Source organism: Rattus rattus, chromosome 2 (assembly GCF_011064425.1).
Source record: "Rattus rattus isolate New Zealand chromosome 2, Rrattus_CSIRO_v1, whole genome shotgun sequence".
NCBI lineage: Eukaryota > Metazoa > Chordata > Mammalia > Rodentia > Muridae > Rattus > Rattus rattus.
Window position 1 is genome coordinate 4,849,802 of NC_046155.1, and position 70,290 is coordinate 4,920,091.

Below are 70,290 nucleotides of genomic sequence, written 5' to 3' on the forward strand. Positions count from 1 at the left end.
GAGCTTGGGTCCTCATATTCACTTTACAACCACTTTACCTGCAGAGACACATCCTGAGCCTAACTTTACTTCTAGGAGATCTTCATGCAAGTATAGGGGAGAGGGGAAGTCTGCTTAAAGTCAGCATTTGGTATCGTGAGGTATAGATGGAGGTTTATTGGCTTTGACTGCCACCACAGTCATTTTCCTCACAACTGAAGAATCCCAAGTTCTGACATCACTGTGACCACAAATGGGTTCTTAGAAGAAGCAGAAAAATAGACAACAGTAGTGTGGAAGATTACACAGCAAAGAACATGGAGAGTTCTTACAGCCATAGGAGTGAATCTGAGAGATCTGATGAAGGAGGAAAGGGCAAAATGGGCACACACAGGCACACAGACACATGTACAGACACACAGATATACAAACATACGGACACACACACACATAGAGAAACATAGACACAGAAATACACACACAGAGACATACAGAAACGCAGACATACGCACATCACACACATGGACACAGACACAGAAATACATAGACACACATACATGCCACACAGACACACAGAAACACAGACATACACAGAAATAGAAACATATACCACACATATAGACAACATACACACAGAAACACACACACCCCACACAGACACACACGCACCACACACAGACACACAAACACAGAGACACAGAAGCACACGCACACACCACACACGGACACACACATATAGACATACAGACACACACACACACACACCACACATGAACACACACATATAGACATACAGACACACACACACACACACAGACACACACACAGACACACACACACACACACACACACACACACACGGACACACACATATAGACATACAGACACACACACACACACACACACACCACACAACAGAGACACAGAAGCACACGCACACACCACACACGGACACACACATATAGACACACACACACACACACACACACAAACAGAGACACAGAAGCACACACACACACCACACATGAACACACACATATAGACATACACACACACACACACACACACACACACACACACACACACACACCACACACAAGAGAGAGAGAGAAAGCATAAAGATGAAAGGCACTCTCTGAAGAGGTGTGTCTGGGCTGTTAAACTACAAAGCAACAGTAGTGAAAGGGGCAGAGGAAGGTTCCCTGGGGCAGGGAGGCCAGGCTGGGGTCAGGAAGGGCATAGGGTGGGGAGCTCTGGGGTGACCAGGCCCTCCCTGGTGTTGGCTGCTGTTGTCCCATGGGCATCTGCTTTATGATAACTCCCAGAGTCCCCCTCTGTGCTGTCACCCTGTGCTCTGTTCTTACTTTTCAGTGTCCTGAATGCTGGGTGAGTACGGAGGGGTGGGGCCAGCACTTTCCACTTGGATGTTAATAGATTGGAGACCATCACTGAGCTTTGCTGGGCTATGGCTTGACAGCTGGTCCCTAATTCCCACCTCCAAACAACTCTGAAGAATGTCATTTATGGTCCTTGGTCACACCTGGAGGTCTAAATCCAGGGAGGGGGGCCTCTTTCCTGGGCACTTTGCTCTGAGCAGTGCAGGACAGTAGCCATGCTTGCTCTGGTCTTTGGTGACAAATGGCTGGGCCACTGGGGTTCTGAGGTGGTCCTGGGTGGAGGACTGCTCTGTCCTTCCTGGGTGCTACAGACCAACTCTAAAGTACTCGAAGCCACCTGCCACCAGGAACAGAGTCACAATCACAAAAGGGTTCAGAGGCCCAGAAGCTGTCCAGAAGTGATGGCTGCTATGGACACTGAAGGTCAATTCATAGTGGGCTGCTACTTTTCTGAGGTGTGGCACTCACAAGGTGATGGCCTCGGGACCCCTGGGTTGGGGACCTGGACTGGGCTTGGGCTTGGGATGGGTCAGAGGTTGAGAATGGGTTTAATTTCAGAAGCAGCCATCAGAGGGACTGAGTAGCCTCTGCAGAGTCAGTGATGGGTGTGACCCTGTACACTCCCAGAGGGGTGTTGGCTGACACCTGCCGGCCCACCAGCACTGGGCACCTACACCAGGTGAGACTGTCACCTTCTGTCCCACAGGGATCACAGCCTCTGGCTTCTTCTGCCACTTACCTACTGTATCAGGGCTGCCAGGAGTTTACACAACACAGGGAACCTATCTGCTGTCAAGAGGAAGGGTCCTACCTACACTTCGCACGGGAAGGGAACTGAGGCTGAAGCAAGGCCAGCCCACCAAAGACCAGGCAGGGCCAGGAACCAAGTGCTTTAGTCTTCTCTGAGCTCCTCCACAAGAAGAACCCGTGGGGATGCTCCAGGGGACACAATCCATGACAGGCCTCCTCCTAGGATGGCTTCTGGTGGCTCTTGCTTGTTTATTTTATGTAACGTTCATTTCTTTTCACTATTGGGAGTCTGACCAAGGGTACGACACCACTGACATAATCCACAGCCCTCTTTCCATTTTATCTGAGGCAGTCTTACTAAGTAGCCCAGGCTAACCTTGAACTTGTTCCATAGCCCACACACATGTTCCATCCTCCTGCCTCAGCTTCTCCAGTAGCTGGGATAACACAGCCTGCTGGTTGTAGGTGTTAAAGGAGCCTCAAGTTGAATCTTCATCCCCAGCCAGCTCAGTGGTCACATGACCCCTTCCTCAGTTGCCTAATAGACCACCTGCTGTAGTGGTCAACTCATAGAGCCGTGCAAGTGCATCCATTCAAAAGAACTTCTTGTTCCTGTGGGCAGCCTGGCCTGGTCCTATGGGTCATGCCCAGAGGACTGGGGACACCATGAATTCTATCTGTGTGATACATCACTATCTGCCCCTGCCTGTCTCTGGTGGGGTCACACTGTAAGAACTGACAGCCCCAAATCACCATAGCTGATCAGAGCACTGGATAGAGGGGCTGGAGAGGTGGTTCAGTAGTTTAAGAGCACTGACTGCTCTTCCAGAAGACACAGGTTCAATTCCCCACACCCTGTGTGGCAGTTCATGACTGTCTGTAACTCTAAGATCTGACACTCTCACACTGACATACATGCAGGCAAAACACCAATGCACAGAAAATAAAAATAGTAGAAAGAGAAGGAGGGAGGGCGGGAGGGTGAGAGGGAGGGCAGAGGGAGAGGGAGAGGTGTGGGGAGTGGAGGAGAAGAGCCAGCACAGGCCTTTCAGCCTGGTAGGCCCTAGCCCAAAGGTGGAAGTTGATAGCTCTGAAGTCTTGTCCACTGCCACAGCATCTGTCCTGCAGGGAGGAACACTGCTTGCACTGGGCCTGTAGTACATCGAACAGAGGGAAGGTGGGAAAGAAGCCAGGAGTCCTTGTGCAGGCTACAACCTGCACGGCTGTATAAGGCCTGCCTGCTTGAACATGTGTATGGTCTTGTGTGCATACATACAGATGCAGACTGTTCAGAGACACACAGACACATACATGTGCGCATACACTCACACAGCCTTGTGCTCAGGTCCAGGATGAGGGCGGATAGACAGTGGGAACCCTGGAAGTTCCCTGGCTAATTAAACCTAATAAATCTCTCTAGCAGTGGTTCTCAACCTTCCTAATGCTGTAACCCCTTCATACAGTTCCTCATGTTGTGGTGACCCTAACCATAAACCTATTTCATTGCTTCTTCATAACTGATTTTACTACTGTTATGAGTCGTAGATATCTGATATGCAAGATATCTGACCCCTAAGGGGATTGCACCCCACAGGTTGAGAAATGCTGTCCTAGAGACTGGCCTGGGGCCTGGGAGACCCAGCTACTCACCAGGAGTTGGGTGTAGTCATCCCTAAGGCAGCACTGTAGCACTGTGGAGGCTGACCCTATTATCAAAGCATTTGTAGGCTTGCCCAGGTCCCAGCAGCAGGCAGGAGAAGTGTTCTGGGCCCAGTGTCTCTGTGCTGACTCTGGCTGGGCTGCACCCTGCAGAGCCCAGGACATGGTGGCACAGGAGGACCTGACAAAGAAGTCTGTCTACCACTGCATGCCCTGGCACTGTCCAGTGAGCCACTGCCCTGAGTCCCTCCAGTCTGTCTCCACAGTCAGGTTTACAAGCTGAGGTCAGAGGTCATCCAGACATCTATGCCAGGCCAGAGGGCTGACCTTTTTTGACCAAGTCAGAGGATCCCTGGGACCCCAGTGAGGAACTTCAGACCCCTTAGCCACCGTCTGAAACACTGCTTGAGGGTTGATCCTAATCGCCCCTAATTTAGGGGACAAATGGCCAATTAAGGGACCATTTGAGAGTCAGAGAAGCAGAAGGCTAGTAAGGAGACAGACAGACTCAGACACGGCCATCCCCGCCATCACATGGTCAGAGAGTCTGCCCACCAGCTGGGTGGAAGGCACAGCCTCCTCTCCTGACATTAAGAAATGGGGAGGGGGTATCCTTAGGGCCACCAAAGTCCCCATGACAAAGTCCCCGAGGGCCCCGCAGCTCATGTGGCTCTTGATTCCTCCTTAGACACTCAGTGATAGAGACGTCCACTTGAGGTCCACACTGGGCCCTTGGCAGGGAACAGCTGAGGTCGTGAGTAACCTTATTCTAGTATGTGCAGGGCTGGGGCTGGAGGGGACAAAGAAGAAGCGAACAGCAGGTACACAGATGCGGGGCTGGAACAAAGACTTCTGCATGAGTATGAGGACCCAATCCCAGTGCCCAGTGTTCACATAAAGGCAGATGTGTGGGCTGGGTCTGTAATCCCAGGTCTTGTATGGTAAGATGGAGGCAGAGACAGGAGACTCCTCAGAAGCTGGTGAGTCTGCTGGATAAGACCAAGAGATCTGGGAAAGGACACAACACTCCCAAAATAGTCCTCTTTTAGAAAAACTCCATAAGTCCTTCAGGCCCTCCCAAGGCTTCGTCTTAATTGCACCACTGTGGACAGGTGGCCTTTAGAGATATTCCTGCCTCCTCACTGATCTGAGGGGTCCTCCAGGGTAGGATAACACTTCCCCATCAGATGTCCCTGGCTGGGCCAAGGGCCGCCTGGCCCTCATGGTGCCTCCTGAACAGATGAGTAGGGAGCCTGCTGTCCACTGAGATCCGTCTAGGATAGACGCAAAGCAGTGAGGCAGGAGGCTAGTTGGAGTAAAGTCTCTTTTCCCCCTGGAGGCCCCTTAGCTTCCACAGCACCCAGGCAGGGATGTGGGTGAGAACGCTCATGGGAATCCCCACGTCCGGTCATAACTGCCTCCAGTCCCAAGGGATCCAATGGCTTCCGAAAGCACAGACCTACATGCAAGCAAATCACACATGAAATAAAATGAACAGTTAAAAGGAAAAAAGATGGGAGAGAGAGAGAGAGAGAGAGAGAGAGAGAGCGCTGCTTTAAGCACTGCTGCACTGCTGCCTGGAGAGGAAGAATGGGGACTTTTCATGGCCCTTGGTGGCAGAGCCTCCACAGAGGAATTCCAAACCAGTGACCTTTGCAGGAACTTGCCACTCCTCAGCTGCCCAGGACTCTGCAGACCTCCCCTGTGGCCTCTCCATTCCTAGACCACTTGTTTCTCCAGGCCTGGCATCTGAGGAGAGCTCCAGCCAGGGGTCTGCTGAGGACCTCAGCTCTCCTTTCTGAAGGACGAGATGACTAATATTGCCTCTGTGCCCAGCAGATTGAGCCCTGGCTCTGCGGTTCACTCCTATCCAACCCAAAGGAGGCTTGTGACCGAATCTGCAGGCGGGCAGGCAGTGGCACAGTGAGTGGTAATAACCAGACCTTGCTTAGCCCTGGGCTTCGCTTTGATTTCATGGCCTGTCTTTTGGGGTATTCGCAGGGTGGTCAGTGTTTTTCTGATCTCTTGTTACTTGGCCTGCCTCCCCCCAAACTTGGCTCTACACACCCACCTGGGGACTGGGGAGATGGTTCACTCAGTAAAGTGCTTGCCACACAGGTTTGGATCCCCTGCACACATGGAAGAAGCTGGGTGCAATGGCACACACCTGAACTCAGCACTGGGGAGGTGGAGGCAGGGGGATTCCGGGAGCTCACTGTCCAGTCAGCAAAGCTGAATCAGTGAAGTCTCAGTTCAGTGAGAGACCGGGTTTCTCTCTGAGACCGACAGGGTCTCTCACTGATCTCTAACGCCAGTTCCAGGGAACCTCATGCCCCCTTCTGGTCTCTGTCAGTACTGCTTCGTGAACATGGTGTGCAAACCTACATGCAGGCACACGCTCATACATATAAATAAAAATACACAAACCTTCAGAGAAAGTAAGGTGAAGAGCGATAGAAAATGGCTGATGTTGACATCTGGACTTCATACAGGAATGCACACATGTACACATGCAACACATACACATGCACACAGCTTGTGTTTGCTTATCTTTCTACAGGGCCAGTTCATCACTCCTTCTGCCCCAGGAGGAAGTTACAATAAACACTGAGATCATTTTTATCTCAAATGCTGCCCACGGACTCGCATTTTGAACTTGGGCTCCCCAACAGTGTTGCTAGTTGGGAAGGCTGTGGAACTTTTAGAAGCTGGGACCTAGCAGGAGGAAGAAAGTTACTGGAAAGGGTCCTTGGAGGACATATTATCCCTGACATACTTCCTGTCCTTTCTCTGCTTCTTAGCCACCATAATATGAACCAAATTGATCAGCCTCAGCCTTCCGAGTGTTGGATGACAGGCATGAGCCACTAGGCCTGGATTCCAAAGATGACATTCTGAGGTTCCATATAGCCATGAATTTGGGGATCACCATTCTACTGAGGGTTTGCTTGGTGTTTTACCTGTGTGAAGAAAGTCTGTGCTTCTACACAGAGCTGCAAGCTGCTCTGTTATTCCTGCCCACAGTTCAGAAAAGACCTAGCTAGGCAAGGTGCCCAACTGAGAGCTCACGCCAAATAGGTAGCCAGAAGAAATGAGTTAGGATTCTCGTGCAGAAAGTGTCTCTTGGGCAGATCACCATGGCCTTCATGGCTATGGCCTCCACCGCAGGTCAGGGCTACTGCTGGTCAGGGTCCTGGATCCCTGGAGTGTCATCCCAGGAAGGGGTGGCACTGCAGGTGTCTGCCCTGCAGGCCCCTCCAGGTGGGCTCCATGGCCTTCAGAACACAGTCATGATCAGAAGTGTTCTGTATCACATCCCTCTTAATGGTCCATTAAAAGCAAGTTGGGGCCTAATGATTACAGGGAAAATTCTACTCCTTGTGCCTTTGAAATACACAGAGGCTTGCAGGCGCTGGGCGGGACTGGGTGTTTGAAGTGGCGGTCCATCCAGGAGCATCTGGAAGGCTGTGCTGCCCACACTACAGACACACGGAGCACAGCCAGCCCTCAAAGGGGCCCTGGCCCAATGCTGGGCCGGGCGGGCTCTGATTTTCTCTCTGGTTTTGACTTGCCCCAATCCCCAGGATCCTCCGTTGGGACTTTCTTTGGTGTTGAGTGGGGAAAGCCAGGGAGTGGGAGGTAGGGGATAGAGAAAGGATTATTTTATTTAGATTTTTTCCATTTGTTTCTGAACTGAACAACAGAGAATGTCAGAGAGTCGGGCCTAATTTTTTCCTTTCCTCTTTCTCTCTCTCTCTCTCTCTCTCTCTCTCTCTCTCTCTCTCTCTCTCTCTCTCTCTTCTTTCTTTTTCTTTCTTTTAGGTTTTTCAAGACAGGGTTTTTCTGTGTAGCCTTGGCTGTCCTAGAACTCAGTCCGTAGACCAGGCTGGCCTCAAACTCAGAGATCTGCCTGCTTGCCTCTGCCTCCCAATTAAAGGCATGCACCACCACTACTTGGTTTATTAATTCAGGTTAAGTCAGTCAGGACTTTACTACAGACTCTGGTAACAGTTTAAAACAAATGAGGCACCCCCACCCTAATTGAAGCCCTGGCACAAAGGTTGTATTTTGGGGACCCAAAACTTCCGTTTTCCTACCTTGCTCATCCATTCCAAAACTACTTATCAAACACCTATACTGTGCTCTCTGATGGGCACCGTGCCATAAGACACTCTGAGGCTCAGTGCTTGGGAGAGCCAGTTAATCACTATAAGGAGAACCTAGGCAAGAGAGCTGACAGTGTGCAGACATGGTGTGCTTTGAGGAAAACCAAATAGGAGCTGGCCCAGGTTGTGCTGAAGGTTATCATTTAGGGATGAAGGCGAGGGAAGCCACATGTATACACAGATCTCCGGGAGAGGGTAGTCTGCCTTGCAGAGAGGGAAGAGACCTGTCCTCCAGTGTGGAGAGCAGGAGTGCATGGAGTACTGCATATTAACCTGAGAGAACAGTGTGGCTGGGTGGTGGGAAGCAAGGCAGGTAGGGTGGAGAACACAAGAGGGGCCTGGCTTCGGTCCTGTCCCCTGGGCACTATGAGATGCTTGGGTGAAGAGTCACATGGGTTGGAAATTTCATCCTTGAAGCGTCTACTTTCCCAGCTTGATGATTTAGGGAGCACCAGTAGATCAGTGCTCCCAGCCTCGTCTGACATTTGCATGAAGTTGAACCCAACCCTGTCAGGTCAGAGTCCAGCTTGCCGCCAGGGAAGATGTTACACAGAGGCCTGCTTTGGGGGGGTGGGGTGTCTCCAGGCTGACAATAATCAGATGGGAGAAGACACAGCTTCTCCAGGAAAAAAAGACCCCTGCAGCCAGCACCTGCTGTCAGCCACGTGGGAAAGCCAGCACCTGCTGCCTCAAGACCCAGGATCTGGGGAGGGAGGGTGCTGATTCAAAGAGCCAGACCTCCCCTCCCCTCCGCCTTTCACAGGAGCCTGTGTCTGCACAGGTGCCTGGCAGGTGTGAGGCCCCACCGAGTCACAAGGGAGTGAGTGAAGTCAGAGTGGCCAACAGGAGTGGCTCTGAGCTTCTTCAGTCTGGTTCTCTCTAACTCTTCCTGGAAGGAGTGAGGTGGCTGGGGATGGGTGGGGGGTAGCAAATGGGGACGGACAGAACAGCCCAGCTACCCAGAGGCATCTGGTTCTAAGGCTGAGACTTCTGCCTTCCTGGCCTATTCAGGAAGTTATTTGCTGTGTGATTTTGGCAAATAAAAGAAAGGTTGGGCCACAACCCACAGGAGTGCCCAGGAAAGCCCTCTGTGAACCAGGTACTGATAGGATCTGAGCAGTTTCCACCTTTCTTTTTCTTTTTTTTTCTTCTTTTTTTTTCGGGGCTGAGGACCGACCTTTCGCTTCCTAGGCAAGCGCTCTACCACTGAGCCAAATCCCCAACCCCTTGTTTCCACCTTTCAAGTACCTTCCCTTCCCCATCAGACACAGCCACCCCCGATGTTTACTCCTTCTGTCCCACTCTCTCCAGCTTCCTTTTTCCTTTCTTCCTTGTGTGCGTGTGTGTATCTTGTTGTTGTTGTTGTTGTTGTTGCTGTTGTTGCTGTTGCTGTTGAGACAGCAGGGTCTTACTGTGCAGCTCTGGCTGGCCCTGAACTCACTATGTACACTAGGCTAACCTCGAACTAACAGATCCACCTGCCTCTCTGCCTAAGAGTGCTGAGATTTAAGGTGTGTACCCCATGCCTGGTGGGTCTCCTTCTGCAGCCCAGGTCTCAATTTTTAAATCCTCCTGCTTCAGGGCCCCACCCAGCAGCTGGGATCACAGGTTCGGGCCACCATTCCCAACTCTTGGTCCAGAATATCTACTTTGCCGTTGTTTTGAGTTTGGGGTGTTTTAAGACAGGGTCTCATGTAGCTCATGCTGATCTTGAGCTTGCTATGTCGCCGAGGATAATCTTAAACTGGCTTTGAAAGAACAGAAGTCAGGTCACCAGAGCGAGAGAGCAGAGGAGGGGACAACAGTGCAGGCGGGGATCTGTGGTCAGCGATGGTGCTATGCTCAGTAGTTCCAGAGTCTCTGCAGCAGGCAAAGTGAGGGGACAGGAAAGAGGTGGCTTCAGGGAGTGCGGCTCAGAGACACCTCTCAGGGTGGGACACTGTTCCCACCTTGTGTGAATGGCCCCAAGGCCCAGCATCCTCTAAGTAGAGCACCCCGTTCCTCTCTCTTACAGACTTGCAGCCCTGCTTGGGCCACAGTGCTTTGTACTTCAATCGGCCTTTCATCTGAAACCCTAGGCCCATGCCAGCTGGCTTAATTAGGGGCCCCAAGCCACCTAAGTACTGTTTAGTAGCTGGACAGAGCACAGAAGAGAGGGATTAAGTGATTTGTCCAAGATTATACTGCAGAGATGCAAAGACCTCACTTTGGGGGGAGAGGGGTACCCCAGCTTCTGCCTGCCACCGCCCCTTTGCCTGTCGAGTCTTGTCCTGTCAGGGCCCTGAGCACTCAGCTGATGGCTGGAAGCCTGGGGACAACTGAGAGGTCCCTGATTGCTGGCTGCCACCACCAAGCTGGAGACTGACTGCCCAGTGATTGAGGGATCTTTCCACGGATCTTTGAAAAGATGATCGTGGATGGCTGAGTCCAGAATCAGCCCTGACGGGACCCTTGGGGATGTTGCTGGGGCTGCTGCTGGCTCTAAACCTCAGGGTGCTGGGCTGGCAGGGATGAGGGGGCCGGATGGAGCTGCCTGGCTGTGAGGCAGGCTGCCTATGGGCCCTTGTCCTGCTGGGAAATTCCTGTCGTTCTTTCTTCAGTTTGTGAGCTCATGACAAGGGAGGTGGGTGCCTATTATAAGCTGGAAAATAAACTGCTCATTGCAAAGAAACAAACAAATGCCGCCGTTCTGAGCTGAAGCAACATGGTCCCTATTACCAAACTGGGGTGGTGGCAGGCGGGGTTGTAAGGGATGCAGGGCGGGGAGGGGGTGTCAATTGTCCTCAGTGGTACTTGTTAAGTCCGGTATGGCCACTCCCTATTTGCTTCCCTGCACTTCTTCCAGGGAACCAGGCTGGTCTCAGTGTCCTGCCCATACAGCCTGATCTCAGAGCAAACTCTGCCTACCAAGTAATCAAGGCCCCTGTCCCAAGCTCCAGCTTCACTCCTGGTAGATTTCAGGGCTTGTTGGGCTCCATGGCCTCTGCCTGTCACTCCAACATCCTTCCCCACTGCTGTCCTGGAGCTTTTCTGATCCAGCCCCCAGCCTTAGCTCCCTCGGATGCCCTCCGCTCAGCATGCCTTGCCTGCTCTGGAAGACCTTGCTGACGCTGGCTTCTAGACCGCTCTTGAGCAAGGCCTCTTAGAGCTTCGCCTTACAGCTTCATATTCTCCTGGCCATCCAGCACCCTGAGCATTTCCCAGAAGCCCCCTCTCTCCTTCCTTGACCCCTCACTACCTTCTAAGACAATGAATGCCTCATTTTCTCATTTTCTCTCTCACCACCAGTTCGCTGCCAGGAGCTCCGGCCCCACTCTGGGAGCAGGTGTGTCCCCTCCTCAGCTTATCACAGTCACAAGCAGGACGCAAAGGGTGGAGGGTGCTCTGTGGGCCGTATGTCTAGTGTCAGCATTGAGACTGTCCGGGAGAATCATAGATCAGGCAGGACAGGACCCCTGCAGCCTCACTTATTGGGGAGGAGATCACAGAAGGAGGCACGAGAGGTGCCAGGGCCTCAGCCCGGGCACTGTTGTTGGCCACCATGCCCATGTACCCATACTGGAGGCACTTTCTAATCCCTCCCAAGTCCTCAGGAACAGTAGCATGGCTCCTCAGCCATGATTAAAGCCCCAACCAGGCTTCTCACCACTTCTAACCCCATTGGGAAGGTCACTGTCTCTCAGCAACACAATCTCTGAAACAGGAGCGTGGGAGAATCCTTGACTCCAGAAAGAAGGAGCTGAGAAACAACTTCCTGTGGGGAAGGGTGGGGGAGGTCTCAAGAGGCAGGGCTACATTCGAGCCTCTGATAACCCAAGCAACCTGTTAGCATGAGTGTGTCCCATGGTGGATTAGTTCATGTTTATACTGTTTGGTGTGGGACCACAGTCTCATGTAGCGCAGGGTATCTTCCAACCGGCTAGGTAGCTAAGGATGACCTCAGATTCCTGAACATCCTGTCAATATCCTGAGTGATGGGACCCACAGCAGCAGCTTGTCAGCGAGCTGGACCAATGGTCTGAGTTAGCTTTGAGAGCAGTGAGTGGAGCAGTGCTGCAGATTGGGGGCCATTTCCCGAACCTCCACTGCTCACACAGCCAGACGCTGAAGACAAAGCAAGTGTGCCCATTTTACAGGTAAGAAGAGTGAGGCAGGGAGAGGATGTGGCCACTGGCTCATAGACCTGGTTATTGTCAACAGCTAAATTAGGGCTTGAAATCAGGCGACTTGAACACCACGTGACACCTTGACTGGAACAAGTAAGGCCCAAAAATGTGTGTGAGGGATCAGAGATCTGACACCCGTGGGCTCCCTGCAGGGAAAGCGCTTGTGGAAGAGAGGCCTCAGCCTCCCTTACTGGCTTCCTGGCCAACCTCAGGCCCCTCTGCGCTCCTTCTGGTTCCGGTTGTGGCAGCCTTGGAGGACTAGACCCTGTGTTAGCACATGAATAGCCAAGGATTTCCTGGGCTGAGTTGCGCGAAAATGCACATTTCTCGCCAAAAGGGCCCTAGTTGGGCACTGCACACATCAGCAAACGGTCAGCCTGGCCCCTGCACCAGGCGTGAAGGCAGCTTGATGCTCCATGGGGGTGGGGGTGGGGGGCTGCTTGACTCTTACCTAGTTGGAATGAGCCAGCCTCAGCTCTGCAGGAACAAACACCCTAAGTCCCCAAACAGACCTAGGCCTTCACCCCCAACAGGAAGGAAGGCAAAGTTTAGAAATACTTTCCCAGATGGGACCGGATCCTTGGCCTCCTGTTCACGCTCACTCATTCACTTCACAAACATTTGTCCTTTCCTTCTTGCATGCTGGTTCCTTCTCCTGGGGGAGTCTCAGCGAAGAGACAGATGATATGGGATCTCATTCTTACAGGCTCAGAGTCTGTGGCATAGACAGAAAGAGAAGAGAGGTAGATGTGTGGGGTTGGGAGGGCTCAGGGAAGGGAGCTTTAAGTGCAAAGGCCCTGGGACCAGGCTGGACAGGGAGGACTTGCATGGCTTGCTCTGGCCCTCCTGAGTCCAGTGTTGTGGGATCCACTTGAGTATGGTGATGTCTCTTCTCCAGTCCCAGACACTTCTACACAGGGACAGCTCCTCTGTCCCCTATGCCTGGTCTAGCACACTGGATAGAGCTGAAAGGCCAGTCCCATGCCTGTTCCATGCACAGCCCAGCCAACCCTGTGGAGCTGGGGATGGGCAGTGCTTCCCTAACTGTAGGAAGCAGAATGTGTGATCCTGCTGCCCCTCCTCCTCCTGAAGATGGGCACACCTTCTAGCGTCTGGAACCTTCCTTGGAAATGGACTCTCTGCAGAGACAGTATAGCTAAAGTTCTCAAAAGGATCATCCTGGGTTCTGAGTGGACCTAAATCTAGCATCAGGTGCCCATTCAGAGAAGAGGAGGGGACAGAACAGAGAACTGAGGGACAGCCACCATCAACCACCAACTGCCTGGAGCCCAGGAACTGTAGGAAGCAAGAAGGAATCTGCTTTGGATCTGGGGAGGGGACATGTCCTGCTCAATCCTACTGCCAAGTTGCTTGCTGCCAGAGCCATGAGGAAGTTAAGTGTGTGTTCTTCAGAGCCACCAACCAGTGGCCCTTGCCCTGCTCCACGGGAAACACACACACAGCCCTGTTCAGCATGGATAGGCCCTAAACATCCGGGAATCTCTTTCACTTCCCATTTCACAGACACACACAAGTCCTTTGCCCACTAGGAATGGGTCTCCGACGTCCATTGTAGCCCCTCCGGCGAGGAGGAAGAGGGATTGGTGTTGAATGGGGCAGTAGACAGTGTCTCGGCACCTGCTTTCCTAGGGTTTTTCAGCCAAGCCGAATCCCTGCTGAGGCTGGGCCCAGGCTCCTAGATCCTTTTGGAGCCCTCAGTGCACTTCTGTGTCTGGGGGAGGCACAGTAACCTAGGTTGGCCTCTCATTGCCCCGCTGTCCATCTGGAAGGTAATTAGGAGCTATTTAAGGCCATCGGCATATTCTGGCAAATGTAACCCAAGGGACATTAGCTCTGAAGTACAAATAAGCCTGGCCCTGGGGGGTTCAAAGGGCCTCTGGAGGCTGAGGTCTTCTCCAGGTCTGCTTGCCCCTCTGGAAGCCTGCAGCCTCCTGGGCTGGCGTCAAGAGGCTTGGAAGAGTCAGGGGCTCCCTGGGGAATGGGAGGGAAGGTGACGCCACACCAAGGCAGGTCTGGGGGCACTACCTGTTTTCATGGCTGGTCTAGGCTAGCTTGGGTCAGAGTGATGCTTTGCCTCAGCCATCTTCACGTGCGTGCCCTCCATCGCTCTTCTAACTTGGGACGTGGGCAGGCTGCCAAGCTCTGATGGCTAGAGGAGAGACCAGAGGGTCTCTGTATGACAGTGTCCTCAAAGCTCACAAGAAGGCTTTGTTCTAGGGGACTTCCGAACCTGTTGTTGCTGGAGGCTGACCCACAGTGGCTCAGAACCGGGTAAGATGGGGTCACTATTGTGAGCCTTGACCCCACAGGGCTTGTGTCCTTATAGATAGAGATCAAGGCACAGATACAAAGAAGATGAACATATTCAGACACAGGGAGAAGACACGATCTGGGACCTGTGGAGTGAAGAGCCAGCTCCAGGGCAGGTAGCTCAGCTGTGAATTTCCAACCTGAAGAAATGGGACAAGAGACGTTTGTGTGGCAGCACTTCACCGGCAGTGGTCTGGCCAGACCACTGCCGGTGAAGTGCTGCCACAGGAGCCTGATTCCTCCTCCAAATCCCCCCTTTTTTCTTTTTCCTATTTTACTTTACTTTATTTTGAGACAGGGTCGCACTATATAGCCTGAGTTGGGCCTAGAACTCAGTATGCAGAACAGAGTTGACTCTAACTCGTAGATATATTCTTGATTCTTTTTACCAAGTTCTGGGATTAAAGGTGCATACCACTACTCCTATTTCTTGTCTTTCTTCTTTCTCTCTTCTTTCTTTTGTTCATTCTCTCTCTCTCTCTCCCTCTCTCTCCCTCTCTCTCTCTCTTTCGTTCACTCTTTCTTTCTTGTTTTTCGAGACAAGATCTCATGCAGCCTAAGCTATTTAATTTCTAGTTAAAGATGACATTGATTCTGATCCTGCTGCTTCCAATACTCACGCACATATACACACTATTTAAGAAAACATCTAGCCTGCTGTGGTGATTCACACCTTTAATCCTGTGATCTGCTAAGCCAGCCTGGTCTACACAGTGAGTTACAGGTCAGACTGAGACCCTGTCTCAAAATCGATCAGCCAGCTGATTAGTTAAGTAATACTCAATAAATAAGAAAATGTAGTGGCTTAAAAGTAAAGTACAGGGCTGAGGTGTAGCTCAGTGCAGGGTGCTGGTCTAGCATTATAGAGGCTCTCTCTCAGTTGGATCCTATCTTAGTTTTAATGGACAATTTGTCATAACTTAGGCTCACTTGGGTCTCAATTGAGGAATTGCTAAGAGCATCATGGCAGGCAGCCATATCTGTAGGGGACTATCTTGATTGTTAATTGATGTAAGGGAGCCCAGACCACTGGTAGGTGGCACCATTCCCTGGGCAGATGATCCTGGGTAATTTTTGTTTGTTCTTTTCTTTTCTTTTCTCTTCTTTTCTTTTCTTTTGAAACAAGGTCTCATTATACAGTCCTGGCTCTCCTGGAATTCACAGTGATCCACCTGCCTCTGCATCCCTAATGCTGGGATTACACCACAGGGCCTGGTGGTCCTGGGCTGTAGAGGAAAGCTAGCTGAGCCTGACCCTGAGAGGGAGTCAGCAGGTAGCTAACTCTCCACGGTTCCTGCTGCACTCCTTGGCTGTACACGAGTTTTCCTGTTAGAGGCAATGCCGCTTCCCTTCGAGCTTGAGCCTTGCGTTCCTGTCCTGACTTCTCTCTCCTCTCACAGACTGGACTTAGAAGCAGAATAAACCCTTACCTTTCCCTAAAGCTGCCTTTGGTCAGAGTGTTTAATCACAGCAATAGATTCTGCTTCTACCGGAAGACCCTGCACGTCCCACTTGTCCCCAGAACAGCCACTAGTAGCATTGGGCTGACACACAATGGCTAACCAGGAGCCAAAGCCAGAGAGACTCCCATAGTACAACACCTCTTAAATTTCCTTTTTAAAAAATTTTTTTAAAAAAACATTTTGGTCTTTGATACAAGGTCTCAAGTAGCCCAGGCTGGCCTGAAGCTTACTATGTAGCTTTGGGTGACCTTGAATTTCCGATCTGCCTGCCACTAGCACCTGATGGTGTGCATCACCAGACCAGACAAGCGCTGGCTGGCCACCAACTCACTGTATAGGAAGACGACCCTGAGCTCAAGAGCCTCCTGCCTCTACTTCCCCACTGCTGGATTTCTGGTTTGTTTGGTTTTTAAGACAGGGCCTGGGCTGGGGATTTAGCTCAGTGGTAGAGCGCTTACCTAGGAAGCGCAAGGCCCTGGGTTCGGTCCCCAGCTCCGAAAAAAAAGAACAAAGAAAAAAAAAAAGACAGGGCCTGACTGAAAGCTGGGCTGTCATCATGTAAAACTCCAGCTCAATAAGGGCTCTTAAGAGAGCACTCACCTCCTGGGGCTGCTCTGGACCGATCTACTTCCTCCAGAGACAACAGACTCAGGACCTTGGCTGCCCAACCCTGTAGTAGCTCAAAACACTGAGGGTGGCCTGCCTCAGAAGTCAGGGACATTTCTGCCAATGTTGACACGAAGCAGAAGGGCATGCATGGTTCTCAGTGAGAGGAGAGCAGAGGGGTTGGAGGGAGCTGACAGAGCTGTGCCTATGCTGTAGGACTCCAGCGAGTGTGGGGCACATACATGCAGGCTGTTCAGAAAGGGATGCTCTGGGCTTGGCCAGCTGCCCAGGGCCCCCCGACTGTTTTACATGCTGTAAGTGGTCCTTTAAAGGAGTGAGGCCACCTGCCAGGTGCCATCTTCCTCCTCCTGAGTTCCACGCTTTCCAGACTCTATAGATGGATGCCACACCACTCAGGGAGGCGAAGATGGACCATGCCTTGTGGTGGGTTATCTCTTCCAGCTACCACTTAAGTGACAGTTGGGCGAGAACAGTCGACTGCGAGTGCTGACTGGGTAGTACCATGTGGTCACTCGGGGTAGCTTCAGCAGGACAGCAGCTCTGTATGCCTTCTGGCTTCTCTTATAGGCATTTTTGCCACTAGAAGGTCTCTATTTGGCTACAGTAACTCTTTAACACTTGAAAGTTTCCCTGAAGAAAGGGAGTTGGGAAGCCCCAGGCTCATCCACTGCACTCCAGAGGTACTAACCTGAGCAATTTGCCCAAAGGTGAGAAGCTGAACCACATAACCTGTGGTAGTGGGGACTGTATGCAAGATCTCCCCATAAATTAAAACCCCAGTCACCAGGTGTGGTGGTGTATGTCTTGAATACTAGTCTTCAGGAGACAGAGACAGGCAGATTGCTGGGAATTTGAGGCTAGCCTGGTCTACATAGTGAGATCTTGTCTCAAACAAAACAAACTAAAAACAACCCAAAAACCCCTAAAACAAAGGCCACAGAAATGGCATGGTGGACAAAGGCAGCTGCCAAACCTGATATACGGCCGGAGAGTGATGGACAGGAAAAAATAAATAAAAGGATCTTACTTAGCTGGCCTGAAATTCAGTATGTGGAGTGGGCTAGCCTCAAACTCAGAGACCCTTCTGCCTCTGAGTGCTGGGATTAGAGTGTCCTATCATGCCTGACCAAGAACTGACTTCTAAGTAGTTCTCTCTGTGCATATGACCTATCCTGAAGCCCATACACAACAACAAAAAATGCCAGAAAAACCTTAAAACTAAACCAGAACAAAAGACACACTCAGCTCCACTCAGTGCCTGACACGGAGAGCCCCCGCCCCTCCCAGTCTTTCTGTGCTGGAGGTGGCCAATCCAGAAACACCAGTAACCCAACGATGGCCACCTTGTTTAACAGGACAGCTTTGCTGAGGAGTCCAAGAGCCAACTAGACAGGTAGATGTTGAAGATTCTAGTTGCTTCTTCTGACCATCTATGAATAACGCCCACACCAGTCAGTTTCTCAGGGTACTGTGATTGGGGGGTTTAAGGCCTGGGCGTGTGGTGAGCCTGAAGGCTGGGAGTATGACTGGGCCAGGTGGACCCTTCAGGGCTGGGAACGCTTGAGGGGTTTCTCTGGAGTCTGCCCTGTGCATGATCATATAGGTGGCCTGCCCTGGTCACTTACTACTACTATTGAAAGGGGTTCTCACGGGGTTGGGGATTTGGCTCAGTGGTAGAGCGCTTACCTAGGAAGCGCAAGGTCCTGGGTTCGGTCCCCAGCCCCGGGGGGGGGGGGGAGAAAGGGGTTCTCACATAAGCCCAGGCTGGCCCCAAACTCACAATGTATTGGAGGGTCACCTTGAATTTAGGATCCTCTGATTTCACCTGCAAGTGCTGGGATTACGGGTGTGCACCACCACACCCTGTTTATGTGATGCTGGGGCCCCAAGGCAAGGCTCCTGTGCTCTAGGCAGGTGCTCTGTGCCTACTGAGCCACATCCCTAACTCCTACTTGCTTCTTGGCTTTTTCCAGGACAGGATTTCTTTGAAATAGCCCTGGAACTCATTCTGTAGACCAGGCTGGCCTCAAACTCAGCTCCACCTACCTCTGCCTCCGAGTACTGAGAGTAAAGGTGTGTGCCACCACCAGCCAGCCTACTACTTGGGTTAAGAGAATAGTGTCTCATACTCCACTGTGGGCTAGAATTCCGGCTTAAAAACAAAGGGCAAAGCAAACCCCAAGCTCTAAACACATCCTGATACAGACGAGTTATAAATATATATGGAAAATTAAGACCGAATCTCAACCAGGTGTGGTGGTACAAACCCATAATCTTAGAATTTAAGAGGATGAAGCAGGAGGACTGGAATCCTTGCCTGCTGAGGTCTCCAAAAATAAATGAGCAAAAACTTTAGGAAACAGTCAACCTGTGATCTGCTATCTTTTATGACTTGTAATTTGATCCCCTATCTTCACGGAGAGCAGTTGGCTGAAGTCAACCACATATATTATGTGCTGACTGCTCATCCTGACCAGTTTCTGCCTCATAGGGCAAGTATTCAGGGTGCGAACACAGATCCATAGACCCGGGTCAGTGACCGGGTAGGCAGCAACAGCGTCCCATTGAGGGAAAACACTAGGATGTGGTAAAACTTGGTGACACCTTTGCCTCTGGGACTGTTTTCCAAGCCACATTTGCGTGGACACAGAGCTGGCAAAAACCAGTCTCCCGGCTCCTATCCTGCTCAGCTGCAAATAGAAAAAGATAAAAACAGACACAGGTGCTTCCAGATACGTTTGTCATTTTAATATCTTTCTCAGTCACTCCCAGTCCATGGGGGCTCTCTATACATGATTGAATGCTTCTCTTGGATGGAGCATCCAGTGTGCACAGCACATACCATCTCGGGTCGACACCTGTAGTAACTACAGACCGACTCGGTAACAGGGGCGGATACAGAAACCCAAATCCATTCAGTAACCAAGTTCCAAAGATACAATCTTGTCCCTGGGCACAGGAAAGGAAGCTAACAGGCTGAAGAAACAGGTAATAGGTGTCAGGTAGGACCACAGCCAGCCCGAGGCCACATAGCTGCAGAGAATCCCATCAGAGCAGGGCAGGAGTCTTCTACCTGTAGTCTCAACACAATTCAAGCAGGAGACTGGCCTGGGCTACCGAATAAGACCCCCACATTTCCTCCCCCACATAAAGAGGGAGGCTTAGCTCTGCTGAGTGGTCTAGCACACACTCGATTTCAATTCCCATCACCTAATGAGTGGGTGTGGTGGGCAAGGCCTGTAACCTTAGCACTTGGAAATGGGGCAAGAGGATCAGAAATTCAAGGTCATCTTTAATGACGTAGCAAGTTCAGGGCCAGCCTGGGCTAAGAGACCCAGTCTTTAAAAAATAACAAAAACAAAAGACCTTCAACTCTCTTCTCCCCAACACTCTTGGAGTCTAGGGCCTGGCTTAAAAAACACAAAACCTGTGTCAGCCTGTGAGCCACCAGACAGAAAGAGAAGTTTGGGACACGCCCCCACCTCAACTTTGGGGCGTGGCTTCTTCCTTCTCGGGCAGCGCTGCAGAATAGTATTTTAAGTATCCCATTAGCATTCAAACAAAGAGTTTTCTAAAGGAATGTGAAAGACAAAAAAAAAAAAATGCCAATCAGATTTTCCAGTCTTGCTGTCTGTACCCTCTCATAAAGTTAATTCGGGAGGAGGCTCAGAAGCCTCCCAGCAGAGTCTTAACGTCTTGGGGAGAAGCATTTGAGACATTCGCTGTAGCGAGCGAAGGTCATTTTGTATAAACTCCAAAGTCATTCATTAAAATTAAATGTCCTCCCTCACCTCAGCCCTTTTTTTAAATGCTGCCGACCCTGCTCCTCCATCTCGGTCTCGGTGACAGGGGTTACATTCGTAAAATATATAAAGAAAAATATAAGGGTTACTTGACTTGGTGACCATATACTGCACTCCGACAGCTGGCCGCGCATATTTTCACCATGAATACCCCTTACTAAAAGTAAATCATTGGGTAAAGATAGCTGGAACGTGACAAGAGACCAGCGGGTCTCGAGATGCTACATGTGGAAGAGAAACAGGCAGGCGCACCCAGCAGAGCCTCCAGCTTGGCCACCAGGGACTCAGGAACTCTGAGGTAGATGGGAATAGAATGCGTTTCACATTGGCGCAGCACTGGAATGCGGACTCCTGCAGTCTGCCTGCATAAGGGCTGCCCCGATGGGAAGGACAGCTCACCTTTAAATTATGGAGTTCCAACACAAAAGACCCCCAAATTCAGGGAAGCCTGTTTTTCTCAATTTGAGTTTTTGCAAAATACATTGTTATATCCCGACATGTCATCCTCTATCACAAAACAATTTCATCCCTAGAGTTGGAGTTGTGGCACACGCATCTTGTCCATTCCTAGTTCCTTTTCCCAGGGAATTTACGAAGTTCCAGTGGCCACAAGCCATGCGCCCTGTTGGCCAGTAAAAAAGAAGGCAAACAGGAGTTTATAAAGTTGTCTAAGGGTCTCCCATCCGGTAGGTCCAAGAAGATTGACTGCAAGAGAGTTCAAAGATCAGTCTTGGAGATCTAAAAACAGAGGCGGGAGGGCTTCCAGGACGCACTTCTGTCCCTGGAGTAAACCGATCCGACAGGGTTCATACCAAAGGGAGCTGAGGGAGCGGCTGCCGCAGGATGCTCCGGGACAGGAGGAAGCTTAGGGTCCTCCTCTCACTGACTCAGAGGACCCAGGCAGGCCTTTCCAGACAGAGGGGCCAGGCACCCTTGGAATCTGATGTGACCACGTTTTAGAGGCACATATGAAACAGCAGCACAGCCCGATCTTTGAGAGTGAAGGAAAAAGTTTGTCCCACTGTACCAAAGAGGTCTGAGCTGCATTTGATTTGTTTGTTCTTTTGGTCATTTTCCCCCAGAAAATGAAAATACATAGACTTATAAATAATTGGCTGTCCATATATACATATTTAAATAATTAATTTAAATATCTTAGGCTTGTTTTTGCAAACAATTATCCATCGAGAGAAAGTGCTCCTCCTGAGGGGTCGGGTGTGCTTCCGAGGCTGAGGCAGGGCTTCGGAGAATCACAGTCTAGGAAGGAAGTGGGTTACCTTCATGGTCGGCGAAACTCGGTTCCCCTTCTTGGTCCGCCCGTTCTTACTGAGGGCCATGAACATGCCCGGGTATGCGTAGGACTCGTAGGCATTGTAGTTGTTGGGGAGAAGTATTTCTTTGAATTTACACTCGTCGGTAAAGAAAGGCTGGGAAAGAGGACACGGAGTGAGCCAGGGACCTGCTGCAGTCGGGGCCCAAGAAGCGGAGAGTCAGGATTGACCCTGACTTCAAGGAGGTGACAAGTCCACTGTAGGCGGACTTGCCCCTATCCACTTAGTATCTCCTGCCGCCTGTCCTGCCTGCTGGGGCCCAATTCTCTCTCCCTGGATCAGTAAGTAACCCACGCAGGAGGGAATCGGGTAAGTTTCCTTGGTCTGGAAACTCAGCCTGCCTCTGGCTACTTTGGCTGAAAACCTTAAGACCTGGCGACCCTACTGCCAGTCCTCTGTGACCAAGACACAAGTGTTTAGGGGTGAAGGGTTTATAAATCCTGCTAGTTTTCAACACTGTCCCCAACAGGTGCCCAGCCAGACCCGAGGGCACTCACCACACCGAAGAGCTTGCCCCTGCTGCTCATGGCCACGAAGAACCGGCTGGCCACTCCGAAGATGCTCACCACACCCCGCTGCACGGGAGAGAGCTCCAGAAGGCCTGGGGGGCGGGACGCAGGTCAGAAAAGCGTAGTAGGTGACCCTGGGCTCACACAGACCCTCCGACTCTGAGACTCTTGGGATCTCGATGGTGGGGTGAGTCGGGGTGAAAAGCCCAGGCTCCCCAACGCATTAAGAGCTCGTCTCCTGTCTGCCGGTAGCCCCCAAGTCCGGCCTCAGTCTGGGCGCTTGTCCCGGGCTCCCGTGGGTGCGGGCGAGTGAAGGCGCTGGAATTCCGCACCGGGAGCCCAGGCTTCCGAAGGCGGGAGGCGGAGCCCGACCGCCGGGTGCGCTCGCAGTCCTCGAGCCCAAGGGGACGGAGCTCGAGTCCACTCGGTCCCCAGGACTACTACTGCCCGGGACCCCACCCTCTCGGCGCGCCCCGAACTCACTGTCCCTCGTGTCCGCGTGCACACCGCCGATGCGGCCGTCGGGCAGCACCTGCAGGTGGAATCCGATGCCCACGTTGCAGTACAGTCTCCGCAGCCTTTTGAGGCCCAGCAGGTAGTCCCCTGCGCCGCTGCGGACTGCCGCCTGCGGGGGCTGCGCGGCCACCGGCAAGCGTGCCAGCGAGCGGGCCACCAGGCCGTCCCAGCCGTGCCGCGTGCCGTTGGGTGCGGCGGTCCCTCGGTCCGCCAGGGCCACCACCAGGGCCAGCAGGACCCCCGGCAGCAGCGTCCCTGTAGTCGGCCCGCGCTTCGCCATTCCGGCCCGCGGGCCGTGCGTGAGTCCGAGCGGCGGGCCGTGAGTTCGGTGAGTGCTGCGCGCAAGTCGAAGCCACGAGAGCAAACCGACATGCGACGGTGGCGGGACAGTCCCCGCGCGCCCAGCCCCGCCGAGCAGTGGTATATATAGCCGGCGCCCCCTCCTACTCGCCTGCCCGCGGGGCGTCGGTCGCCTGGGAGCCGGGGCGCAGGCCGCCTGCCAATCACCGCCGGGGGGAGGAGGCGCGGGCTGGGCGGTGGCTACTGTCACCTGGAGAGACCCCAACCCCTCACTCTTGTCTCCGCCCAGCACTCGAACCTGTTGATCCCGCCCCTTGGCTATTTGTTCCTCAGGGCATCTCCTATACTCCTTCCTTATGGGACCCTTGGGAGCCGCCAGAACCTGGGTCCTTTCTGCTGGCAAGGACTGGCTTGAGCTAGGGTGGGAGGCAGCAAGTCACAGTGGCTTGGCTATCAGGGTGTAACTCTAAGGGGGCCGGTGATGGGGGGGGGAGCACGATAGGAGGGAAGCAAGACATGGTCTGGCCCCAGAGGCTAGGAAATTTAAGGGTCTTCCAGGTGGTGGGAAGCCTGAACTACGGGAGTGGGCGCTTCCAAGAGAACTCAGGTTAAGGACATGAAGGGACAAGCACAGACCCGCACTCCCCTCCTAGGTACCCCAAGGGAAGGAAGGACAGAAAGCTGGCAGAACATTGGGCTCTTAAGAGTCATCAGTTCCCTACCTCTGACTCCAGAGCAGGGATTTCCAAGTGTGGAGGCCAAACCTTCCCAACCCAGGAGCATGCCAAACCCTAAGGTTCTGGAAGGGTCCCTTCCCCCACCAGCACCCCTCCCCCAACTGTGGCCATTATGGCCTGATGGGGGTGGACTGGGCAGAGCCCTGGCACTGCTCACCTAGGTGTGAATGTCCCTGTTCTGTGGTATCTGAGGAGCCTGGAGCCAGCAGGTGACCTGGCCACTGATGGAGGAGCCTCAGAGCCTGCCACACTCCTCACTGAGGAATCAGTAGCTTGGGCAGGAGCTTCTGGGAGCTGTGACTTCCTTCTGCCCTCTGTCATTGGGCTTGCACCAATCATTCCTGGTCCTTACTCAGGACACCAAAGGGAATGCAGCCAGGTTGGTCCTGAGCCCCAGAGGATACACTTGAGCATCTACCTATCCCTTAGTGGGGTTTAGACCATGTCTCCAAATCTCTTTTTCTTTTTTTCTTTTTTTTTTCTTTTTTTGGAGCTGGGGACCGAACCCAGGGCCTTGCGCATGCTAGGCAAGTGCCCTACCACTGAGCTAAATCCCCAACCCCTCCAAATCTCTTAATGAAGCATTCTGATGCACTTGGCAGCCTGGGATACCCGGGTCCTCCAGTGGCTGGTAGAGCTGCTGCTGGCCTTGCTGGCCAGGGAGCAAAGCCAGCCACACACACACACACACACACACACACACACACACACACACACACACCCCCTGCTGAGAAACATCCCTTCCCGTCCCAGGGTTCCTAATTCCCCTGCTGTGAGTGAGGAGGGTTGCAGGCCTTTGTCTGGGCACTCCTGGGTGTTCCTTTCAGAGGCTGGGACCCAGGCCTGGATCAGATCTAGGTCTGTACTTCCGGCTCCTGGTGGTAAACAGGTTCCCCTACCCCAACTCAATCTGGGAGTGCATCCCTGGCTCTGTGACACTGCAGAAGGAACTGCTGGCCACTACACCCTGTGGGGTGCTCTTGACAGTGAAGTAGTCAGGAGGATCACAATTGGGCACTATCTTCCAACTCCCGAGGGGCCTGCTTCTTGCTCCAGGCTGTGGAACCTTCAGTAAGGGCTTCAGGCTCTTCCTCCATGTTCAGTAGTGTTAGGGAGAATATGGGAGCACCGGGGAGGATAAGACTCATGTGGACTAACCCTAGTCTGTCACTAGACTCCCTACCTCATGCCTGTCCAACTTCCAGCCCTTTCCCTAGAAGGAAGACCCAGAGATCTTTTGGCGCAGGACTCCTCCTCCGTTAGGCTGCCCTAGGACCGCAGTCTCCCTGATATCTATGTGCCCCCCTCCACTCACTCCGCTTGCAGCCAATTCACACCGTTATTGGGACCAGGTTTTGTGTCCTACCTTTAATCCCAGCACCCAGGAGGCAGAGACAGGTGCATCTCTGTGAATTTGAGGCCTGCCTGGTCTATTTAATGAGTTCCAAGCCAATCTGGGTTACAGAATAAGACCCTGTCTCAAAAGGAAAAAAAAAAAAACCCAAACAAAAGTCTTCATTTGCTGGGAGGTGGGAGCATGCGCCTTTAATCCCAGTACTCTGGAAGCAGAGATAGGAGGATCTCTGAGTTCAAGGCCAGCCTGGTCTACAGGATAGCCAGGGCTACATGGATCAAAACAAAACAAAAGAAGCCTCCATTTATTATCGCCCCTCCCCCTGCTGAAATTGTTACCATCATGGTGTGATCACAAGTCTAGCTCCAGGCCTTGGAGCACACACAGTAAGTGCTCAATGATGCTTGTGGACCAGTGGCTACTGGCTAAGCCAGGCTGGGAGCAAGTCTGCCAATGGCTTCAGGCTAGGGGCTGAAGCTTTTAAGAGCTTGGGACAGACAGGATGGAGTAAGGTGGCTTTGGCTTATCTGAGTTGGGGTCCTGGGCCCCTCTGCCCTGCCACAGACCCCTGAATGTCTAGTCTATTATGAACTTGGGACATACCCTGCAGCCACCAGCTCTGGGTTCAAGTCTAGCCTCCAGCCCGTTGTTACATATGACTTTTCACCTGTAGATGCTCTCCATGTCCCAGTCCACAAAACGAACACAAGAAATGGTGGCCGTTGTGGGCTGTGGATGTGACTCATTTGGTAGAGTGCTCGTCCGCCACACGTGAGGCCCCAGGCTTTATCCCCAGCACTGAATAACCCCGGCATGGTGGTGCACACCTACAATCCCATCCATAGGGAGCTGGAAGCAGGAGGAGGATCAAAAGTTCAAGGTTACCCTCAGCTACAAAGAGAATTGAGGGCCAGATGTGGGGAACAGGGTACCAGCAAGGCAAAGGGGGGAGGGGGACTTTGAGAAGAGACTGCACAGAGTCTGGGTGTGTGTGTGTGTGTGTGTGTGTGTGTGTGTGTGTGTGTGTGTGTGTGGGGTGCCTCAGATCAGGCCTGGCTGACAGCAAGTGCTGGTCTCTGAGGAGTGGCCCAGGTCTGTGGAGAATGTTCACAAAATCATCCTCCAGTAGTCTGGAGGCTGACAGGTGAGCCAGTGGCAGGACACCTTGAAGCCTGCAGTCCAGCCCAGGCCAGCCCTCAGGGTGTGACCTTGTGTGACCTATTCCTTAAAAAGTCCCAGAGCCATCCCCTTGAATAACTACTTCTCCTTAGGAGCAGGACTTCTCCAGGTAGCCAGCTTAGCTGTTAAGTAAGATCAGCAGCTTCATTGTAATAAGAATAAGAATGCATAAAAATTGGGTTCTGGGCCCAAGGCAGGAGGAGGCTGTCCTCTGGGCAGGGCCTAGGGTAAACTTTACAAATCACAGCTTGGCTCTCCCAGTTTAAATCCCTCTTCTTGTCTCAGCAACGTCTTTATGCAGACGGATGGGGGTGGGGGAAGGCCTGGCAGGTGGGTCTGCTGAGAACTTCAGAGCTGACACGTTTCCTCTGGGCCTCCAAACTGAGGGGGGAGGTCAGCTAATATTTTAGCATTAAGAACAAAAACAAAAACAAAATAAAATTGGCATAGCTTGGTGGTGCTCCCTTTTAATCCCAGAACTCAGGAGGCTGAGGCAGGTAGATCTCTGCGAGACTAGCCTAGAGTTTCAGGCTAGCCAAGGTTACATAGTGAAACCCTGTCTCAACCCTGTCCAAAAAAAAAAAAAAAGAAAAGAAAAGAAAAAAAAAATCGCCCTCCAGATAAAGGCACATTGCAGGACCCCAAGCCTGACTTTAAACTCAGGAACCCACACGGTGGAAGGAGAGAACTGGCTCTCAGTACTGTTCTGTTGTCCTGTAGACACTACCATCCAGTTCCAGAATGTTCTCATCTCCCCAGACTGAAACTGTGTTCCCCTCAAATGCTGACTCATCCTCCCCCACCCCTTTGAGCCCACATCCTGTGGAGCTCAGGGCTTTAGGGACTCCAGGGATCTGCCTAGCAGTGTGTGGCCCTTTGTGCCTGGGCTGGCTCACTGCCTGGAACTCATTCCATTTATTCAGCAGGTACAGGTGCTGTGTGTGTCTGAATTCCCTTCTTTTTGAAGACTGAATAATATTCTACCGCCCAGACTGTCACATTTTTGGTGGCTCCTTGGTTTTTTCTGTGGACCCTCAGGATTCTCCCTTGGAGCTGCTGTGACACACAGTGCCACTACCCCCACCAATTTACCCTTGCTTATCTGACCCCTTTCAGCCCTTCCTGAGAATGCTGGGTTACATCGTAATTCTACAATGGAGTGTGGGGGGCACTGCTGGGCCTTCCAGGTACTTGGCAGTGCTGGGGACTGGACCGTGATGTCACACTGAGAGGCCAACACCCCTGCCACTGAGTTTGCATGTGTTACATGAAAGCACTATCCAAGGAGGGCTGAAGGGGGTGTCATCCCCCCCAGAAGTGGAGTCACTGATCGCTGTAAAATTGCCACATGGGTGCCGGGAAATGAACCCTGGTCCCCGGCAAGAGCACGTTCTCTTCTTTCCAGAAGTTGGTTTTGGTTCAAGGTGTTTGAACTCAGGTTGTCAGGCTTGGCAGCAAGCGTTCTTACACACCAAGCCCTCTCTGTAGCCCTTCAGGCTTTCTTCTCTCACACAGTCTCCGTGGAGAACAGGCTGATGTGAACTTCATCACCTGCAGCTCAGTGGTGAGCCCCTGAGCTTGGATAAGTTGGGTTTCTGTTTTGTTTTGTGTGGTTTTGGTTTTTCGAGGCAGGGTTTCTGTGTAGCCTTGGCTGGCTGTCCTAGATTAGGTTGGCCTCAAATTTCCAAGACGCACCTGCCTCTGCCTCCTGAGTGCTGGGAATAAAGGTGTGAGCCTGCCCTACCACCACCACCCAACCTGGCTAAGGACATCTTTAAAAAGGCATTTTGAGGTCGGGGCTGTTAGGAGAATGCTCACTTAGCGAGGCCCGGGCCGCAGTCAATCCCCAGACACATTAAGTTGGGTGTGGTGGTGCTAACCTGCGGTCCCAGAACTTAGGTGGAGGCAGGAGGATCTGAAGTTCAAGGTTATCCCTCTTTACCTATGGCTTGAAGTCAGCCTGGGTTACACAAAACTCTGTCTATAAATAACTATTGTTTCCTGGCAACCACACTTCTATGCTTATGGGGGTCTTCCTCTTCTTCTTTCTCCTCCTCCTCTCCTCCTCCTCTTCCTCTTCCTCTTCTCCTCCTCCTCCTCCTCCTCCTCCTCCTCCTCCTCCTCCTCCTCCTCCTCCTCCTCCTCCCTCCTCCTTCTTTTTCTAGACAGGGGTTTTCTGTGTAGCCCTGGCTGTCCTAGAACTAGCTCTGTAGACCCGGCTGTCCTTAAACTGCCTAACTCTGCCTCCCAAGTGCTGGGCTTTAAGGTTGGCACCTGGCTCTTTATGGAGTTCTTGTGCCCAGAAATGGCCTTCTGTTTCTTTGCCAGGTTTTGTCCTGGTGCTGGTCACTAGGGTCTGACTGTAACAGCTCCTGTGATTGTGGATCAGTAAAGCAGAAGCCCCAGGAGCAGGTATGTGGATCATGCTAGAAGCCATGGCATCAGAGAGAAGGACCTCAGTTGGCCCCTCTGTCAGATTGTGATGTTGAATCTGTCATTTTGGAGAATTCTCTAAGACCTAAATGGGTCCATCTGTGCTTGGTTCTAGAAAGGTCAGGATACTAGGGATGCAGATGCACTGCCGCCCTGCCTGTATATGGGATCCAGGCCACATGTTCCACGACTCTTCTCACCTGCCCAGGCTGACTGCCTGCCGAGCTGGCTAGCAGCAGTTTGCTGGCCCTCTGACTCTCGGGGTTCTGATCTGCCTTCTTGTGTTGCTGGAAAACATGGAAGAAATCAGAACCAGACACTGCACAGGCTAAGGACCAGGTGACTGGAACTCTGAAGCCTTCTCTTCTAGGTAAGTTCATTGGGCTAGGTGTGGGTGGCTTAGTTAAGCTTGTCACTGCCTTTGCCTGGCCAAGCTCTGTCATGTGTCCTCTAATCCATGACAGGGGGGGAGAGTTTACTACAGTACACAGCACTTGTCAGCTAGCTCAAGGTCACAGGTCACAGAGCTATCTAGTAGTAACAGCACAGGATCCAATTCTGCCCTTGGGTGCCGCAAGTCCCATGAGGTGACAAGACCACCAGGAACCACCTGCTCACTAGGAGGCCACAGATGTGACACCCAGTCCCCTCATCCTTAGGTAAATCAAAGACACCAAGGCCAGGAGAAGCTCCCCAAAGCTGGAGAGGGGAATGTCCTTCTCCCTACCTCCATTCTCAGAGAATAGTGGTAAGCAAGACCAGGGGGGAGCTGAGACCTGCCCAGAGCCCATCCCCATCAGTGAGTCTTTACCCAGAGTATCTATGCTGACAGTCCTAGAGCAAGACCTGAGGCTGAAAAAGAGGGGCCTTCAGGAAGTAGGTACTCCAGGTACCTGAAAAAATGGGGGAGTGCCAGGGCAGACGTGGGGAGGGCCTGTGAGGAGTGGGGGGGGTGCCAGGGGAGATATGGAGGAGTTGGGGAGGGGCCTGTGAGGAGTGTGTGTGTGTGTGTGTGTGTGTGTGTGTGTGTGTGTGTGTGTGTGTGTGTGTGTGTACGTACTTTATAAAGGGGATACAAAGCCTGGATTCCTGATCTCCATTTACTACATGGATGTGTCTGGAAATGCCTTCAGGCCTGAAGTCCCCACCTGGGTCCCAGTGAAAGAGAGGCTGTGTTAGGAAGACTGGGAGCAGCAGCACAGTCTAGGGTGGTTTTTCCCTCACTTGCTTCTCCCCACAAGCCTAACAATTGAGGCCCTTAGTTTCTCCTGGAGACCCAAAGAGTCTGCCTCTGGTGTGGGCACAGGATCAGGGGAAGATGGAGTTTTGGCATGTGTGTGTAAGGGTGTGGGTGGGGCAGGTAGGAGTGAGGACCCATCCACTCTTTTGCTCACAGCCCTGGGAGACCTCGGAGGAATTACCATGGGGATGGGAAAAGGTCATTTTAAAGGTCAGACTTGGCCACTGTGTACCCTGCCCCCAGCCCCAGATGGACTGAGCCCAAGGAAGGTTCTAGACTGGGCTCTGGCTGGGAGTGACATCCTGCCATGCGTGGTTCTTTTCCCCTTTTCTTCCTCAAAGGGGGAAGGAAAATGGACAGAAAGAACTCCTGCAAATTTCCCTGACTGGCACGACTCACTTCCCCAGCATAGAGGAGCATTCTCAGGTCCCAGGACAGAGACTGCAGAGGAGCTGAGCCCCATCCCTCCCTGGTGGGCTGTGTGGCTCTGGGGAAGTCGTTTGCTCTCCCTGAGCCCCACTGGTTTACTGTAAAGTTGGAGCTAGAATGATGTTCCTAGGTAGAGTTTTAGGAAATGTGTCATGAGACAGGTTGGTCCCATCAGAAGGAGACCTCGTGCATGTGACTCAGTGGCTCCTCCTAGCCTCCTGCCCTTCCTTTCTTTTTCTGAGTCAGTCTTATGCTGCTAATTCAAACTGGTCTAGAACTCACAGCAATTCTCCTGCCTCAGCCTCCCACCACACCAGGCCTTCCTTGCACCGTCCAAAGTCTGAAATCCAAGTTTTCGTATAAATTACTACAAACCCCATAACCTCTAGTGAAACCCAAATACTGGAACTGTAGAAGACAATTTTCCCATAACTCTTCCACAGTAGGAATGGAATTTGGTGCAGTGAGTTCCGGAACAGAATACCTCATTCACAGATGCTGGGCAGACAGCATTAGCAGTTTATCTGTGGATCTGTCTGCATGTGTGCGCCGTGTGTATACAGTGCCCTTACACGCCAATAGAGGACATCGGTCCCCCTGAAACTGGACTTACTGATGGTTGTGAGCCACCCTGTGGATGATGGGAATTGAACCCAGGTCTTCTGCCAGAGTAATAAGTGCTCTTTTTTTTTTTTTTTTCTTTTTTTTTTTCGGAGCTGGGGACCGAACCCAGGGTCTTGCGCTTGCTAGGCAAGCGCTCTACCACTGAGCTAAATCCCCAACCCTGTGAGCTAAGTCCCCAACCCCAATAAGTGCTCTTAACCATAGAACCCACCTCTCTAGAATTATGTTCTTTTGTTTGTTTGAGACAGGGTCTTACTGTGCAGCTCTGGCTGTCCTGGAGCCTGCTTTTTGGCCAGACTGGCCTTGAACTCACAGAGCTCTCTCTGACTCGGCCTCCTGAGTACTGGAATTAAAGGCACGAGCCACTAAGTTTGGCTCTGTAGGACTTGTGTTTAGTAGCATATACATACTCCAGTACCAATGTGGATGTCAGAAGACAACTTATGGGAGTCCATTTTTGCCTTCTACCAAGAAAAACCATGTGGATTTAAGGGATCAAGCTTGAGATCTATCTATCTATCTATCTATCTATCTATCTATCTATCTATCTATCTATCTATCTACCTACCTACCTACCTATCTACCTCTCTTTTGACAGAATCTCACTATGTAGACCAGGCTAGCCTTGAACTCCCAGAGAGATGCCTGCCTCTGCTTTCTGAGTGTTGAGTTAACAGGCTCAAGCCTCCATTCCTGTTTTTGTGGTGCTGGGAGTGGAACCCGCTTCTTGTGTTAGGCAAGAGCTCCACTGGCCCTCTGCTATAACTCTGCTTCTTTAACTAACGAATGCCCCCTGTGCAGGGGCCCTAGGGGCCTCTTTTAATATTTTGACAGTGCAGACAAAGATTCCCTTCCTCTCGGGCATTGAAGGATGGACCGCCAGCTCCAGGCACTGCTCTATTTGATTCTAGACTGTCTATACACACACTCGTTTGGGGCCCATGAGAGACAATAACTGTATCCACCGCTGCTCCTTGGGGTCCTCCCAGACCTGAGCAGAGGGAAGAAGAAGGTGTCTGGTGGCCCTGTTCAGGGACAGTGCAGGGTCCTTTTTGTGGGTTCTGCACTAGGGCGTCTGCCACCTGCAAGTTGCAAGGACACAGAAGACTTTTGTCCAAACTACAGTCAGCTAAGTCAGCCCTCAGGGAAAGGGTGTTAAATGGAAGAAAGAAGCCCAGAAAGGGAGAGTGGAGAAAGGGGAACTCCTAAGCCTACAGCCATTCTCTCCAGAGCCCCTCAGGGTGCATCTCTGTTCCCTCTCCTGACAGTAGGAGGTGTGGGCCTTGCTCAGTAACTGCAGGTGGGGCTGGAGAACCTTCCCTTCCTGGCTTCATCTCACCTTGACCTCTGGGGAGAGACCGGCCTGTGTTTGGACAGGCTCATCGCTGGAGACCTGGAAAAATCCACCAGAGCCCCTTTGAGGGCAGGACTGGTGCAACGTTCACAAATGCTCTTCTGGGACGGGGTTGAGTGCTCTGTGTGGGAGCTTTGGAACGGCTCAAGGTCACCTGCCTGTTTCTCTGCTTTTTGCCTCTTGCACCAATGTCCCCAGGAGCAGCCCAAGGGATAAGTATGTTCACAGCTCATGGGAGGAGGGGCTCCATGGACACCTCCGGGGCCTCAGTTTACCTAGTGATCTGCCATCTAGCTCAAAGACTCACCCAGTGACTCAGCCATCCAGTCAGGGCATCTCTGTTGGCCCATTGATCCAGAACCTCTATAGCCCCTCCTCACACTGGAATTCAGAGGGCAGGGAACACTTGCAAGTGCAAGTTCGGTCTGGTATCTTGGAGGCAGGATCTGAGTAAATTTGTCAAACTGGGGGCCTCACTGAGCCACACATGTTCTGGAAAAAAGTCCCTCCAGAGAACTGTAGAGACGGGTTAGTCGTTATTCGCTCTGTGGCTCTTGCAGAAGATCCGGGTCAAAGTCCCAGCACCTTCATTAAACGACAGCTCACAACTGTCACTATAGCTCCAGGGACTCCAACTCCCTCTTCTGGACTCCGTGGACATCTGCCCTCACTATGCGTATGCTCACACATGTGACCTGCTGCAGTGGCCTGTACCTTTTCTTGTTTGTTTATTTTTTTGAGACAGGGTTTCTCTGTGTAGCCCTGGCTGTCCTGGACTCACTTTGTATACCAGGCTGGCCTCGAACTCACAGAGATCTGCCTGCCTCTGTCTCCCTAGTGCTGGGACTAAAGGTATAGGCTGCTTGATGGTAACGCACACCTTTGATCCCAGCACTGAGGAGACAGGCAGGAGGATCTCTGTGGTTCCAGGCCAGCCTTGTCTACATAGTGAGACCCAGTTTCAAAGAAACAGCAAAGAAAACAAAACTTGTTTTAAAAAAGAAAAAATAATTTCTAGAACCTGGCTTGACACTAGCTCTCCCCAGACTCTGGGCACCCCACTAAGCCAGGTCTTGGGCATCCCACTAAGCCAAGCCCTGGGTACCCCACTAAGCCAGGCCCTGTGCACCCCACTCCCCTGCCTTCATTGGAACCTAAGAAACTCAGGAAGCCTTGCTAGGTGACAGACACTTCCCTCACACCTTGAGTGAGGTCCTGACCTCTCTGTTCCCTTCAGGGAGAGAGATATATTCTCCCTTCCCCATAGCCATAATCTAAAAAGGGAGCCACCTATGCTGCCCAAAACCTGGGGCCCCACTAAGGACACCTGACCCAGCTCTGAGGCCAGCTCCTTGGGCTCTCAGGACCTGGCCAGCCCTCCTATGCTTCCTCCTCCCTTGTGTTACCCTGCAGGGCTAGGAACACTGGCCCTGTGAGGCAGCCCAAAGGCCTTTCCTAGGCCCTGTCCTGGGTGACAAGCAGTCTCCGCTGCCTGCTTGCTGGCAGACCACACGCCTGCTCTAAGCCTGCATGTGATGCCGTCTAAGCCAGGGCAGACCCGGATGCTATTTTGGGGGTCTTTCAACTATTTTGGCAAAGACCAAATGGCAGCCTCCTTTAAAATAGCCACTCCAAGCCTAGGGGTCACCCCCAACCCCCCACCCCCAGGAACCAGGTTGCCCAGGTCAGTAGCTTCTCCACCACTCGTCCGAGTTAAATACAGACCCAGCATCTGGAGCTCCGAGAGACCCATGGAAATCCTGACAGCAAACCCATTGCAAAAACTAAAATAAAGCCCGTTGGCTGTGATGGCTCTCAGAGGACACTCGGCCTCGCAGCCACTCCTGCATCCTTGGGAAGTCACCAGAGCAGCAGAGGAGGTGCCGAAGTGTCAAGGAGACAAGTCCCTGTCTGCCCAGCCGACCACACATGTGTGGGTCCCTTGTGAAGCTCGCTGTGTGGACAAATGTGTCTGTCTCCTCCGGGATGGGCCAGGAGCCCCTGAGAGCAGGGAGCCAGGTCCCCCCAACACACCATCACTTCAACTAAGGCTGTAGAGTTCATTAAGATGTCAATCATTGCTGACCTGGTTCTGGACACTGGCCAGCCTTTCTCAGTGCAGACAGAGGCATAGCCCATGATGCTTTGCCACCTCTCTCCATAGCCTGACCTCTTCATGTTCTGTCTACCCATGTGGGACTGACCTGGGCTAGGCATGAGCTCTTAGCTCCCTGTCCTAGCTCTGTGAGCCTTGAAGAGACCTCCCCCCCGCCAGGATGGCAGCTCCTTGGGATAGCCCCCTACCCACAGGGAAACCTGAGATCATTGGTTTGTTTGTTTGTTTGTTTGTTTGTTTGTTTGTTTTTGTCTTGGGCCTGGGACGCTTTCAGGTTGAGAATCGGGGAAACTTTTGACTCAGGTGCTTACTTAGCCATTCAACAAACACTGACTGCTCTGCCATTTATTTAAGATTTTATTATTTTTGTTTATATGTATGTGTGCATGTTTGTGTGGGTGTTTGTGCACAGGTGTGCAAGTGTCTACACAGGCCAGAGGGTGTTGATTCCCTGGAGCTGGAGTTACAGGTCCTCGTGAGCTATTCTACCTTGGTGCTGGGACCTCTGGGCCCTTTTAAACACTGAGCCTTCTCTCCAGCCTCTCCCAGACTCTATTTTTCAACTTAAAAATAGAGTCTCAAGTAGCCCAGGCTATCTCAAATTCAATGTATAAAGTAGGATGGCCTCCTGCTTCTACCTCCAGGGGGCTTGGATGAAGGGATGAAGCTTCATTAGGGCTTTGCCCACTTCAGAGGTTGTGGGGGAGTGTAAGTGGACAGAGAAACTGAGGTACACTGAGGCTGCTCACAGGCAAACTATACTAATACAATGTCAGTCAACAAGATATGTTGCTAGCACAGGAAGTCCAATCAGGCTCACATCTACAAACACTGCCTCGGAAAGCCGAGGCAGGAGGATTACAGCAAGTTAGTTCAAGGCCAGCCAGTGAGACCCAGCACATCACCCAAAATCTTGCAGACCCTGCAGGGGGCTCTGGGGCTTGAAGGTAAATCCTGTTGATGGTTGGTGCTCCTTTGCTCTGCAAGGGTGAGGAAGGCGGTAAGAGCAGGCCAGCATCAACCACCAAACAGCTTGTGGGGAGCATGGAATGTGGTGGTCTCTGCCTGGCCTTAGCCCTAGCCCCAACCACGCTGGGGACAAAATGCTGAGACCGTGGCCAGGCCTTGCTGCTTGTAGCCAGGACCTTCCCACCCCCCAGAGCCTTTGTACTTGCCACCACCTTCTCATTGTGTCTTCTTGTCCTTTGGGTCTCAGCCTGGACGCTGCCTCCCCACACACATGGTCTTGCTCAGAGCATCATCTGTTGTCCCTGCCATGTCCCTTTAAAGCATCTCCTGGTTTTACCTCTCTTGCTGATGTCTGAATGGTGTGGGCCACACTGCTTTGGCCTTTCCTCTCTGCTAGGTGCGTGGAGCTGGTGCTTAGGGCTGGATGAGAAAGCAGAGTAGGTATGGGTGGGGGTTGCGTGTAGCAGCATGCAGGTCTACCCCACCATTTGAGAGACAGCCTCATCTGAGCAGAAGGTGACCACAGCACCAGCCATTACAGCACCACCCCTGTGGGCTCACCTAAGCAGCCATTTTGGCCTCAGCTGAGCAGATATCACATTACAAATATAGAGGAAAAAGGTGGGAGTTTCCTGGGTCCCTGATTGGTGTGGAGCGGTCTTACTCCAGGCCTCTCAGATCTAGCCTTCTGCCTGAACCCATTCCGATGCCTCAGTTTACCCATCTGTAAGCAGAGATCATTTCAGTCAAGCTGAAGGGTCACCAGGAGAACCCACAGGATGATTGAGTGCAAAGCCCAGTCCACACGGAAGCTCTTGGTGTGCCCACTGAGTTCATGAGGGTACTCTTTATTAGGGATACCTAGCCAGGTGTGGTGGCGCACTCCCTTAATTCCAGCACTTGGGAGGCAGAGGCAGGGGGACGTCTATGAGTTTGAGGCTAGCCAGATCTACACAGCAAGTCCCAGGCCAGCCAGGGCTACATGGCGAGACCCTGTCACCAGGGGCTGGTTTATCAGCTAAGAGCACTTACAAAAATAAAAAGGTAAATAAATAATAAATTAAAGTGAAATCGGGGTTCCTGGCCTGAAAGGCAAGCAAGAGCTGCTAGCAGTCTGGGCACTGGCATTCTAACCAGGCCGCCTGGGAGCACAGTCTGGCTAGCAAACTGTATTTCAGAGCCATGTTGGTTGGTGGGTTGGTTGGTTGGTTGGTGGGTTGGTTGGTTGGTGGGTTGGTTGGTTGGTTGGTTGGTGGGTTGGTTGGTTGGTGGGTTGGTGGGTTGGTGGGTTGGTTGGTTGGTTGGTTGGTTGGTTGGTGGGTTGGTTGGTTGGTGGGTTGGTGGGTTGGTTGATTGGTGGATTGGTTGGTTGGTGGGTTGGTTGGAGACAGACCTTACCCTTAGTCCAAGCTGACCTCAAACTTGTTATTCTCTGGCCTCAGCCTCTTGAATCTTGAGATGATAGACCTGTACCACCATGCTTGACTAGACCCCTGGTTTAGATCAGGGTACTAGGCCCTGCCGTGGAGCAGACAGTAATGAGTGGGGAGCTGGGGAGGTGTCTGTAGTGCCCCATCCCGGGGAGGTGGAAGCTGTAGTGGAGTCCACATCGTGGTGGTGGAGTACTGTAAACCCCGCAGCTTTGAGGTGACCTACCTGGAGCTGGTGAGCGCTGTGAAGGAGGAGTATCCGGCACGGAGATGGATCAGGATTGAATGGAGGTGGGGGGTGAGGTGGGGTGGGGTGGGGGATGAGGGTGGGGATAGGGTCTTTCTAGAGATTGAGATTAATGGGCAGCTGGTGTTCTCCCAACAGGAGAATGGGGTATTTTCCTTATGAGAAAGATCTCATGGAAGCTATCCAAAGAGCCAGCAATGGAGAACCCTTAGAAAAGATCACCAACAGTCTGCCTCCCTGTGTCATCCTGCGGCTAAAAATGACTCTCCAAGGCTTGGTTCTGGGGTTTAAACCTTTGTTTCCTTGTGATTACACTAGGAACTCCTTCTGCCTCTAGCCCCTCACTTAGCCCTAGGGTAGCTAAGACTCTGACCTCACTTTGTCTCTTTGGGCACAAGGAGGGATTAGACATTTCTATGGTCTGAGGAAGAAAAGAGATGTTCTCCATGGCCATTACCACCTCCTCCTCACATCCTTTTCCTGGGATCTGTGCCCTCTGCAGTTTGGTCCTCTTCCCAGCGTGGCAATGCCTTTCAGATGCCACAGTTGCTTTACCTTATCGTCTCAGAGTCCAGGGCAGTGTCAGCTCTTGGCAATAAAGAGTAACTAAAGGGCTGGAGAAATGGCTCAGTGGTTAAGAGCACTGACTGCTCTTCCAGAGGTCCTGAGTTCAATTCCCAGCAACCACATGGAGGCTCACAACCATCCGTAATGAGATCTGGTGCCCTCTTCTGGTGTGTCTGGAGATAGCTATGTGTACTTATAGAAATAAAAATTAATTAAAAAAAAGAGTAACTAAAAAAAAAAAAAATCAGGGTCTTAGACAGGAAACTGAGCACCATGTGAGTCACTGTGGGCAGCAGGGGTTTAGAGCCCACATTGGGTCTGATCACAGCCCTGCTTTCCCCACTTTCCAGCAAGCAGCTTCTGGTCTTTGGGCCTCAGTTCCCCTTCTGTCCCATCCGGGAAACGGAAGCAGTCAGCCACCACAGCATGGCATGGAAAATGTTTCCAGCCCCCTGTTCTTCCAAGCTCAGCCACTCCCTTGAGCTATATCCCTGTCCTGGTTCTCCTGGCTACAGCACCTGTCCTGCCAGCCCCTACTCCTGCACATGTGCCATCTTGGGTAATCCTGAGCCTATTGGGGTGGCCAACCATGACTCACCCAAGTAGCCATCACCTGCAGAGACCCCCACTAGTGTCCTCGCCTGGAAATAGTGGACCCCCCAGCCCCCAGCCAGCTCCACACCCAAGCTCATCCCTGAGGCCACTGCCACCTGCTGGTGGGTAATAGAACTGTATGGGGTGGTCCTGACCCATAGAGCTGTCACAGGAAGACCTGAGAGTCCCAGCACTTACATTGGACCTCTCCAGATGCAACTCTTGAGATGCTCAACTTGGCCAGGCAGGAGCGCTCACCCCTATAATCCTGATACTCTGGAGTTGGAGGCAGGAGGATGGCTAAAAGTTTCAGACCAGCCTGGGCTTGAGTCCCAGCATCAGGTCTTCATTAAAACAAGCTGCACAGTCCCCTTGTCTGAGGTGTGACCCTGATCAATTTTTATTGAGCATGCCTCGCTGTCACTGATGCCCTTTCTAGAACATTTTCTTCACCGGGAAAAGGCTGCACCCACTCGCAGTCTCCTGGCTCCCTGTTGCAGGCACTGCTGGTACTCTTGCTGGTGTCTGTGTGGACCTGTGTCTTGTCTCCTGGCACAGTTTTGGGGTGAGCTCAGAGTCCCATACAGCTCATATTTGTTTTTTTCCCTTTCCTGTTTTGTTTTTTGAGAGTCTTTCTACATAGCCCCAGCTATCCTGAACCTCACTATGTAGACCAGGCTAGCCTTGAAATAACACAGATCCTCCTGTCTCTCTGTAGATCTGGCATCCTGCACACGGGACCTGGGACCTACTTCTGTCTCTCAGCATCAAACCCTCTCCCAGCATTTCCCTCTCTTTTCAGGCAGAGTAATATTCACCGTGTGACTGGCCACATTTTATCTGTCGGGATGGGGATGAGAACTCTGGCCCCCTGCATTGAGTGCTGCCGCCGCCGCCGCCGCTGAGTTCAGGTGTGTCTGCCAACTCGGCCTGGAGTCCTGCTCTCACTGGATTGTGGGATACTCCATCAAGGCTGCTATGGTTATCCTTGGTCCAACTTTGTGTTCTCAGAGCTGCCACCCTAGTCCTCACGACGGTCCCACTTTAAATGCTCACCCCTGACCCTCCTGGGAAAAATCTCCATGAAGGCTTTACTCACAGAACCTGGGCTGTTCTTACCTCCACCCCACCCCCACCCCCACTCGGCCTCCTACCCCCCCAAACCCCTCACTACTCTTCTTCTGAGGTTCCTCCTCTGACCTACTCCAGTCCCCTCTGTGTGGAAGGAAACTGCTTCCTCACATGCCCATGCTACCTCTAAGCTGAGGCCTCTGACCTCCCAGGAGCTTGGGTAACTTTGAGCCTGGGAGCTGATCTGTCCCTCTCTACACCATGGGCCCTTCTTCTTTTTAGGCTCACCCAAGATCTGGTGTTATGGTTCTGGGGAAGCTGAAACAAATGTCACAACTGCACTGAGACGTGGTTCAATGGCCCGTGTGGCATGTTCTAGACCTCAGATTCCATCTCTACCACTGCAACACGTGTGCACGCGTGCACGCGTGCACGCGCGCGCACACACGCACACACGCACACACCAAACAACAATAACAAACACCAAAACAAAACAACAAGGAATAAACAGAATATCACCAACCAAAACAGCAGAAATGTATTGTCACAGGCTGAAGGCCAGAAGTCCACGGTCAAGGTGGTGGGCAAGGTTTTTCACGGCTCACTTGTGCCTCCTGAGCTTCTGGGGTTCTGGCAGTCTCCAGCCACTTAGCCGTGGAAGCTTCACCTTGATTTAGGCCCCAGGTCCACATAAAATCTCACTGCTGGGATGCTCTGAGTGTCTGTGTGGCTTGCCTATGGGTCTCGTGTGTGTGTGTGTGTGTGTGTGTGTGTGTGTGTGTCCTGGCCTATAGCCAAATCTCTTCATAAGGACACTAATGACTTGGGGTGTTGCCTTCCCTGAGCCTGCATGGCCTCCTATAAGCCACTCATATCTAGCACAACCCTTTTTAGACAAGAGTGTGTTGTGTCAACCAGGGTCAAATGGTTGAAATGAACTGAGCAGGACATGAACCCACCTCCCTCCTAACCCAGGCCCCTGTGAAGCCACTGGTCTCTGACCAAGAGCAAGGGACAGATCCCCTGGAAGAAGATCAGCTGCCAAAGTGGCCCAGAATCCTATTGGTCAGCTTTAAATATCATCCGACAGACACTTCCTAGTCCCCTATTCCTCCCCAGGAGCTGCTGAGGTGCTTGGCTCATTCTGGGGAACAAAAGCCCTGTCATCACTGTCACCTTGGATGCCAGTTCCTCAGGGAACAATTCTAGGGTCTGAGGCCTGCTGAGGGGCTGGGGCTGCATCTACCTATCCTGAGGCCGAGGGCAGCTCCATGCCAAAGGTCTCATCACAAAGGTGCAGAGGAATCTGGGCCTGTCTTGGGGTTGGCTCTTAGGAGAGGCTGGAGCCCTGGAGGTGGGTAGCAAGAACAGAGAAAGAAAGGAACCCCTGCCTGAGGTCTTTCACCTGAAAAAAGCAGTTCTCAGAGAAACACATAGCTCCCAGCGGGGCATGCTTCATCTCCATGGACAACCTGACTAGGTTGGGAATCACCTGGCAGACACTCCGCTGTGCTTGTCTGTGACAGAGTTTTCAGAACGGTTCAACTGAGGGAAGACACCTAGAATGTGGGGGTCACCATCCCACAGACTGAGACCCCAGACTGAGTCGAAAACTGAGCACCAGTGTTCATCTCTCTCTGCCCTGTGGTGCAACGTAACCAGCTACCTCAGGCCCTGTTGCCATGGCTTCCTGTACCATCAAACGAAGAGCTTGAAAGGAGAAAAGGCTAGGCACCACACATCTCTCTCTGCTGAGCCCCAGCCATCCCCCTCTGCTTCCTGGCTTATGGAGATGTGAGCAGGCTCTGCCTCCACAGCCTCAATCCGCCCTCATCATCCCACCTTCCCCTCATCATGAGGGACTGTGTCCCTTCAGACTGTGAGCCAAAGTAAATCCCTTCTCCCTTAAAATGCTTCTTGTCAGGTGTTTGCTCACAGCAATGAGGAAATTAACACAGGGAGGGAGGGAGAGGATCCTAAACCAGAACAAATCTCTAGATCCACACTTCATACACATGCGTGCGCATACACACACACACACACACAGAGGCCTGGAAGTCAAAAGTCCAGGACCATGTGTGGGCATGCTTCATACACACATCCTCTCAGAAATACACTGACGCCCTTCCATGCAGTGAATCCTACAGACCCACTGCCTTCCCCACCCTCGACAGAATATCTCAGTTGGAGCCTCAGGGCATCCTAAGCCTGCATCCCAGCTGTTAAGTAGCAAGACAGACAGACACCTTTAATGTTTGAATCACAGCCCCTCCACTGTCCACTGCCTCAGGTTGCCAGGACTGTCTGCCATTGGCTGGGCTCCACCCGGGGTTAGGATGACCCCTGTAATTAGAATTCCCTCTCATGTAACTCCACACACATCTTGAAGAGTCTTCCAGAGTCTCTGACCCAAGTCCCTCAGCAGCTGGCACTTGCTCTTTAAAAGCCCCCAAAGGCATGCAAGTTCTTGGTCCCCATGCAGCCACCCCACAGACAAGGGTGGGGAGGCCGGGTCTCCAAGTGGATCTTGGGTGCTTGCTGAGGTTGGTCTCAGAGGGCTTCCAAGTGGCCACTCAAGCCATAGCCAGTCCCCCTGTATCCAGTTGGGCGCTTGGAGTGGCCTTGGTTGGCAAATGCTCCATTTTGCCATGATCACCTGGGCTCTGCTTCTTCTGCCTCCGCTGCCTGGGTTGGCTGCCCTCTCCTGGGGCTTGTGGCTGGCCACTCTGCAGCAGCCGTACCATCTCATGGTCCTTGTGACCCAGCACTCGGGGCAGGAAGAGAGAAGACTTCTGTGTGCGGCGGGTCTTGAAGCCCCTGCGTGGCCGACCCTTGCCATTCACAGACACATACCAAGGTCTCTGGGCACCAGGCTGCCGTCGAGCCCCCGGCCCACTGGGCCCCGTGCGGTATAGGCGGGAAGCATATGTATTGTAACCCAGCTCGTGGATCCGTTCCACAAACTCACACTCTGCATTGTAGTGCTCCTGTGGGACAGAAGCCACAGTCAACAGCCGTGGAGGCCATGATGTCAATGGGACCACAGCTCCCAGTGCCTCCCTCTCTCCTAGGCTGCCTGGACCAGCTGTCCACACCTGCCACTGTGTAGGCAGCCTGGCTATCCTACCTTTCCAAGACTGTGCCCTGCTTCGAGGGACTTCCCTTCACTATCCTTTGGACTGTAGCCTTGCACTTGGTTCCGTGCTTGGTTTATGGTAGGTAGAGCATGCCGGAGGTGGCTGGCTGGCTGGTGTGTCAGAGGGTGGATGTGTTGGTGAGCCACTGGACAGGTGGATGGATGTGATGGGTGGGTGATAGATAGATGGGTGGATAGATGGGCGAGTGGGTAGTATTTAGGTATGTTGCTGGGTGAATGAGTGGCTGTGTAGGTGGATGGACAAATGAATGTATAGGTGGTTAGATAATTGGGAGTAAGGATGGTACTAGGTGGATAGATATTGGATGATGCTTGAGTGGATAGGTGGGTGGGTGGTTTGGATATGTGAATGAGTGTATAGATGGAGGTGTGGGTAGATGACTGTGTGGATGGGTAGATTGAGGGATGAATGGATGTTAGACAATGAATGGACAAGCTGGAGGGCAGAGAGGTTGCCAGCTTAGGTGACTAGCAGCTCCAAATGGGAAGGAATGAGGCCTATGTGACAAGGTGCTACTTCTGGGGTTAGGCAGCAGGAAGTGAGGTGAGTCGAGGTGAGTTGAGGTGAGGTGCATGTTGAAGACACAGACACTAAGTCAAGGAGCCCACATGTCTGAGGACTTGGAGGTGACTGACGGTGAGGCTAAGAGAGGAGGTGGCCCATCATGGCCCCTGGTTGGTCCTCTCAGCTATGGAGGCAGGAGTAGAGGGTGTGCTGACTTCAGTGGATGCATCGCATTCTGCCGGCCCTTACAGTAGAGGGAGTTGTGGGAAGCTGTGGTCTATGGCTTCCAGGAGGTGGGGATTGACTGTGGAGTGTCACTGCCTCATGGATACAGCACACAGGGAGCCACACTACCCAGGACAGCCAGGGATGGGCTTGCAGGAAGAGGCCTTAGATGCCAACTGGCAGCTGAAAGAAGCTGGGGCCTGTCTGCAAGTCTGTGGGACCGTCCCAGATGGGTTTCTGGAAAGTTCTAGTCCAAGCACCTGGACCCCGACCTCATCATCCCCTGCTGCCATGCTGTCTTCCTGTCTCCACCATTGTGACGTTCAGAGAAAGAGACTGACTTCGGATAGGTGGGAAGCTCTTTCCAGAACACCTAAGGTCTGTGCTGGGCAGGCACTCAGAAGCCCAGGAGGGATCTGGACAAGCTTGACCTGGCATGACCTGGGGGCCAAGTGGTCTATCATTCATATCCTCTCTGTCCCCCAATCAGATGCTCAAGCCAGATGGCTATTCCGTCAGCACCTGCCCACTACTGATGGAACTCACCGAAGCATACAGTCGTCCTCTCTTGTTCATGGCCAGGTACCGCCCAGAAAAGAGCCCTTTGATGGCCACCACGCCCACCTCCACAGCAGTAATCTCCAGGATGCCTGGAAAGAGTCAAGAAGGGTCCATCAAATTCTCTACCTAGGTAGAGCCTCAGCCTGGGCAAGCCCTTCAGCCCAGGCTTAGAAAACCGGGACAGGTGAGCAGTCATAACCACCCGGTAGAGATGGGGCTTGGAAGTCCTAGCAGGAAGAAAACATTGGGTAGGCAGTGAGGAAGGGGACATCCAGCCACTGTGTCTGAGACACTAACCCCAACCTCATGAGAAGACATGATGGGAATGTCCTGCCCCTGCCACACGCCTCAGATGCAACCTGGGCAGTTGTGCAATCTTGTGAACGGCTTGGTCTAGCAAGCAGAAGCCAAGGCCACGTAACTTGCCCAAGGCCACACATAATGGTTTGGGGATCCAAACCCCAGAGCAGATGGAGACTCAGAAGGCGAGGTGGCCCAGAAGGGGAGGTGGCTGAGACTGTTAGGGAAGCTAGGGCTTGCAGCCCAATCATAATGTCACCCCTAGTGGGTGCTGAGGAAAGGTGTCAGGGCTCACCCAGACCCTAGAGTAGGTACACAAGTTAACGATCTCTCAGCACAGATGGCACAGTAGCCGCCAACACTAACCACCAGAGTTTGTTCCACTAACCCACATGATGGAAGTAGAGAACCAACTCCAGCTAGAGAGAGAGAGAGAGAGAGAGAGAGAGAGAGAGAGAGAGAGAGAGAGAGAGAGAGAGAGAGACTGTGGCAAACAAAACAGATAAAATACAAAACCAATCAAACTTCTACCAGCTCCTTGCGGTGAACAGTATAGTGCTTTGGGGGTGGGGAGCGAAGATTAAAGACCCCAGAGAGTGTGGATCGAAGATTCACTCCCTTTCCAGGGAGCGCCCTCTGGGACCCAGCATGGTCCAGATTACCGGGACCAGTTGAGATTCTGCCCTAGCCATGGTTTGGAGGGGTGCAGGGTAAGAGGCCTCTAGAGCTGGCGCCAGACAAGCACCCACCTAAGTGCCCCTAGGTGTGGCAGTGAAGGTGCCCCTCCTCTACATCTGGGGCCGCCCAGGATCGGGCAACTGGGGAGGGGTGCGCATGAGGAGCCCCGCGCTCCAGATAGGGGCTGGTTCCTAGGACGCCCCCGCGGGGCTGCGGCTTTACAGGAGGAAGCTGCGGTTCCCTCCGCCGCCCTCGCCCCCTGCTCTGCTTCCTGCGCCCCGGGCGCGGTGAGCTTTGCGCAGCTTCCCTCCCACGCGGCGCTCAATACTACTGGTCGAGCTCCGCTCGCGTGTACCGAACCCACGAAGCCAAACCCTGCAATGCTCGGGAACTGGCCCTGGGTATGATCGAGCTGCAGGCCGTGGGTGCGTGCCAGCCGCATCTGAAACACGCGGGGACGCCTGTCTGTCCTGTCGTGCTCTTGTAGGGCGCAGGACGAGGGACAAGCCTGTCCCCAGACACCGCGTCGCGGAAACCGAGGTCTGTCTAGTGGAGTGTCCTCGGCGCATCGGCTGAGAGCAAGGAGGACGAAAGGGACTGGCCATGCGCCCCGGGGTCGTCAAAACAATAAAGAGGGCGATAAATCCTTGTCCAACGGCTTTTCACTGAGAAATACAAACGTGTCAGAACCGGGGTCCTCTCCTGTGGGGAGCGGGACGGGAGGGCAGCTCTCTAAGATCGGTAGCTGGGACCCCGGTGTCGTCTTCGGACCGACCTCAGCTCTACTCCCACCCGGGACGTGGCGACAGGGGACCAAGCCCTCCGGTCTCTTCCGCCACCCCACTTCCCTGTCCCAACCTGAACACTCACTATAGGCGCTGTTCTCAAGGCTGCCGTTCACGCGGCCGCTCGGGTGCAGCTGGAGGTGGTACTTGGTAGCGCAGTAGAGCTTGCGGCGCCGGGGCGCCCCGCCGAGGTGCTCGTAAACGCCGCCACGGCCGCCCGCATCGCGTCGCAGTCGCGTCCCGGGCCCCGTAGCTGGCCAGCCGGGTTCCAGCAAGCTGAGCAGCAGAAGCCAGATCAGGCCCATCCCGGCATCGCGCCCGCCCGCAGCGGCGGCTGCGCCAGCGCGGGGCTCACGAAGGCGCGGCGCTGGGAGCACACGCTCGCGCGCCAGGCCGGCTCGACTGTGGCTAGGAGGGAAAGGGAGGGAGAGGGAGACCGGGAAGAGGTGGGGGACGGGGAGGGAGGAAGAGGAGGGGAGACAAGGAGAGATGGAAAGAGGTGGAGATGGAGAAAGGGACGGGTGGAGAGGGAGAGAGAGGGAAAGAGATAGACGGAGAGAAGACAAGAAAGAGGAGAGGGAGATGGAGAGAGAAGACTGAATTTTCACCCAGGAATGGGGGTCCTGTTTCTTTGCCGAACACAGTTCTGAAGAAAGGGCGTTTGGCAACAAAAGGCGGCCGTGGTCTCTAGCGGGGGCGCGGGGCTCAGGCCGGGTGTCGCCTGCGCATAGCGCCCCGGCCAGCGCCGTCGGGCCGCCGCTCCTCCGCGGTGCGCCTTGCGCCCCCTCCCGCCTCGGAAAGGTCCCCGCCCCGCCCCCGCCCCCAGACCAATTATGCCTCGGAAAATTATAGAGCAAGGCCTAAAGGCAACCGCCCCTAGGTCCTGTCACCCCCTCCCGCCTTACATCAATCCTGGGTGCACAATGGGACTGCGGATGACTGATGTCTGCGCAAACAACTTGCGGGGAAGTCTAGCTGACAAACGCTCACGAAAGGCGGCGCCTAATCGAGAGCGATTGCGGAGGGCGGCGCGTGAAGAGACGGGGTTGGGTCGGTGCAGGTCGCTTCTCACACCGTAGAGCTGTCCTTAGGCGTCCAGTCTTGTGGCCCGATGGATCTGGAACACTATGTCTCGAAACTACCTATCTGACCAGAAGGTACCAAGGGAAGCTTGTACACCTTGAGCAGGAGTGGTCTTTCCCAACGGTGGTCTAGAGAGGGGTCTGCACAGATAGAAGCAAAGACAATAGAGTCTGAGTCTTAGAGCCCAGAAGATCTAGGAAGAGACAGGAATAGGGGTGGGAGAGGCAGGTGACAGAGCAGGTAGAAGAGAAAGAAGGAAGAGAGCAGTGGGAGGGGGAGACGTGGAGAAACAGAGGGCAACAGAACAGAAGGGAGAGAAGATCCCACAAAGCATGCCCACCTGGCAGGCCGAGGGGGAGTCTAGGTTCAGGGAATAGCTTCCTGGACCCTGAGCTCTTGACTTCAGTTCCTTGTCTCCAAGGGCCTCAAAGAAGGACTTCCCTAGGTATCATGAGAAAAGGTCCCACCCCACATCCTTCGCCTGTGCCTTCAATGGTCCCCTGGCCAGCATCTACCCTCAGGTGTGCCTGAGGACCCAGTGGCTCGGCAGCATTGGCTTCTACATTGATCCTGAGCTCTTGGGAGGAGTCTGGTGGGAAGCCCTTGTCGATGTTAGATCTTGAGAAGTGTTTGGGGGCAGGGAGTGGGAGAACTCCATGCCACGGAAGCTGCAAATAGCACACACTGGGGCATATTCTTCCCTGAGACCTCATGTAGGGCAGCAGGTCCTCAGTGAGCCCTCTCCAGCATGCTGAATACACATGCCCCCCACAGCCGAGCATCCTCAGCAGTCTCCCAGGTCCTCTGTTCTAGCTAGGGTCTGCAGGGTCTCTGCCCTAGACCTAGCCCCTGGGAACCCTTAGGCAGCCTGAAGACTAAGTCACTGACCTGCTAAAACCCTGGAGTCATTGGTGGAACCTGCTTTATGTGGGACAGCCCTGTGTCTTGATGACCAGCGTGGGGTTGGTGGCCTATGCTCCTAAGATAGCACAGCAGAGTCTAGAAGACATCTCCTCCCTAAACACCCCTAGCATAGCACCTGGAGCCGGCTCCCTCCCCGTGCCTGGCCAAGAGAAGTGCAGAAGCCAGGTGCCAGCACTGGAGATGTGGAGACTGAATTCTGGGGTCAAGGCTAGCCGTAACCACGAAGTAGATATGAAGCCAGCCTCTAAGAAAGGGACTGGAGAGATGGCTCATTGGTTAGGAACAGTGGCCATTCTTGCAGAGGACCTGGGTTCAGTTCCCAACACCCACCTGGTTGCTCTTAAATGTCTGTAACCACAGTTCTAGGAGATCTGACACCATCTTCTGGCCTAGGAGGACACTAGGCACCTATCTGGTACAAATACCTACATGAAGGCAAAAGATACCCATACGCATAAAAATAAATACATTTTAACACACACACACCACACACACACACAAACACACATCACACACACAACACACACACAGAGACACACAGAGACTTACACCACACACATACACATACACCACACACAGAGACACACCACACACACACACACACACACACACACACACACACACACACATACAAACACATACCACACACACAGAACACACACAGAGACATACACCACACACAGAGACACACACACCACACACACACACACACACACACACATATTATTCAAATGTGCTTGCCCTAAGGAAAGGCGCTATTAGAAGATGCGGCCCGTGGGTTTGGTCCCCAGCTCCGAAAAAAAGAATTAAAAAAAAAAAAAAAAGAAGAAGATGCGAAGATGCGGCCTTGTTGGAGGAAGTGTGTCACGGTTGGGGTGGGTGATGAGACCCTGCTCCTAACCTACTGTTCAAACTGCTGTTTGTACATCTGGAGCAGAACCCACCCCAAGGTTCTCAAACATGTTGGGGAAGGGATACAGTCAGTATCCAGAATCTGCTACTGTTCTTGGGCACATGTAGGCTCAAGTCCCACAGGGGCAGGAGTATTCTTCTCTACTCAGAGCTCCTAGGACATGTGGGATGAAGAGCCCACAGGATGTAGCCACCGGGCTTGGGGAGAGTCTACGCTGGGCATGGCGTCCCATGTGGGTATGGATATCTGCCTGTACGGTGTACAAAGACACACCATGCCATTCACCATCCTGGACTGACTGAAAAAGCCCATCTGCACCTTCGTGTGGTCCTTTCTCTTCTCCTCCCCACTGCACCTGTGGAAGGTGTCTGGTTGATCCCCACAACAGGCAGGAAAGGCTCCACCGAACTGGAGCCTGGGCTTCAAGTGAGCACCCATGCGAAGGCCCAGGGACTCAAGTGAGTCAACCCCAGCTTACTGAGAAAAAGGACAGATGTCTCCTGATGACAGGTGACTCCAGCAGACTGCCCCCATCTCCCAGCTGTGTGCTCCTGAGCCAGTTAGCTCACCTCTCTGAGCTTGGGAGAGCTCTAAGATGGGCTGCTTTTAGGATTTCAGAGGTACAGTGACCCCAGGTCAGTGCCCAGCTAGCATACTGGGTCTCTTTCCCCTGCTCTTGGTAGTGAGGTAAAGAATGAGTTTGGGGCCAAAAGTCAGGGACATCACAGGGCGCTTTCTCCCTGCCTCTCTTCTCTTGAGTTTCTATGTAGGTGTAGGGACTGGAGGTGGGCCCAGACCCAATAAGCAGAGAGATCAGAGGGGGTAACTTCCGGAGCAGAGACCCTGGGAGCCGTGTTAAGCAGGCTTTGGCCAGGTCTGGGGGTGTCCAGGCGGGAAGGTGGGGCTGGAAGGGACCAATTAGTCAAACGGCTGCAATTGGCCATTTGGAAGCAATTAACAGGGTCTCCATTACCATATTATGCCCCCTCCACCCCCTCCATGCTCTACTAAGCTCTGCTCTGTATGGGAGGGGAGACTACAATGGAGGCCCAGTGCTTGCCCAGTACAGCACACACTCAGGTTCCCTCTATGTGAGGAGGGGAAGGCAGGGCAGCATCTGAAGCACTGGCAATGGGGTCCATTCACAGCCTGAGAGAGGGTGGGAGCAGGGTCTTCCAAGGTCAAGAAGGCAGGTGGTTAGAAATACAGGAAAATAGCTCTGGAGGACTGAAGGAAGCAGGCCAGGACTGTAACCAGGATTGTACACACCCACCTTCACCAATGCTGGTGCCTGAAGTCCAGGTAAAGACAACTCCTTCCAACCGGATCATGGAAGATGCAGAGAAGGAAGGGCCCATGGACACTTACATATGTCACAGAGGAAAACCCTGGGCCAAGAGTGTGGATGCCTTAGGGACAATTGAGGACCAGGCCAAAGTCAGCCAGGACCTCTTGGACACAGAGGTCTACCCTATTGGGGGCCTACCTTAGTGAAATTCTGAGGGCCAGCTGAACTTGGACACAAACCCAGTTGAGATTTTGCCACATGGGTATCTGAAGTGGTTGTGGGCCTACGCACCTTTCGTGCCGCCGATTCCTTAATTGTTAACGGAAACAGGCAGCTGGTTGTGGTAGCACAGGCCTCTACTCCTAGCATCTTGGGATGCAGGCAGGCATCTCCGTGAGTTCAAGGTCAGCCTGGTCTATGTTGTAACTTCCAGGCCAGCTAGATCTACATGGAAGGAGAGATCCTGTCCTCAAATAACAAAGGAAAACAAGAGGCAGGACTCAGGATTGTGGTAAACTGTAATGACAGTCTCTGAAAAACCTTGGGACAGTCTAGTCAATGGACTGTGGTCCTTGGTGTTAACATACAGGGTGGATTCATGGAAGGATCTGGAAGAAAATCAAGACAGGAGTGAGAACTCCAGGGTAAGAGTGTGAGAAAAGGGTGGAGCCTGCTAGGGGTGGCCACACACACCTTTAACCCCAGTACTCAGAAAGCAGAGGCAGGGGGGTCGCAGTGACTTCAACGTCATCAGGACCACACAGTGAAACAGCCAGGCTACACTTGAGACCCCATCTTACACAAAAACAAACAAACAACAACAACAACAAAACCCAAACCGAAAAGAAACCCCCCAAACCAAAAGCCCAAAAACCAAAACAAAACCCAAAACAGAACCAACAGTGGGAGGGAGCGCCGCTCTTGGAGCTGGGCAGGAGGGCAAGCCTGAGAGTGGCTGTTGTTACTTCAGTAACTAACAAAACAGTCACACATTCCTGAACCATGAAGTCCAGATGCAGCCGGGAACAGGATTCTGCCCTGGCCATCAGATGGGCTCTCTGGCCCCTGCAGTAAACCTGGACAAGGTGCACCAAGGGTTTGGTCCAACATGAGAGCAGGACTTTCTCCCAGGAGCAGAACCTGAGCCTGGGGCCCGTCATGGGGATTCTTCCAGGCAAACGATCTAGCACAAACAAGAGTGGCTTTCAGGGGCCTGGGAGACGGCTCAGTGGGTCAGTGTGGCACAAGCCTGAGGACCCAAGTTCAGTTCTCAGCAGCGTAGTCAAAGCGGAGCTCCAGAGCTCCAGAGTGGGGAGATAGGAGGGTCACTGGGGCTCCCTGGCCAGCCAGTCTAGTGGCTCAGTTCCAGCAAGAGATCCAGTCTTAGAACAGTGTGGGGTTTGGGCTGGAGGGTGGCTCAGAAGGGAGGAGCATGAACAACGCTTAGGTTTCTAGTATTGATAATGGCTGACTCATAAACTCTTCACAATCCCAGTCCCAGAGAGAATCAAGTCTCCGGGCTCCCAAGGGCACGCGCGCGCACACACACACACACACACACACACACACCTCTGATACCCAGTGTGGGATGGAGTAAGGGTTTCTCAGTCCCTTGCCCTGGGGCCACATCCCAAATCTATAACAAAGCTGACCCTGAAAGATGGATTTAGATCTAATAACTGGATGGTGGATCCCTTAAGCAAATAAGCAAAGCTCCACTTGACTTCAAGAGGGACCCGGGGGCCACCCGGGACCTGGCCGCTCCATGCACAAGGTAGCTAATTGGCCGACATTGTTCTCTGTCAAATCTCAAATCCTTTGAGCCATGGATTCTGCGGCAGTGGGCTGAGCTCAAGAGGCCCTTAGGCTGGAGGCAACTGCTGGTGCCTCCCAGCAAGTGCTCCTACAGGGATGTTCAGAAGTACCTGAGGCCTTTCTGGGGATAGGCTGTCTGGGAGTCACAATGGCAGCTGCCACCCTACTTCCAGTCCTAACCCTGGAACTCACAAAGGCTCTTCCCCCAGCAGGACTAGATCTGAATGGAAGCCTCCAAGCTTCACTTTGCTCTCCAGGTAGAAAGGAAAGCTATAATCCTGACCTTTGACCCCCGTGCCATACTTGTTCTCAGGGTGGGGGTGGGGTGTTCCCTTGGGGTGCAGTCCCTCAGAGCATCCCTGTCAATCTCCTTCCCTTATGTCCCTTTGTCCCTATAGCATTTGATCTCACCTGGGAGGAAGGAGTGGCCCCTGACCTCTACAAATTGGCTGCTGCCCCCCCAACTCACTCACACACACACACACACACACACACACACACACACACACACACGCCTTGCAGTGGCCTTTAACCCTTCCCTTGCCTGCCCTACTGGGTCTGCATCAAAGCCCATGAGACATTAGGGCTGTTGACTGTCTGCCCAAACATCCCTGACAGATCACCGGCCTTTCCCCATCTTCTCTCCCATGTGTGAGCCCTCCCTAGGAAACCCTGGGAGACACATAGCTCTAACATGGAGTCAAAGCAAAAGAAGGGCAGGGCCTGGCTCTAGGGCCTGGACTTTGCTCCACTGTCTGGTGGGTTATAGCCCCTGAGGTGTCATTGTTCTTAGTGGAATTGTGCCAGGGAGTTCATGGCCTCAGTTATGATATGACCCCACCCTTGTGTCCCCAGATGCATTTTGCTTATGGCTTTTGACTTTCAGATCAGCCTTTTCCAAACCTTGAGAAAGCCCAACTTTTGTAGCTTGACCCCCTCGTGCTGGGTGCTCAGCCCCAGGGACCCATGGACATTGCATCTCCTCAGGCCGTTCCTTCCATACAGACTCCATTGAGGGACTGCTCCTGAGTTACTGCACAAGCCCCAAGGCCATATGCTGAAGCCACCAGGGTCACCACTGGGTCCTAGGCCTATCTTTCCCTTCAGAATCTTCTGCACAGCCCCAGCTGAGGGGTAAGGCTGCTCTCTCTGACTTCGTGTCTTCTATTTCTTTTCATGACCACATATGGGAAGTTCCACTCACCGATAAGTCTTCTCATTGATCTTTGTCTGTTTTCTGCTGCTGCGATAAACACTGGCCAAATGCAAGTTGGAGAGGAATGGGTTTATTTCAGCCAATACTTCCAGGTAAAAGTGAGGGAGGTCAGGACCAACACCTGGAGGCAGAGACTATGGAGAGATGCTGCTTATCGGCTCACTCCGAGGCTCATTCTCAGCCTGCTTTCTGTCTGTCTGCCTGCCTGCCTGCCTGTCTGCCTGTCTGCCTGTCTGTCTTTCAAGACAAGGTTTCTCTGTGTGTAACTCTGGCTATCCTGGAACTCACTCTGTAGAGCAGGCTGGCCTCCAACTCAGTAATCCAATTGCCTCTGCCTCCCAAGTGCTGGAATTAAAGACGCGTGCTGCTACCACTGCCTGGCCTTCAGCCTGCTTTCTTATACAGCCTGGGCACACCTTGTCCCTACAATGGCCCTCCCACCTCCATCATTAATTAGGACAGTCCCTCACAGACATGGCCACCCTGATGGAAGCAAACCTCTACTGAGGCACTCTCTCCCCAGCTGACTTTAGCTTGTGTCAAGCTGGTAATAAAAAGTAACCAGGACACCACCTCAATTAACCTTATCAAGATATTCTCCCACCACTAACAAATGAGATTTGTTATGGAGCCTTCTGTCCACTCAGGTCCTGCCTGCGCAGGAGTCATGGGTAAAGCTGTCGTTAGGGCTCCCCGGAGTCCCTCATGCAGCTGAGGAAGGAAGGTACTGGTCAGAGTACGCAGCTGTCTCTGTCCTGGCATGAGACTCTTGTCACTAGCTCCTGGGCTGGGGACCTGACCAGAAAGCCACAGAACCAGAGGCCTCCCTGTTTGGTGAGGATGCATTGGTTTCTCCTCAGGCCCTGAGTTCACCTGGGAGGAAGCCCCAGAGACGGACAGTCTTTCTCTCTATGAGCCTCTTGTATGAGCTTCCTCTACACACCCTGCCCTTCCTTTCTTCCTGCCTTCAGGACAGATTGCTAAGAGCCCACTCAGCACCTGCACCTGTCCAGAATGACTTGCCTCACTCCAACCTTCCCTAGCCAGAATCCCTATGACTAGGTGGTTGTCAGGGGCCTAAGATTGGCAAGGTCTACATACCTAAAAGCTTGTTGTGTGCTGGGAAAGCAAGCACAGTGTCCACTGACATAGAGCATCCCCACTGTACAGATGAGGAAAATGAGCATTGAACTAAGAGTGGGTCATTCTGAAATCAGAGTCTGTTTTCCGTTCTCTGTGTATGTATACATGTCCATGTGTGTGCTTGTGTGCTTAGGTACACAGGCATGTTGTGTGCTTACACATGTGGAGGCCAGAAGTCAATATGTCATATGTCCTGCAATCATTTGTCACTGGAGAGCTAGAGTCTCTCACTGAATTTGGTGCTCAAAGATTCAGTGCTATCATTTGACCAGACAGGCATGGGATCCTCCAGTCTCTGCCTCCGCAGGCATGCTCCACCTTGCCTGGATTTATACATCCTTTCTTGGGACTTGAACTTAGATTCTCATGCTTGTGAAGCAAGCACTTTACCAACGGAGCCATTAGAGTCTGACCTACTGCACTGTGCCAACTGAGTGGAGGACCTCTAGGTACTCATCCATGGGAGATAGATGTCCTACTCACCCTCCCAACATGGTAACTACAGTGTGTACTCTCCTGTGCATGCCAGGACTCCACAGCCAGGACCTTAAGGTCCTTGGTAGACTGGGTCCATTGCAGCTCTTCCTCAGCCTCTGCTTCACCCCCAGGCTGCCCGCCCCTGGGGCTTGGGGGGGGGGAGATTTGATTCAGTACTGGGGAACCTTGCAGCTCAGTGCATATTCCTCTGGAGGTTTGCAGTGGGCTGGCCCTTGAGAAACTCCTAGACTCGGAGACTCTGGGAAATGCTCGATTGAGTTACACACCACATAGCCCACTTCCCAGCCTCTGCCTCCTGCGTCACGTGAGACCACAGTGTCCCTTTGCGTGGGTCCGGTTACCCACCGGACATTCCTACATGCCCAGAGAAATGCCATTCTTCTTTTAGGGACCGCCAAGCATCAAAGCCCCGCACAGACGACTCTTTTTCCCTGGGAGGAGATAATGGCTTCTTGCTTCCAAGCAGGCACCCGACCACAGCTCCTAGAGTCCAGCAGGAATTTGGAAGTGACACTTTAAAGAAAGTCATTCATGGGGAAATGAGTTATTTTTGTTGCAAAGACAATGGGGTCGGTGGACATTAGAGTGAAAAGAGAAGAAAGGTCGCTCCCACCCCCACCCCTCCCTGCCAATCAATCTGGCTCCTGGGTTTTGTGTCGTCTTTGGCCGCAGGTAATGGATGGTGTCACATTTTTCAAGTGAAGATGTATATAGGTGTTGTCCTCCATTTCGGGAGGATCCCGAGTGTTTCTGGTTTTTGCTTCTGAGTTTCCTGAGGTGCATACAGTCCTTATTCTCTGAGCTCTTCAGTAAAAGGTCCTGAAGGAGTTCTGTCCTCAGCTACTGAGCACCTGTAGGCAGGTTGCTTGAGCTCTCTGAGCTCCAGTTTTTCTGAAGAGGGGCTGTGATTGGTTCCTACCCTTGAGGGCGGTTATGGATTAAATGAGCTAATGTTTGTTTTTGTTTGTTTGTTTGTTTGTTTGAGATCCACCTGCTTCTGCCACAAAAGTGCTAGTGTTAAAGGCACACACCACCAAGCTCTGAGGTGTGTCTTATTATTACAAACTTATTAATGATTGATTAATTATATGTGGGTGTGTGCGGGAACCCAAGCAAGCATGCTACAATGCTATGTGGAGGTCAGAAGACAATTTGTGGTTTGGTGTGAGGTAGAAGAAGGCATCTTCCTTCTCTAGGGACTATTGCATGCAGCATGTATCTCGGCACTAAAGAAGATGAGGCAGGAGGATTGTCATAAGTTGGAAACTAGCCTCAGCTACATAGAGAGTTTCAAGCCAGCCCAGGCTAAAGTGGGGTCCTATCTTAAACCTGCTTAAATCCAAACAAATTAACAAAGCATTCATGACCCAGAGCTGTTAAATGTCTGAGGAGATGGTGCAGACGTGACAGGCTCTCTCAGCGTGAGTGAGGAGCAGAGGCAGACCTCCATCCAGACACCTTGAAAACCGGGAGCCCCCTCAGTGTGATTCCCTAGAGTTGAAGCCAAGGCTCAGAGAGGTGAAGACCCAGAAAAGTCACACAGCTACCCCTGGGCTGATGATCCTGGGATCTATAAGAAAGCAGGCTGAGCAAGCCTCAAGGAACAAGCCAGCAAGCAGCGCCCCTCCATGGCCCACGCCTCAGCTCCCGTCTCCAGGTTCCTGCCCAGTTTGAGTCAGCTTTCCTCAATAGACTAGGATTCAGAATATCTAAGGCAAACAAACCCTTTCCTCCCTAGGTTACTGCCCACACGACCCGTCCTGAAACAGCGAGAGTAATCCTAACTAAGGCAGGGTGAAAGCGCTTGTTTTAGCTCGTACTTCCACCTCATAGGCCATCATTGTGGGAAACTCGAGGGGGCAGAGGCTGAAGCAGCTGGTGACATCCCACCCACGCTCACGGGATGAGAGAGACGAGCTGATACTTGCATGCTATAGCATGGTTTTTCTGTTCTTCCTCAGTCCAGGAATGAGCCAGGGAGTGGTGCCGTCCATACTTAGGATGTGTCTTCCCACGTCCGTCAACCTAGAATTATCCCTTACAGAAGAGTCCACAAGCCAGCCTGACCTAGACCGTCCCTCACTGTGATACTCTTCCTAGTGTCAAGTTGACAATTAAAATTATGGGCAATGTAGGAGGCTCACACAGCTGGGTCCGGCTCATCCCTGGACTGCTGTCTACATGGACTGCTTCCTCCTGAGCTGACCTTGAGTAGCAGGGCTGCTGTGTGAACTGTCTGAGTTAAGCAGCCTCTGGGAAACGTGGTGTCTTGTCCCCTATAGCTGCTAACAAGCCAGCTTGGACTCAGAGTGTCAATTCAGCTCATCACTCTCTGATCCCACCAGTTAGAAAGGACAGGGATGCTGCCATGTGTCGGCTCCCTCAGGCTGCTTGGCTATAGCTGGAAAGACAAGAAGACTGAGAGAACAGGGCATTAAATGGAAACGAGAGGTGAGGAGGTGACTTGCTCCCATGTGCTATTTCAGGCTTGACCTGCTGGGGCCACCGGGCTGGACGATGGGGCTGGACTCAGGGGTGGGGGGGCTGGACTCCAAGGGGGGCTGGACTCCGGGCTCTGGGGCTGGATGCCAGGGCATGGTGTGACGTGTGTGTGTTTGCATGTGTGTGTGTGTGTGTGTGTGTGTGTGTGTGTGTGTGTGTGTGTGTGTGCATGTGTGCATGTGTATGTATGTGTGCTGTGGCCCTGGAGCAAGCCTTGCCAGAAAACAAAGCAGGAGCCACTGGGAGGATGTGTCTCTGCTGCTCCGACAGTCACTCTCATCCACCCCTGTTTGTTACAAGCAAAACACAGCCACCAGGGCTTGAGGGGAGGGGGCACAAAGCCACTTCTCCAGGGGAGGAGGATCAAAGACCATATGGTCATTTTCTGAAACCCTACCACGACTCTGCCCAAGGACCAGTGACAAGGGTGTCTTAGAACCCAGCACCTTGTTGCCGGGGATTATGGGAGAATTCAGATGCCCAAAGACCAAGGATGGTCACTGTGATATCCCTACTCTGTGTCGCGCCCCACCAGGGCATCTGTGGGCTCTGACCTCTGCCTTCTAAGTGGTGTCCCTGTGTTCCAGGTCCTCCCCCACCTCCACCCCCACCCAGCCTAGCCAATGGAGCATCTTTTCCTGCTCAGGGTATTGACTGAGATAAAACAAACCACAGGATGGCCTGGGATGGCCACCCAGACACTGGTTTTCCTTGCCTAGTCCTGCAACTTGCAGGAGGTCTTGAATTCTGACTCTTAGTTGCCTCACTGGTGATACCAGACAACCGGCTGTCCCAGTCAGGAAAGGGTCAGGCAGCTGTCAGCATTCCGTGCAGCACCTAACTAGTTAGTGTCCATAGACACCATGGGAAGCATCACGAGGTGGACAGAACAGTTTCTCAAGCCCCTCTCTGGAGCTGTCCTCTGTTCTATCTCCATGCAGTAGAACAAGCCTCTGATATTCTGCAGGGGCTGTAGCCTCAGAGGCTGTTCACAAAGACTCCTTTCTGCCCTGCTTCTTTCCTGAAACTTAGGACCAAGCACCTGGGGCAGCAGGAGTGATCAGTGGCAGCCACGTGGCCATCCACCAGGAGTCGGAGGTGCCGTCTCTGCCTTACAGAAAAGGAATCTGAGATTCAGAGACCCAGGGTGACACACCAGGGCCACCAGGGGCACCAGAAAGAACCCAGGAACTGAAGTCAGTGGAAACTCCTCCCAGCCTGCTGAGACTCCTCCCAGCTAGCCCTTGATCACTGTTTACCTGCCTCTGCTACCCACAGTCTGCTGGCCATCCCTGGATAGGCACTATGGTCATGGGGACCGGACATGAACCAAACCTTGAATGACTTATTTTAGTTAGTTTGATGATTCTTTTAAGATAAGATCTTATGTAGCCCAGTCTGCCCTGTGATTCACTGTGTAGCTGAGGATAACCTCTCACTTAGCTTAGGGTTGTCCGTGTAGCCCAGGCTAGCTTTGAAGTCTATCCTCCTGCTTTACCTCCTGAGTGCTGGGATTATAGGTATGTGCTTCTTCGTTCAGTGTGTGAGGTGCTGGAGGAGAAGTGGCGTATACAGAATTCCCTTGTGGTCAGTTCCTTGCCTGTTTCACAGAGGAGCCTTTGAGGCCCAGGGAGGCTGGGCAAGGGGCTGAGACTCCTTTTCTTGGCCAGTGTTGGGCAGATTCACCTGGCCCTAAACCTCAGTTCTTTATCAGAAGCCTCTCCTGCACCAGGCAGAACAGGTAGACAAGGGGTGACCACACTTGGGCAGCTGTCTCAGAGAGAGGGTCATACAGCTGCTTTCCCAGGTCCACTCTCGAGGTTCCTGGAAACCGAGGCATGGATGTCCCCCGGCTGATAACCTTGGAAACTCCTGGTATTCATTTCTCCTAAGGTCCTGCACTGTGGTCAGGCAGGTGTGCAGGCTGAGAGTGAGGTGGCTGAGGTGGCCCGCTTCCAGGCTGACCCAGCTGGCCTAGGCTGGAGACCTGCCAAGCCATTCTGCCTGGAAGGCTGCAGAGGCCAGAGGAGCTGTTGTAGTCTCCTGTGGGAACCCAAGAACTAAGGGCAGGTGAGGAGCCAGCCACCGCTCTCCCCACTGCAGCCCAGCTCAATGTCATCCTTGAGAGTCAGGGTCACAGGCCAATCTTCCCTCCTGGGACACAGCCTTCTTTCAGAGAGCCACCGGGAGCCCACAGAGCAGCATCCCCTTGCCGGAGCCCCTCGAAGCCCCTTTGTTTCGATGCTCACTTGTAATATCAAAGCTGGGAGACCACAATGCCCCACTGAAAGCTGAGTCACCCAGGTTCTGTGACACCACCAGGTCCTTCCTGCAGCCGTCGCGATCCCAGAGCTGGATGAAAAGGAACTGGCTGGCCATGGGTGGGACGGTGAGGCTTGCTGAGGCCCCTTAATGCATAAAGGGGCCTTGTTTCCAAATCAAAAGGGCTGAACAAAAAGCTGGGAGAAGAAAGGGCAGCCGGGCAGCTGCTGTCTGGCGCACCTTCACAACCCGGGTACCAGGCTGGCAGGGAGCCCCTCCTCCTCCCTGCATAGCATCCCTTTGGGCCTAGGCTGCTGCAGAGCTGTGTCCAGGGGAGGGGACTGTTGGCTTTGTGGGTGGGGTCAGAGCAGCTGTACCTTTCAGAGTTTGTGACCAGGGAGATGGGAGGCCTCAACAGCAGGCACCTAGGACAGTGAAGGTCCCGGGCAGCCTGTCACCAGTCCTTTGCAGCAGTAGCTGTCACACTGATGATAGCATAGCAAGAGGGTCAAAAGCATCACTATGACCTGAGCAATTAAGGTGTCCAGGCTGGGTGACCAGTCTCTAGGACGTCCTCATTGGTGGAGAGAGCAGAAATGTCCAGAAATCATGCCCCCACGGCGGGGTCACTGACCTTCCCCTCAGTCAGTGATGTGTGTCTAAATCCCCAGGTCATATGAGGATGCCCAGAGGGGTCAGGAGAGCACCTTTAGCTGGAGACACACAGAGCTGGGGCCAGAGCCAGGCTGCGCCATAGATGAGGGAGGGAGGAGGTCAGTGTTGGGAGGAAGCCATGCTTCCAGAGAGATGACTAATAGGAACTGTTTGCCCAACCTAGACTTTTTTTTAAAAAAAAGAGAGATTTATTTGTTTGTTTGTTGGTTTGCTTGCTTATTTATAAAAAGGATTTCACTTTGCAGCCTTGACTGTCCTGGAACTCACTATACAGATGTATAGACCAGGCTGGACTTCAGTTCACAGAGATCTGCCTGCCTCTGTCTCCTGAGTGCTGTGATTAAAGGCCTGCACCCAGCTGTTTATGTTTTTTGAAACAGGGTTTCATGTAGCCCAGGCTAACCTTGAACTTTCTGTGTAGTCAAGGGAGGCCTTGAACTTCTGATCCTCCCATCTTTACCTCTCCAGTGCTGGGATGACAGATGTGCACCACCACACCTGGTTGGAACCCAGAGCATCATGGGTGCTAGGCAAAAGCTCTACCAGTGGAGCCACATCCCCAGCTCCCAGGCTGAACTCTTAAGGATGGTCTCCAAGATCCATCCTCATGCAGTTACTAATTTAATGACCCAGAAAACCCAATGCATGTCAAACAAAGCTGGCCCAGGAACTGCGGCTGGTGGACTTTGGTGACACAGGACAGGCCCCAGAGTCAGGCTTCATAGTTCCACATCCGGTCTTGCCAGAAGCTCTCAGTGGATGAACCGTCTATACCCTGGATCCCAAGTCTGCAAACTTTGGCCATTAGTCAATGCTTAAGGCTGTACTGAGGCATTGGGAGTCAGTTGGCAACTGAGAGGGCCATAGCTACAGCATTTATCTCTAGAATTCCCAGGCTCCTTACCTCCACAGGGCCTGAGGGAAACAGGCTTGGCCCCTTCCACTGTCACCTGCACCGCTGAGCTGGGTGTATACCTCATTACTCAGAGAGGAGCACCAGTGCTCCCGTCTTATCCAATTGTACTGGTGATGCTGAGACAACCAAACAGCCAAGCCTTGGTACCCCACCACAGGCTTTTTGTTTCGTTTTATTTTGTAAATTGCCTTTCTGAAAGCACCCTGGCCTGCTTTGATGTGGCCTTTTGATAGCTTACCCTCATCAATAGGCAGGCCCCGCCCAGGGAACCTCTATGGAGAAGAGTCACAGTCCACAAGGCAGGCTGGGGCTGCAGTCTCAAGCCCGTGGAACAAAGGTAGAGGAGGGTCTCCTCCCTCCAGCTCCATTCTCAGAGTAGCGGACTCAGCAGTCAACGAATGGGCGTGGGTGGGTGGCAGCTAAGAGCAGGAGGTCTGAGTCTCATTTCAGGGTAGCACTTTCCAGCCACGAGCTGAGAGCATGCCACTTAGCCCTGTGAGCCTCAGTTACTGCCCTTTTGAATAGAAGTGGGGAGGAATGGACAATATGATGAAGAATGAAGTGGTACATAGCCGGCCAGTGTGCTGCCTGGTATAGGAGATGTTTATGGGTGCTGCAGTGATGCTGGGTAAGGACAATGGCAGTGCCTCTGTTGCCGGTGAAGGTGGGAGGTGTAGGTGAAGAAGATGATAGTGATGTTTGAAGGTGGGAGGTGTTGGTGAAGAAGATGGTGATGATGTTAGTGATGAAATGTTTGTGTTGATTGAGATCATGGTGGTGGTGAGAGATGATGATGATGGAAGTGATGATGGGGCTGAAGATGGTGGTGGTAGAGATGATGATGGGGATGATGGTAATGGTGATGATGATGGGGATGGGGATGGTGGTGATGGTGATGATGATGATGGTGATGAGAGTGGGGATGGTGATGATGGTGATGGTGATGAGGATGAGGGTAATGGTATTGAGGGTAATGGTGATGATGATGGGGATAGTGATGATGGTGGTGGTAGAGATGATGGTGGGAATGGTGATGATGGAGATGATGATGGTGATGATGATGAGGATGGTGTTGTTGAAGATGATGATCTGGTCAATATAATGGTAGTGGTGGTGAAGATGGCAGTGGTGGCGATGGAGATAAAGACAGTGAATGTGAAGAAGATAATCATGGTGAAGAAGATGATGAGTTGAACATCATCGTTAGTGATGACAGGGAAAACTATGACAACTTTGTAGTCAAGAAAATGATGATGAAGACAGTGAAGCTGAAGGTGGTAGAGCTGATGACGGCTAGGAGTGCAGGTTGCAGGCTTGTGGTCCTAGGTACTTGGGGCTAAGATAGGAAGGTCCCAGGTCCCAGGTCCCAGGCCAACATGAAAAATAAGACATGAAGTGTTGGTGTAGTTGCAATGGTTAAGTATTTGCCTGACATGTATGAGGCTTTGGGTCCAATTCTCAGTAGTTTAAGAAAGTTGATGAAGGTGGGGAGAATTAAGATGAGGAAGATGGAGATGGAGAAGATGGAGATAAGAAAGATATGGGTGAGGAGGATAGTCATGGAAGCTAGGAGGATGAGAATATGGAGGATGGAGACAGAGAAATGAGGAGGAGGGGGAAGATGGACATGGAGATTAGGAGGATGGGGATATGGAGGACGGACAGGGAGGTGATGGGGAGGGGGAAGATGAGTGTAGGATGGTGAGGATAGAGAGGATGGGGAGGGGAGGATTGACAGGGAGGTGATGGGGATAGGGAGGAGGGAAATGAGTAGGAGGGGCTGTGTAGGTGGATGAAGAGCATGGAAAGGGAGATGGTGGGGAGGGGGATGATGAGGGTGGAGAGGATGGGGTGGAGATAGGGAGACTGAGGATGGAGACGCTGCTGCTGGAGTCCTGTCACGCCCCCCCCCATCTGAACAAGTCAAATAGAAGGACTGGACAATCCAAGCCTGTAAGGCAGTGAATGCAGGGTCAGCCTGGATCCCTGAGATTCCAAGCTCCTTTCCCAAGCTCTCCTTCCATAATGACTCCCAGTAAGGCTGAAATATAAGCAGCTGGTCTAATTCAGGGTGCTCAGATTTAGGTCCTCATGCAGTAGCTTCTATCTGCATCTTCTATGGGTCTCTTTCTCCCTTTATCTTGTGCAACAGAGTCCTTTCTGTTTAGTGTGATCACTAACAAGATTTAAGTAGGTCTAGACCAGTTTTAATTTTATTTTTTATGAATGTGTATATACACATTCATGTGTATGCAGATGCATGTGTATGTGGGATGCAGAAGTCCATCTTGAATATATTTCTTCAGGAGTCAACCACTTAGTTTTGGATGTTCATTAATGCTCAACAATTAGTTCAAGTTGATTGGCCAATGAGACCCACCAAGGGAGCCTCCTTTCTTCTCCCCAGAACTGGGTGATAACTGTACTGTGTGTGTGTGTGTGTGTGTGTGTGTATGTGTGTAAATACTCGAGATCAAACTCAGCTTGTACAGCAGGTACTTTACCACCCACTAAACTATGTTCACAGTCCTAGATTGGCTTTTAAAATATGCTTTATGACTAGAGTTGTGTCTCATTACTCAGTGGCATGTATGAGGCCCTGCCATTGATCTCCAATGTGTACACACACATGTGCATACATATACACACATGTACACATACACACACACACATGCCTGCATGCACACTGAACAAATGGAATTTAAAAAAAGTGTTAAAGGCTACATCTGACTTCCAGGCTCTAGAGAGGTAGTGGACAGCAGCTAGGAGACCTCTGGGGTCTACCAGATTTCAGGGGCCTGAACAACATCAGCCTGGCATCTTAGGGCTCCCAGTGCTCAGCAGAGAGAGCAGTTGTGCTCTCCTCATCATGGAAAGGACTAGATGTGATCCTCCTGAGAAGTTAGAGGCAGAGTGGTTAGTGAGACACAGATATGACACTGTGTAAATATTTGGAAATTTGGGCGTGATGTGTAAGTACAAGAACAAAACATGCTTTCTTTTCACCCACTGATCCTTTGGATGATGAAGTGGGAATGCCCACCTGTTTGTGCATCCACTCATAGGCAGGACACTGGGTTCTGCAGAGCTGAGGTGGAGGGACAGAATGGGAAAGTGAGGCCTGTCCTAGCTTGCACCTGCACTTAGCTGACCTTGCAGCACAAACCCTGGGAAATGCACAAAATACCTGCTACCAATGGTACATCTGCAGAAACAAAAGCTAGCTAGGAAGCACAGAAGCCTAACAGGTACTTGCTCCCACCCACTTTTGATTAGGGTTTGACATTAAAGGGCATTATAGCTGGGTATGAATGTCCCACAGTCAAGGCTAGCTGCAAAGCCAGGTGTGGCAGCTCAAACCTGTCATCCTAATATTAAACTGAGGTGGCAGAATGGTTGGGAGTAGAAAGCTAGCCTTGGTAATATAGTAATAGCTTATTTCAAACAAAACCAACCCCTTCTCAGATGTGGTTGTACACTTTAATCCCAAAACTCGGAAGGCAGAGGCAAGTGAATCTCTTTGAGTTCAAGGCTAGCCTGGTCTGTCTAGTGAGTTATAGGCCAGCCAAGGCCACACAGTGATATTCTGTCTCAAAAACAGAAACCTTCAAAAGAACAAAAACTAATAAAACAACACAGTGGCTGGGGTGAAAAAACATAGATCTTCATGTCCTGCTTCTCTTTGCACCTTTGTAAATATCACAGCTCTGTCTGATTTCTAGCTTCAAGCTGGTAGATGTCAAAGTAGAGAGGAGATGCCTGAAGAAGGAGGAGTTCCCTATAAAGCCAAGTCTGTAAGTCTTGGTCTCCTTGATGTTGAGCTTTTAAGGGCACTATTATGCTTCCCAGCACCCAGCCTGCCTTCACCTATACTCTCAGCCACCCCTAAGGCCATGATGTATCCCTTGGTCTTTTTTGGGCTCCATAACTTTCAGGCAGTAGAGTGCTATCTTTTAGGTAGGATACCATCCATGCCAGACTCTCACTGGAGCTCTGGCCTGCTTATGCCATTGTTCTTGCCACATTTTCACTAGACAAAATCTGTGACCTTCCTTTTGTAGATGGGAAAATGGAGGCTCAGAGCAGTGGACTTAAGTCTGCCTTTGACCACAATCTCTCCCAGTCTTTTGACATTCACCCACGTGATCTCCAAGTGGGTGCTACTGCACACAGCACTGTGTTTCCACAGATACCAGCACACACCACACTCCCCCACCACCATGGGAATTCTGGTGATGGCAAGAATCTTCTTCCTTCCTTTCCTTTCCTCATTCCCCCATACCCCTTCCAACTTTCCTTTTTCTTTTTCTATTAAAAATTACTGTTTTGATTTATGTGTATGTGTATGTATATATGCATGTACACATGTGTGTGTAGGTGTACAGGTGCATCTATGCCATGGCATATATGTGGAGGTCATGGGAAAACTTTCCGGAATCAGTTCTTTCCTTCCTTGTGGCAGGGTCTCTTGCTATTTCTCCCATTTTGTTCTCCAGACTGGCTGTGTAGGCAAGCTACCCTCTAACTTCATCCACTGAACCAAACCTCCAGTCCTAAAAGTAGAATTCTTTCATACCACAGAATTTTTTTTGTTGTGTTTTAATTTAGAAATGATTTCCAAGTTAAAAAAATTTGCAAGAGACACAACTAAGAGCCCCCTCCTAGTGCCCCCTAATATTTCCACCTCACTTGAACACAGGGCAGTGAGGCTGAGGAAGAGGAGGTACACTGTTTCTCCCAACTACCAGCATTACTCTTGGCCCTAAGTCCCTTCTCATGCCCTTGTCTGTCCCAGGCAGGTTCCTCTGGCTCCTTAGCCTTTCCTGTCTTAGTATCCTTTCTCTGGGGCACTTTTTAAACTCTTTCTAGGCTTTCCTGTCCTCTACACAGTTGTCCTCTGGGCAGAGTTCCTCAGTTTGAGTTTAGCCATTTTTATGCTGGGATTGGAATCCTAGTCTTCACTTCCAGCCCCTGGAAGTAGGTGTTGCACAGTGCTATCCTCTGAGCACAGCAGCTGATATCTTAAGACCTGCTCTATCTGCTTGCAAAAGATCTTCACTTCACATCTGGGCTTGTTGTCTGTTGGCTTCCTTTTATGGAAGGAGTCTGTGGGGGAGGGTCCAGGGATCATTATCTTGGATACCAGCCAGTTCTCCCAGACATTGGTATGCAGTCTTCATCCAATTGTGTATGGCTTAGAGTTCATAGGCTGGGACAGACCTGGCTGGGAAGGGCACTCCATCTATGTGGCTATGCTGGGTGAAGACTTTCCAGTGCAGCTGCTCTGAGGTTGCCCATGCTCAGGCCAGTCACCCTTTACCAATGCTCTGTAAGTAAGGCCAATAAATGTCTCGCCTCCCTAGCAGCGCTTTGATAGAATTGAGACTTTAAAAGGAAAGGGATAGATGCTACCTAGTCCTCTCTACCCAGGGAGAAAAATTCTCAAAATAGTGAGTCATATTGGGGGTAGGGTGTGTCTACAGCTGGCATCCCAGGTATCTCATGACACTGATATTTGCCGGAGTCTCCACTAGCGACTTCCTGCTTCTCTTCCTTTATTTTCAGTTTATGTGTGGGCACATATGGAAGTAAGGAGTCAACTTCAAGTGCCACTTTTTCAGGTACTTGGTTGTTTTCCCTCGGGATTCACAGTGACTCTGGCATAGCCTAAACCAGGTTCACTATAATCACCAGCAGCTGGGGAAGACTTGCTGCCCAAACTCACCTCCTTTCTTTTTGAGACAGGGTCTCTCACTAAGCCTGCAGCTCTCTGATTGGCTTAGGCTGCTGGCCAGTGAATACCCAGCAATACTCTACCTTCTCAGCACTGGATTAAAGCACTACTACACTGGGCTTTAAAAAAGAGCATTCGTTTGTTTTATGTGTATGTGCCTGAGTGTATGTGTGTGCCACGTGGGTACAGGAGCCTGGGGAAATCAGAAGAGGGTGTCAGGTTCTCTGGAATTGAAGCTTATGGGACACTGTGCGACTGATGGGAACTGAACTCAGGTCCTTTACAAGAGCAGGAAGTGCTTATGACTGCTGAATGATCTTTCCAGGCCTAACCTAACCTTATGGGTCTTTTTGTGTGGGCTCAGTGGATGGAACTCAAGTCCCATGCATGGTAAGCACTTTACTGATTGAGCCTTCGTCCCAGCATTCTCTTCATTACTCTTTTTTTTTTTTTTCAGGCAGAGTCAATAGCCCTATTTGGATTTAAACTGGTTACGTAGTTGAAGCTGGCCTTGAACTCCTGATCCTCTGGTCTCTGTCTCCCAAGTGCTGAGATTATAGGCCTGCACCATCACACTTGGCCTTAGTTTTCTTTTTGTAGCCAATAGCTATTTTGGGCTGACAATTTGCAGCCAAACAGATGCCCCATTTCTTGAAGCACTTGGTGTGGCTTCGAGACGCATTTCAACCCCGAGAGTCACTGTTCTTCTCTATCGGGTTCTACCTTCTTATTTAGTTTTTGAGACAGACTCTTGATCTGTAGCCCGCTGCATGATCCTCATACCTTAGACTTCCAAGTGTTGGAATTCCAGGTGTCTGCCATCATGCCCGGTGGCTCTTAATCCCAGCCTGACACTGGGCCCTGGGATGAAACAGTGGCCCCAGCTGTGGGCAGAACTTTCGGAAACCTCAGCAGAACAAAGAGTGGCCTCCTGCGTGCCGCAGTGGCCAGCAGCCCTGGTTCCAGCATTCGCAGAGACAACAAGGAGCCAGTGACCCTTTCTTCAAGCACCAAAGAAAAGCCAACCGACTCCACAAAGACCTGAGTATGAATGGTTTCTGCAGGCAAGGCACTTCCTTTGAGGTCAGCACAGTTCGGGGCTGAGAAAGCAGCTTACCCTGGCTCAGAGCCTTTCTCTGGCCCACTATCCCAGCCAGGACCCATCCATCAGGCCACAGTGGGGTGGCAGAGTGTAATCCTAGAGAGATGTTCAAAGGGACACATCACCAGGCATCTATGCAGGAATCAGAGGCCTAGCTCCCGGAGACAGTCCCTCTGAGCTCTGGGGTAGCTGAATGGAGAAGGCCGTACTGACTATAAGAACTCTGACCACCAGCTGCTCCCAGTCCCCTGCAGAGGGAGGTTAGACCACCAGGCCTCTCCTCACGCTATTGTGGCCAGAGGCTCCATGGCTGCCCCACTCCTGATATATGTTAACTCTAACCTTTGTTAGCCGCAGAGCTAAACTAGGAGGATCCAGGTGGCTGGGGACTTCTCTGGGTCCCTACCTGACTGCATGCTCTTGGCTGGCCCCTGACTGCATGTTCTTGTCTGGGCCCCTGAGTAGACGTCATTTTCTCTTAGGTTCCGAAACCTCAGAAAGTCACCAGCCTCACATGTGACTAGACTCTAGCAGAGGTGGCTTTGCTCTCCTCACAGCAAGTGTTACTTTCTCCCGTGTCACCGATGGGGAAAGCAGGGAGCAGGTGACAGAGTCAAACCCACCACAATGTGTAGTCACCCAGTCACCAGGATTTACTCTCTTGGGTCATCAAAAGAGCTGCCGAGACAGCACCCATCTCAAGCCACCAACCGTGCCAGGAAAGGCTTTGCAGAAGGCAAGTGGCCTTCTGGTAATTTGCTCCCTGTTCCCTGTAGTTTGACTCCGTGTGTCTCAGGCTGCTTCCTTTTCAGTCCCCATCTGGAATGTCTCAACAGACCACTGGGACAAGATGCTCTCATCTCCTTGCTGGACAATAATCCCAACAGGTTGCTTCAAAGCCTGAACTCCAGAGTAAGTAACTACACTGGAAGTCCTGCAGTCTGTACCCCAAACCCCCGCCCATTGGCTTTCCCCTAGCTTGTCCCTCAGGCCACCCTCAGTATGGTCTGGTGAAGCCTGAGGAGGTGACAGCTACAGTAGGGAGGCCCTGAAGAATGTCCAGGGTTCTGGGAGCTTTTGCACACCCTGAAATTCTTTGGTCACCCCCCAAAAAGCAGAGGCTCAATCTTAGTTCTCAAGGCTCCAAGGTCTCTAGGCTGTCACTGGGCTCCAGGGTCCTCAGTGGTCAAGAGGAAAGACAGGAGAGGGGAGCAGCCTGCAGGAGGGAGCCCCGCCCAAAAAGGGAGCACTCTTCATGGGGTCAGCTGGGAATCATGGGACAGCTCTGCCATCTGCCCTCTCCTCCTTCTAAGACTCCTGCAGCTTTGGGCCAGTCCACTCTCACAAAGCCACCACTTTCTTCAGCTCCTAGATGACTGCCTACTTGGGATAGATTCTCAAGTGACACATCCTGGGCCTGAGCCACCTTTGATCTTAGTTAAAGGGGACAACATAGGGCAATAAAGGAAGGACCAGGCAGGGAATATCCTGAGTTCAGGAGGAGCCAGCTGGGACAGAGGTGGGAGGAACAGAGCTCCCATCCTGAGCCTCAAGGAAGAAGGAAGGCAGGGACCAGGTTTCCTTCCATCAGGGTGAAGGCTAAGGAAGAGAGGGGAAAGGAGCTGCACGGATGGGGACAGACAGGCTCCCTTTTTCTGCTCCAACTCCAGTTATGAGATCCAGTTCTCCAAGGCTCTGAAGGCTGGTCATTTCTCTATGCCTCAGTTTCTCCATCTGGGGACATAGACTGGTAACACTGATCTTCCCAGGTTCAAGATTCCAAAGGAGGAGTTCCAAAAAGACACCAATGGGGGTGGTGTGAGGTGGGGTGGCAGCAGAGGGGTCACTTTGCTCTTGTGTAAATTATTTTCTTTCTTCTATCTGTCTGTCCACCTCTACCTATCTGTCTGTCTGTCTATCTATCTATCTATCTATCTATCTATCTATCTATCTATCTATCTATCTATCTACTAACTATCGGAAGTCAAGTTACCTGCTTCCTTTCACCATGTGGGTTCTGACTCAGGTCCTTAGTCCTCACCTGCTGAGCTATCTCCCTGATGTCCCTTTGTAAGGTCTGAAACCTTTCAACAGTTTTCCTTCAGTTAGCACTTGAACTCATGGGCTCAGCTCCAAGGGGTCTGTGGCATTCGTTGGGATTTAATTGTCAGATTTTTTTCCTCAGACTGTGGGGTGAAATACAGGAACATCTTATATTCTACAGAATAAGGCTCAGGCCTTCTAGTCCATGCAATGCATCGACGGCAATCGTTTCCCTTTCTAGTGGGAGCTGCTCCTCTCATGGACCTCAGAGCCCAGGGCTGGGGAAAAGTCAGGGTTATTATAGCATCTTCTGGAGAAGGGTCAGAGATGCCAACAGTAAGTTCTCCAATTTTCTTCTGTTGCTGCGATGAACACCAAGATCAAAAATAACTCCCAGGTCACAAATCACACCTAAGGAAGTCAGAGCAGGAACCTGGAGGAAGGAGCTGTAGCAGAGGCCATGGAGGAGCACTGCTTACTCATGACTGGCTCAGCCTGCTTTGGGGATTGGCAACTCCCACAGTGGGCGGGGTCCGGCCATCCCGCATCAATCATTAATCAAGAGACTGCTCCATAGATTTTCTCACAGGCTGATAGGAGAGTACATATCTCCAGCTGAAGCTC

The 70,290-nt window shown here is 52.2% G+C and overlaps 2 protein-coding genes and 1 pseudogene across 2 annotated transcripts; 1 reads left to right on the top strand and 2 right to left on the bottom strand.

Annotated features, from left to right (window-relative positions):
• Positions 1 to 21,591: 21,591 nt before the first annotated feature.
• Fgf4 (fibroblast growth factor 4) lies at positions 21,592 to 22,977 on the bottom strand. Its single transcript, XM_032895317.1, has 3 exons — positions 22,665 to 22,977; positions 22,170 to 22,273; positions 21,592 to 21,768 (listed from the first exon to the last, which is right to left on the bottom strand). The coding sequence occupies exons 1-3, from the start codon at positions 22,975 to 22,977 to the stop codon at positions 21,592 to 21,594; spliced, it is 594 nt and encodes a 197-aa protein (XP_032751208.1).
• Positions 22,978 to 34,623: 11,646 nt separating this feature from the next.
• LOC116894787 lies at positions 34,624 to 37,446 on the top strand (annotated as a pseudogene).
• A 4,220-nt stretch (positions 37,447 to 41,666) lies between these two features.
• Fgf3 (fibroblast growth factor 3) lies at positions 41,667 to 45,872 on the bottom strand. Its single transcript, XM_032895318.1, has 3 exons — positions 45,638 to 45,872; positions 43,775 to 43,878; positions 41,667 to 42,328 (listed from the first exon to the last, which is right to left on the bottom strand). The coding sequence occupies exons 1-3, from the start codon at positions 45,855 to 45,857 to the stop codon at positions 41,915 to 41,917; spliced, it is 738 nt and encodes a 245-aa protein (XP_032751209.1). The 5' UTR covers positions 45,858 to 45,872; the 3' UTR covers positions 41,667 to 41,914.
• Between the last annotated feature and the right edge of the window lie 24,418 nt (positions 45,873 to 70,290).

Bases quoted from the DNA above. Each gene is read 5' to 3' on its own strand.
- Fgf3 (XM_032895318.1), bottom strand. From the start codon at position 45,857: ATGGGCCTGATCTGGCTTCTGCTGCTCAGCTTGCTGGAACCCGGCTGG. The intron at 43,879-45,637 runs GTGAGTGTTCAG...GACTCTTTCCAG, and splicing joins CCTTGAGAACAGCGCCTATA to GCATCCTGGAGATTACTGCT. The intron at 42,329-43,774 runs GTGAGTTCCATC...TCTGTCCCACAG, and splicing joins GAGGACGACTGTATGCTTCG to GAGCACTACAATGCAGAGTG.
- Fgf4 (XM_032895317.1), bottom strand. From the start codon at position 22,977: ATGGCGAAGCGCGGGCCGACTACAGGGACGCTGCTGCCGGGGGTCCTG. The intron at 22,274-22,664 runs GTGAGTTCGGGG...CCCGCCCCCCAG, and splicing joins GCACGCGGACACGAGGGACA to GCCTTCTGGAGCTCTCTCCC. The intron at 21,769-22,169 runs GTGAGTGCCCTC...CCTCTTTCCCAG, and splicing joins GGGGCAAGCTCTTCGGTGTG to CCTTTCTTTACCGACGAGTG.